The sequence below is a fragment of the Phoxinus phoxinus genome (assembly GCF_949152265.1).
Source record: "Phoxinus phoxinus genome assembly, chromosome: 3".
In the NCBI taxonomy this organism is placed as follows: Eukaryota; Metazoa; Chordata; class Actinopteri; order Cypriniformes; family Leuciscidae; genus Phoxinus; species Phoxinus phoxinus.
The window spans coordinates 41,391,567-41,459,838 of record NC_136878.1 but is presented as its reverse complement, the minus strand read 5'-3'; the positions used below and the strand labels follow the sequence as shown (position 1 = coordinate 41,459,838).

Below are 68,272 nucleotides of genomic sequence, written 5' to 3'. Positions count from 1 at the left end.
GGAGAAGTGATGCAAGCAGTGTCAGGAAACACTGAGGCACTGATGATCTCACAGTCTGTTTTCTTGTTTAAAGGGGTTGATTATGATTTCACTTTTCTAACTTTAGTTAGTGTGTAATGTTGCTGTTTGAGCATAAACAACAAATGCAAAGTTACGACGTTCAAAACAAAGAGATATATTTTCTTTTAAAGAAATTGCTTTTTAAGGACAACAAATGGCTGGTAGGGAGGGACTACAACATTCCTCCTGGATTATTAACATCATGAACCCTAAAATGTACATAAACCACGCCCCCTGAACACGATTTTCACAATGCAATAACAATTCTGATTATGACGACAGAATATGCTAATAAATGACTAGAAGATAACTACACATAAGCTAACCATTCAGAAATGTTGTCTACATGTTGTCACTTCTTCTTGAGTTTCTCCATCTTTCTGACTTCGGTTTGAACATAAAAGGCTAAAAGTTTTTTTTTTATTTGTTTTATTTTTTTATTGCAAACTTATACATAACTACACGCTCAGGGAAGTTAAGCAAGGTTGTATCATTTACAATGAACAAACAATGATACACCACAGAAAACATGAATATCCTGGATTTGCATAAATCAAATTATGTAAATATACATTCACAAAAAAAGAAAAGAAAAGCATAACAATAATAATGTTAAATCATATCTTTGAATAAATCATCATAATGCATCAAAAATGTTGCACTTTTTTTGTTATTTATAAGTTTAAGGGATGAAATAAAAGAGATAAGTTCAGCAAGAAAAAGAGGAAAGCTTAAAGGAGACTTACTGTAAACTATTTTTGCTTGTGGATGAAGAATTTTGCATACAAGATAAAGAAATTAACAACATATTCAAGGGACCGTAACTTTGGGTTCTCTTACGTAGAGTTCTCTCCTACTGCGTCGATTAGCGACGCTACGGGAAAGATATTTCTTTTTCGAGATTGAAGCCTAAAAATTAATCCTTAATTTTGTAAATATGTAAAACGCTTTTCTGTAGCATACAACCTTAGGCGGAGCAAATAACGCGCGCCCATTGGCTGCTCCGCCAGAAAAGCACAGCCTATGCGAGGCCAGTGACGCTGACCAATGAGGGCGCTTCGCGCCCTTCTGCGTCATCTCCCGCCGAAACGGGCGTGGCCTAGGTCTATAAATACCAAGCATAGCTGTTACCACTCTGATTTTGTATTCTTCACAAAGCTACACGCATCGTAGGACCGGATTCGAGCCACCACAGCCGTCTGATACAGCACCTCAGCAGGACGAGCCCTTACCTGAAGCCGCTGGTCTTCACCGCCTTCAGCCGCCGTTCCCTGCTGCGCTTCTCCGGCGTGGAATATCCTTTTCACTTTGTGTGTGTTTTGTGTGTGTGTTCGCCTACCGCGACACACATTTTTTCTCACAAAGAGCAACGAGTGTCTTTTTAAAGATGTCTCGTCTTTCCTGCGGCTCCTGTCGAGCTGCGCTCATCGACGGGGACCACCACGAGTTGTGTGTTTCCTGCTTGGGCGCGGAACATGCAGCTATCGCTCTCGGTGATGGCGGCTGCCATCACTGTGACATGATGCCCATCGCGACTCTGCGGACTCGCCTGGCATCATTCGCAGAAGCTGCTCACCCTCCCCCTGTAGCGCCGCGCCGTAAGAAGCGCCGCGCTCAGCGGGTCCCGGAACCTCCCTCGATGAGGAGCTCGCCGCCGCCGCTAGCTCCTCTCAACACTTCGCTTGAGTCGCTCACCGACGGACAACAGCCGCAGCCCGCCGCCTTGTCCGTCATGGAGGACGACCAGCAAGCCGTATCTGAGGGGGATGACGACTGCTGTTCGCTTCTCGCTTCGGGGAGCGAGGGATGGGCGAGGGATGGGCGAGCTCCGTGGACCTCCCCTCCCCCGCTGTTCCGGAACGCCGAGGAGGGAAGATCAGCATCGAGGCAGAACTGATGCGTCTGCTCACACAGGCCGTGTCGAGCCTCGGCCTCGATTGGTCGACGCCCGAACAACCTGCTTTCAACCGGCTGGATGGCTGCTTCCTTTCTGGAGACCGCGCTGCACCACCCTCCAGACACGCCCCGTTTCTTCCTGAGCTTCACGAAGAGGTAGCGAAATCGTGGAAGGCGCCATTTTCAGCCAGAGTGCGTACTTCTGCCTCGCCAGCATTCTCCGTAGTGGACGGTGCTCGAGACAGAGGCTACCATACTCTCCCTCTGAGGCTGTAGCGACTCACCTTTGCCCACCCTCTGCTGGACGGCGGGCTAAGGGAGTCCTACCATCCAAAGCTTGCCGCACGTCATCAGCTTTGAACGGCCGCGTGTACTCCGCCGCCGGACAAGCTGCATCGCCGCTGCACACCATGGCGGTGCTTCAGATCCACCAGGCCAACCTCCTCCGCAAGCTAGACGAGGAAGGCCCGGGCGCGATCAGTGTTCCGGACTTACGTAGCGCCACAGACCTAGCTCTTCGTGCTACAAAGTCCGCCGCACACGCTATCGGCAGGATTATGGCCTCAGCTACTGTTTCCGAGAGACATTTGTGGCTGACTCTCTCCGAAATGGCGGAGTCGGAGCGCTCTGCGTTCCTCGACGCTCCCATTTCACCGACTGGCCTCTTCGGATCTTCCGTGAAGGACTTCGCGGACCGATTCGCCGAGGTACAGAAGACTTCGCAGGCCATGAGACATTTCCTGCCAAAGCGCTCCAGTTCCGCAACAGGCCGCCCTAAACAGCCGCCTGCCCGAACTCAGCAGCGCCCCGCGCCCGCCGCGCCGGCCCAGCAGCAACAGGCTCGAGAGAGACCACGGTCTCGCTCCGCCGGACGCCGCCCGCCACCGCGTGGTCCTCGTATATAGTGCCGCTCAGGAGATTCCAGAAAATGCTAGGCCTCATGGCCTCAGCCTCGGCAGCGCTACAGTTGGGCCTGCTGCGCATGCGCCCACTGCAGTTCTGGCTGAAAGCGCGCGTACCGCGCCGAGCATGGGTTCACGGTCGTTATCGCCTCAAGGTCAATCAGGAATGCATGTCAGCCCTGACACCATGGAGAGCGTCAGACTGGTACCGGTCAGGTGTAAGCCTGGGGACTTCCTCGAGCCTGAAGGTGGTGTCCACGGACGCGTCCACCTCAGGTTGGGGAGCACTGCTCGAAGGCAGACCGTTCTTTGGCCAGTGGGCGGAACGAGTCGAACTACCGCACATAAACTGCCTAGAAATGATGGCAGTGGACTTAGCGCTGAGGCGTTTTCGTCCTCGGATAAAGGGACACCACGTCCTGGTCCGTTCGGACAACACGTCGGTAGTAGCCAACATAAACCGCCAGGGTGGCGTGAGATCCCGGAACCTCTTCAGGTTGACGGAACGCATACTGGTATGGGCCCAGCACAACCTGCGCTCGCTGAGAGCAATGCATGTGCCTGGCCATCTGAACGTAGGACCAGACAGACTCTCACGGGACAACGTCCCGACGGGAGAGTGGTCTCTACACACACAGACAGTGCGTCTGTTGTGGAAAACGTTTGGCAGAGCGGAAATAGACCTGTTTGCAAACCAGGAAAACGCTCACTGCCCGGAATTCTTTTCAAAGAGCACGAACGCGCTGGCCAGTGTCTGGCCCCGCCGTCCGCTCTATGCTTTTCCCCCTGTCTCACTCCTACCTCAAGTGCTGGAGCGAATCAGGAAAAGCGGATGCTCAGTACTTCTTGTCGCACCATACTGGACGAATCAACCTTGGTTCCCAGTTTTGATGCGGCTCAAGAGTGCTGCTCCGTGGCCGATCCCAGTGAGGAGGGACCTTCTCACGCAGGCCATGGGCTCGATTTTGCATCCTCACCCGGAGCTATGGTCCCTACATGTGTGGGCCATAAACGGGTACCCGCTAACCTCCCAAGAGGAGTGTTAGACACGATCGAACAGGCTAGGGCCCCGTCTACTAGACGGCTCTACACTTCCAAATGGTCGGTGTTCTCTGGTTGGTGTTCAGACCTAGGTCTGTCACCCCTCCAGTGCGGGGAAACGGAGATTCTCTCCTTCCTGCAGGAGCTGTTGGATAAGGGTAGGACCCCATCCACGCTCAAAGTCTATGTGGCAGCCATATCAGCGTTCGTTAATCCAACGCTTGGCCATTCACTGGGCAGAAACGACCTGGTGGTCCGTTTCCTTAGAGGAGCCAGGAGGTTAAATCCTCCGAGGCCTCCTTCAGTCCCCGTTTGGGACCTTTCTACGGTGTTAAACGCTATGAAAGGGGCCCCTTTCGAGCCTATTCACTCAGTTGACATGAAGCACCTGTCTTTCAAGACCGTGTTTCTTTTGGCTCTTGCTTCAGTGAAGCGTGTGGGGGATTTGCAAGCGCTCTCAGTTAGAGCCTCTTGTATGGAGTTCGGGCCCAACGACTCTATAGTCGTGTTGAAACCGAGGCATGGGTACGTACCTAAGTCCCTCAACACACCATTCAGGGCTCAGGTCATCTCCCTGTCGGCTCTGCCGGCCTCTGAGGACGGAAATAGCTTCCTTTGCCCGGTCAGGGCATTAAGAGCTTACGTGTCCCGCTCCGCTGTTTTTCGACAGTCGGAGCAGCTCTTTGTTTCGTTCAGTGGGCGCTCTAAAGGGCGGGCTGCGACGAAACAGAGTTTGTCTCGATGGGTGGTGGACGCCATTGCGCTAGCCTACGCATCGAGAGGTGTGGAATGCCCTTTGGGCATCAGAGCATATTCTACGAGAGGCATGGCCTCTTCGTGGGCTTGGTATAGCGGAATCTCGTTACAAGATATTTGTATGGCGGCAGGCTGGGCCTCCCCGTCTACATTTATAAGGTTCTATAACCTAGAGGTTCCTGCGTTGCAGGCTAAACTGCTCTCGGTCTAGAAGACTAGGTATGGTGTTCCTGCCCCGCACTGCGGCCCAGGTCACTCCAATGTTTTAAGCATCACTCACTGACAATGTGTCCCATGAGCATGCTATGACCCCTCATATATATCTAATATTTACATATATATGTTATTATGCCCTGAGGGGCACTATTATAAAGGGATGATGCTAATTTTAGCCGCTCTCCCTATATATATATATATATATATATATATATACTCTTGGTGTAGGCGCTTGTATGCCAGGGCGCGTGCGCCCTCGGGTGTCTGTGTCGGTCCAAGAGCACGCACGGCGTCTTACAGAGGTTCCCGTAGCGTCGCTAATCGACGCAGTAGGAGAGAACTCTACGTAAGAGAACGTACTCGGTTACTAACGTAACCTCGGTTCTCTCTAGGAGAGGGAACGAGTACTGCGTCTCATGCTGTGCGTGCCCACGCTGTGTCGCTTCTGTGACGAAAGTCAGAGTGGTAACAGCTATGCTTGGTATTTATAGACCTAGGCCACGCCCGTTTCGGCGGGAGATGACGCAGAAGGGCGCGAAGCGCCCTCATTGGTCAGCGTCACTGGCCTCGCATAGGCTGTGCTTTTCTGGCGGAGCAGCCAATGGGCGCGCGTTATTTGCTCCGCCTAAGGTTGTATGCTACAGAAAAGCGTTTTACATATTTACAAAATTAAGGATTAATTTTTAGGCTTCAAACTCGAAAAAGAAATATCTTTCCCGTAGCGTCGCTAATCGACGCAGTACTCGTTCCCTCTCCTAGAGAGAACCGAGGTTACGTTAGTAACCGAGTACGTTTTCATAATAAAAGATAACCTCTTTGAGAGTGAAGGTGTGGGTCACATTTGTAGGACTAAAAAGAAAAGAGCTTAATTCAACCCAAAATCTATTGGTAACATTACAATTACAAAATAAATGGTCGGCTGTTTCTTCAACAAAACCACAAAAATATCAAGTTTCATCAATATCAGAATATAGGCTAAAAGTTTTTGAAATGTTCAGTGCATCTGTGTGAGGTAAAAGGACACAAGCTTTTGTAGCTTCGCCCATAGACAGTGGCTTCGCCCCCTGTGCTGGGGGCAGCAACTCATTTGCATTTAAAGGGACAGACACAAACGGTGCGGCTTTGCTCACCCTCAAAAAGTGACAATTTGAACACGCTATATTAAAATATCTGTGGGGTATTTTGAGCTAAAACGTCACATACACACTCTGGGGACATCAGAGATTTATTTTACATCTTGTGAAAAGGGCATTATACCACCCCTTTAATAAAAGCTACTCAACTGCCAACATTATATCAAAGACAAATGCATGAAGATTGAGGAGTTGTCAATAAAATCCATCTTATTTTCACATGTTTCTTATTAAAACGAGTTCTTAAAAATATCACACAGAGTTCTGTGAAAAAGCAGACATCAGTCAAAAAAAGGAAAAGATGTGGGTGTGTGTTTACTCACAGAAGTAAGTCTTGTGTGTGTGAAGAAGTCAGACCACTAGTCTTTCACAAGTTTCTTCACTTCTTCCACATTTGATGCAACTTCAATAATGACTCCGAGCCAAATATTTATTAAAATATTGTTAATGGTAACACGCCATTGAAAAATTTCATTATGTTTAGCAAGGTACACAAGGAATCTTATTCATGACCGGGGGTATTTAAAGATTATATTTGATATAGCCTAAATTTGCCATGTATGGCACATCAAAAGCTGACCATGTCTGCTTAAAATGGGTATATATATATTATTAGTAGTATTTACAAACTAAAATAGTTTGAATTATAATATTGTCTTTGCTTTGATTATTTTATATTAAACCATAGTGATAACTAAAGTGACAAATTATGTAGATTTAGTTTTTTATGCCAATGACCCCCAAATATGATGATCCCCTTATGAGGAACCCCTTCCAAAAATATAAATGCAATATCATTTCATGAATAAAGATACATTTATGCTGTTATAAAAAAAGGTTATATTATAAAAGTGAAAACCTGTTGTTAAAGTGAGTTTTTGTTGTTATGCAAAACCAATAATTTAAAACAATATCTTAAAACTACTGACTTTGTATTTATATACAATACACATATTTATATACAAAAATGTATATACTACCCTTTATTATATATTTTTTAAAAATGACACAAAGGATGCTACATACATGGGGAGGTTTGTGGTTACATATTTCATCATAAATCTTCCAAAATCCCCAGTGAAATCCTCTAGCTTGAGAAATGCGTGGTAAACTGTGGTAAAATAATGTGGAAATGATTATAAGGCTTTTATAAAATGTCTTCTGAAGCAGTGTAGTATTTCATCAACGCATGTGTCATGTCTGTTTCCAACTATTCAATGATATCTGACTACAAAGCAATCTGATTAATAAAAAAGAGGAACAAGCTAAGGCAATGGCCACTTGAAAGAGATTATGTTTTTACAATCGCTTCCTTCTCTTTTTCTGTAAATTAGGACCACTAAAAGACACACACACAGATGTAAACGTGAGGAACTGCTCATCGAGTGTGCAGCCATTAACTGCAAGCCAACAACGACATAAACTATTCATGTACATATTTATATTTCTCTATTGTTATAACCAGTGTTGGGGTGAAGCATTACAAGTAACACGAGTTATGTAATCAGATTACTTTTTTAAAAGTAACTGTTATAGTAACGCATTACTTTTAGATTTACAACAAAATATTTGAGTTACTTTTTCAAATAAGAAATTCAAGTTACTTTGTTTTCTGATTTATTAACTGACACGTCTTATGTCCCCATAATTGGGAGAAAGGTGCAGAGGCGTGTGCACAGGATCATCGAAGGATCATGTCGCTTTTGGTGTGAAAATGGCTTTTCATTTGCCCAAATTTTTTTTTTGGGGTATATTAAAAAACAAACAAGCATGTTTAAGGAAACTGCCCTGGTAAGGAAAAGTAGCAGAGCATAAACTATTACTTTCCATAAAAAGTAACTAAGTACCACAATAAGTTACTTTTTTTAATGGAGTAATGCTATATTGTAATGCATTGATTTTAAAAGTAACTTACTAAACTAACTTACTAAATTACTTAAAAGCAATTTATTACATAACATTTTGTATTAAAGTGTGCAGTGTACATCATATCATATTCAAAATGAGTTAATCATCATACATTAACATGAACTTAATGTAAAATGTTAAACACAAAACTATTTCTGGAATTTCTGTATTTCCTCATCAGGGTTTGTGGACGTGTTTGGTGCAGGTCGCCCCTCCCACGGTCATGGTCCATATAAACCCCAGCGGTGATCAGATCATAACAGTTCAGATCATAACTCTCGCCCGCGGTCAGACCTCTGTTCTGCAGGATGGCTCAATCTTACGTGCGACATGTGGAGATGTTAGGCTTTGAGAAAAGATTCTTTCCTAGCCAGCACTATGTAAGTAAACTACTCCAAAATCAGCATTTCACATGATATTTCACATTTTACACATTATTGTGGTGCATTGACATTCTACGCTATACACAATAAACAAGTGCTATGATGAATACAAGTGTTTTTTCTATAAGACAATTTTTTTAAAATCTTTTTTCTAAAGGTGTACATGCTCCTGGTTAAATGGAGTGATCAGTCTGAAAAGCTGGTGTACAGACGCTATCCAGAAATCCACACATTTCATGTAAGTCTCTTTTTCAGTTTTCTACAATTGAAAGTATGTTGGTAGAGTGTTACATTTCCCTTAACCTAACTGATTTAATTTTCATTGCTGCAAGCATTTCCTGTATTTTTAGTCACGCTTGATCACATTTGTATAAAAGTATGGTAATACTTTACAATAAAGTTCCATTAGGGCATTAACTACATTAACTAACAATGAGTATATATATTTTTATACAGAACATAAAATAAAAGTACAACTGTGTGATAAAAGTACAACTATTCATTATTAGGTCCAAACCATTAAATAAACAACTTTTGGTTTTAATAATGTATTAAATGTTGCAATTAACACTAAGTTTAATAAAAGTATTTTTCATTAGTTCATGTTAACTACTAATATTAACAAATGGAACCTTATTGTAAACTTTTACAAAATGTTTTTCTGCAACATGTAATCAGTCTGCAACAAGTATAGATAGATACAATTGAATGCAAAAGCTTGTTTTAGTAAAAATTTTTTTAAATAATTTCCTTCACAGAAATTTATAAAGGAAATGTTCCCTATTGAGGCAGGAGACATTGACGCAAAGGACAGAATCATTCCCACATTACCAGGTACATGTCTGTCTTTACTGTCACTTTTTACAGTAAATGTCTTTCAGAAAGAAAAAGTGTTGCATCATAAATGATTTACCAGGTTAACAGCAGCTAAAGACTTACCAGCAATAAATGTGCCATCATGGTGTGACAGTTTCATTTGTCAGAAAATACAGAAATAAGTTTTCGGTGTCAGTGTTCCCAGGAAGAGGAAACACCTGCTTCACGTCAAGCATATATCAGTCTGTATAGAGTTCATTAACACGTAATGTTTAAACCTTTTTTATTTGCATGTAATACAATGATTTGCCTTCTTGTTTTGGTCTTTTTTTTTTTTTTTTAGTTTCAGTTCTGCAAACTTTTTTTTTCATAGGGGATATTGTAACTGATGCTGTACTTTCTTTGGACTTTCCAATGTGGCAGGAAAGATACAGATATTGTAACATAAAAAGTGTTTTAAAAGAGTTTGTGTAACATGGCCATACCACAGAGTTTCCACAAGTGAAACTTGAAGATTGAACCTAGCCTAGAAATCTGGACGCAGACGCACCCTAGCGGCAGCAAAATGTAACATTGATGTATGTCTGGCTTGCCAGGCTATCAGAATCATACACTGAATCAGAAACATTATTATCCTGTTATCCCTCTAAAGCTGCTTTGAAACAATCTGTATTGTAAATATAATGTATGAATATGACTTGACGATCTGTAATTCAATCTCTCTCAGCTCCTAAATGGCTGGACAACCAGAAAACGACCGAGACGAGGCAGGCTACACTTGCTGAATACTTTCGTTCACTTCTCAACCTGCCAGAGAAGATCTCTAGATGTCAGCTTGTTCGTGACTTTTTCACAATGCGGCTTGAAGATGAAACTCCACCAGCACCACACCCGTAAGACTGTCTGCTTAAACTTAGAGATGTGGTATAGCGGTTATGCTTAAGCAATAGTTATATGGGCAATGCTCAAATATTGCTGATGTTGTTTGCTCATGTTCCCTCACAAAACATTTGACAAGTTGGCGTTTACTTATGAATTTGTACGATGTGAATCTTACAAAGATGTATGATTGTTAGAAAAACATAAGCAGATCGTAGGAAAATGTACTAACGAGATCGTACGAATTAATATGAAATATCCACCAATTTGCCAAAACGTAAAATAGTTACGAATTATGTGCTGTCCCTCCTGTGTTGTATCCTGTCTGCTTTGGTACCATGAATTAAAAAAAGGCCCAAAAAAATCGTACCTGCAAAAGTTGATCAATTTGTGACTTTTACTTTAAGAATTCAGTATTTTCAGAAATATATTTCTTTCTATAGATACAAAAGAAACGAGACCTTCATTATGTCCACAAACAGAGCACGGACCAACACCACATCAGGTAAGATCAGCTTTCCTGTTTCTGATCATATCATTTATTTGCAAAATACCTTATGCCATTTCCCGACAGGTTTTATATCTGCTGTTCTTTGTTCAGAAATCACAGGGCCTATTATGCTTGAGAGCTACAGAGTGATTGCTGACTACAGCAAGAGCTCAAAGTACGAGCTCACCCTAAAGATGGGAGACATGGTGGACGTTGTGGAGAAAAGCCAAAACGGTGCGGAAAAAAATCCATCCATCTCTCACACACAAACCTACTCCTAATACCCTTATTCTCTTTCCACATTTTAGAATAACAGCAAAAGGTGATTTGATGTGTGATCTGATCTGATCTGATGTTTACAGGCTGGTGGTTTTGTCAGTGTGAGTCCAGGAGAGGCTGGGTTCCTGCTTCATACTTAGAGCCACTGGATGGAGCGGATGAATCCGAGGAACCAGAGCCTAATTATGCAGGTCAGTGTGTGTTGCCATAATGCCACTGATATGAGTCCCAAAACACTATTTTGGGAGTGATTAATTGTGCTGTTTGAATTATGCTGATGATATTTTCCCACAACAGGAGAGCTCTATAAAACCATAAAAGGCTATAAAGCTGCCGAAGAGGATGAGCTGACTCTCCAGGCAGGAGAGATGATTGAGGTCATCCATAAACTTCTAGACGGGTGGTGGGTGGTCAGGTATGAGTCAACTAACTTTAACTTCATGGTGTGTCGAAACAGTCGAAATGCTTGCAGTCATTTGATGATGAATCGGATTCTCAAATGTCTAAAAAAAAAAAATGTCTCATGCAGGAAAGGAGACGAGACAGGCTTCTTCCCATCCATGTTCATGTGCAGGACGGGAGAGAAGAAAGAGGTGGATGCTGAGAAGGATGTGGTCAGAAGAGCAACACCACCACCACGAAGGTACAGCACTAATTAAACACCACATAACAATAACTGAACACTTTGGCTGATCATACTTCACAAAATATTTAAATATGTAATAATTTTTTCATTTGGGCCAACAGATCTACCATACGCAATGCCCAGAGCATCCATCCTACTGGACGTCAGCGTCTCAGTCAGGACTCCTATCGGAGACAGAGCCGACGGTTCTTACAGCAGCGAGGAAGACTAAACTCCCATTCCAGGAGTGGGACACGATCTCCACTGCAGGAGAGGAAGACCGACAGAGGTGTGTATTCTCCATAAACAAATATGTGTAGTGCCTTATAGTGGGACATTGCAGACAGACTTAATTAAACACACACACACACACACACACACACACACACACACACACACACACACACACACACACACACACAAATTTTATATATATACACAATTTAATATATATATACACACACATTATTATATGAGCACAAACTTTTATGTTAGGTGTGAGTTTAATATATATATACACACATTATTATATGAGCACAAACTTTTATGTTAGGTGTGAGTTTAATATATATATACACACATTATTATATGAGCACAAACTTTTATGTTAGGTGTGAGTTTAATATATATATACACACATTATTATATGAGCACAAACTTTTATGTTTTTCAACTTTTAGGTGTGATTAATCACGATTAATCGATTTGACAGCACTAATATATATTGCATTTAAAAAAGAAATATAAAAATAAAATTATGAATTAAAAAACGATTTAATTATTATAATATAATATAGAATAAAGTATATTAGCACAATATATGATATATAAATAAATAGATCTTGTAATAGTTATATTAAACGGGACCATTGCAAATAATTTTTGTAATGTTAATGTTGTATAATAATGTTGTATAATGATCACAGCATTTACATTAATTATATATTTTTATATTTCATTTACATTTGTTTATTTGGCAATACTTTACTTTACATTTCCATCTGTTAACATCAGTTACCAATATATATATTTTTTACATCATTAGTTAGTGAATAAAAATGGTCATGTTAACTTACTGTTGATCTTAAAAATGTATTAGTAAATGTTGAGATTAACATGAATTAGAATTAATAGATGCTGTAGAAGTTTTATTCGTTGTTAGTTTGTGATAACACTTCATGCTTCTTTTATGTGGCTGTAACATTAATACATTGCCCACCGAATATGTAGCTCTGGTTGACAAAAATCTCAAACCTGACAGGATGTTTTTTTTTAAATGCTGTATTATGTTTGTGTTCATGTAGAGAACATTGCAAAATCAGGCTCTACTCAAGCAGAAGAACTGGATAAAAGTGTCCCAGTCATTCCTCCTCGGCCCAGTCCTCAGCTCATTCTGGAGCGCTGCACTGAGAACACGTGCAAGAGAGTCAGCATACATGAGGCCGACTGACATGATCTACACTTAACTCGGAATAATGTTAACAGGCATTCAGATACTTGTATATACAAATAGTCTGTTCATTCCTGCCTTGCCCAGATCCTGCTATAAGCTATGTTTGTGTGTGTGTGTTTTTATGACTTACTGTGTATAACCCTATTTTTAATGTTTTTATAAACAGTGATAAATAAATAAATATTAATTTGCAAACGAAATGTGTGGTGATATGAAGTCAAAAAGAAATTCCCTTGAGATGGTAATATGGTGATATATCATAGAACTGTCATGACAGGATTGGATGATTCAGTGCTCGTTAGCAACTGATTACATGTCATCTGGATTATGTAATTAGATTATATTACATTTAAAAATACTCCTAATCAGACTACAGTTACTTTTCTATTGATTGCATGATTATGTTATTCTCACAATGGCAGTAAATTGTACAGAAATCATTGATTATACTTCTTTGTTATATTCTTTCTATAAAAGCCTGTTTCTATAGGCCTACTTTCAGAAGATCAGACCAGCCAATAGTCATGTGACTGAAATCACTGAAAACTGAGACCCACCACAGCATTTGATCACACTATTACACAAATCACTTTTAAGAAATGTTTTCTCAACATTGCCACATAGCAACTCCTAATTTCCTTATTTACATGCAATGCAGGGATTCCCCAACTTTTTTGTCAACTGAACCTTTTAGACCTAATATATTTACTTGAAGTAAGCGCTTAGATTTTAAGTTAATAATTTAGATCAATAATAAAATGAAGTCAATAATAATAAATAGGCCTAATAATTAAATTAAGTTCACAGTTCTCTGATGTTGGTTAATGGTCACATGACAATGACATGCAGGTAAACAAATATAGGCTATATTTTAAATATTTTTCAGTGAATGTTTTATTTTAAGTGTTTTTATTTTAAAAGTATTTATTTTCATTTAAAATGTGTATGACTTAGGCTAATTACTTAATAGCTTTTCATTAAACTCACGAAACCCTGACGTAGGCCTACTTGATGTGTATGCATGCCTATTTAATGCACTGCATGTTGTTGAAAACAAAGAATGGAATATATTTTCCTTCTCTTTATATATATATATATATATATATATATATATATATATATATATATATATATATATATATATATATATATATATATATATATATATATATTTATCCATATGGTACACGATCATCCTATTTAAATCCTTGATAAACGAGTTAGGTCAAAAGTTATCTAAAAGTATTAAAAAAAGTAGTCAGAATACATTACCTAAAACGAATGATCCAGATTACATTACCAACTACAATTTTTATTATGTAATTTGGAATCAGTAAAACAATGCCATAACAATGTACTTACTTGAAAACACGGGAAACGTCCGTCACCTACAGGTTATTTCAACCATTACATTACTAGCTTGTATGTACGTCATGCGTCACACGTCACACGTCACGGTGCGCAGTGCACGCGGAGTCTGTCATGGCCGCGTCCATAGAAAACATGTCAGAGCAGCATAACACAAGGAGTGGACTTAATTCACATTATATTACCGTTTATTTCGCGGTTTACGGATGTACAGATATGCGCATGAGTGAATCATATTATGTGACAAGAAGTATTTGAAACAAATTGACAAATATATTATAGAGGATTTTCCGATCTTTGAGCGGTAAGTAACTATAATGAGTTCCCCTCCAAACAAAATAGAGTGCAAAAATACTCTGGTGTGATATGCTAATACAGTGTTTATATATATATATATATCGTAGTAGTAAAACTCATGTACCATGGTATTTACAAGGCACACCATGGTACCTCCAAGAATACCATGGTGCCATGTCCAGAATATCATTGCAGTATTACTTTTTGTAATGTGATTACCATATTTAATTATAGTATATTACATACAGCCTGTTCCAAGGTACATCATAGAATGTGGAATTGCCATGATACATGATGTCAAAAAAAAAAAAAAAAAAAAAAAAATCACATGTGTTACTGTTGGAAAATTTTATTAATTTGCCTAATATTCAGTATTGGTATTAAGTATATCAGAATTTATTTTGTATTTTATGCAGGTGACTGTCATGATGGCTTTAGTCAACATGCGCTCCTGTGGCCGTCATGGTTTTCATCTGGGTCTCCGTGCGTATGCCACAAGACCCATTGGCACCCCGAGGAAGCACAAGCAGCAAGATGACACCCCTGTGTTCCAGTATGTGGGTCAGCACAGGAAGCCCCAAGACAAGGTGTTCGTGTGGGGCTTCAGCTACACGGGAGCTTTAGGGATCCCAAGCTTTGTAGTGCCGGACAGTGGCAGGAAACCGCCCAGGAAGCACCAACTCACACCGTACCGTCTGGATACTGAACAGAAGGTTATGTCCTACCCTACAAACATTGCCAAAAATATTTGGAATGGGTTTTCTATTTTTTTTTTACACTAATGTTCATAAGTTTTATTTATTTATTACATTTTCATGCATTGTAAATTCAAAGCCATATACATAGACAACAACCATAAACATACATCTTCCCCATCCAGACTTAACCCTGACATACAACATATGTATTCCAAACACTATTTTAAATAAATAAAAATAATAGTAATAATATTATTATTAACAACAATACTTAACCCTCAAAGATACAACTTAATTCCATCAAGTATGGTCAATCACATATTGAAATTTTATTTTTTTGCATCATAACATTGAGCCACTGATAGTTCCATAAATGCAATGTCCAAGAACTCCATATATTGTCATATTCATAAATTGTCTATTTAATAACCCAGACAAAGCCCATGAAATAGCTTCCCAAAAGTTATAAACCCCATTCACAAGACCAAACCACGATTAGCTGTTTGGTGAAGAAGACCTCTAAAGCTAAAAACGTTTCCGAGGGGTACAATATAATCGATGAACAAAGTTAAGATTAATATTTTGATGATTTGGATTTCTGGAAGCTATTCCTGACAGTATTCCAATCAATATCAGACTACATAAACATTTAATTAAAGTTTTTTTCTTTTTATGTATTGAAAGAAGCCTCTAATTTTTACAAAAAAAATATTTATTTAATTAAAAAAAATATTATTGTGAAATATTACTTATTTTACTTAAAGTTCACCTGTCCTGTAGTCAACAATTGTATCTGTTAAAACTCACCTTTGATCACCAAAAGTACACATTTAAATGTTTGTTTCCTAGGAAATAAAAACTTGCCTTAAAATATCTTGAATGTAACTCTACACCCTTGCCTCATTTACTATGTGGTTCGATTAATATGCAAATTAGCCCCGCCTCCACTCACTCACACCAGCTCAGAGATCCACTTGTTGACGATCACAGGTTGACGTGATTGGTTACAAGGTAGTTTGTGACGTCAGAAACACCAGCGATTTCAAACCGTGTTTTTGAGACTGTCTTTGGTTCACTGCAGTTTTAAGTAGAAAATACTCAGCAATGGTGTTGACTTATGAGTTTGCACATAGTTTCTCTAAAAGCATTTTACAAACACCATAAACAACATTAAAAGCTGTATTTTCACCACAGGGGGACTATTTATTTTACTATTTTAACATATTTTAAAATGTAATTTATTTCTGTGATGCAAAGTTGAATTTTCAGCATCATTACTCCAGTCTTCAGTCTCACATGATCCTTCAGAAATAATTTTAATATGCTGATTTAGTGCTCAAGAAGTATTTATTATTATCATCATCATCAATGTTGGAAACAGTTGTGCTGCTTCGTATTTTTTTGTGGAAACAGTGATAATTTTTTTCAGGATTCTTTGATGAATAGAAAGTTTAAATGAACAGCATTTATTTGAAATATAAATCTTTTGTAACGTTACACATCTCTTTACTGTCACTTTTGATCCATTTAATGTGTCCTTGCTGAATAGAAGTATTAATTTCTTTCAAAAAACAACTCTTTTGAATGGTAGTGTATGTTTTTTTTGGTAGATTTCCTCAGCAGCCTGTGGATATGGCTTCACCTTACTGGCCTGTAATACCAGAGATCTGACCAAACTGTGGGGCATGGGCCTTAACAAAGATTCCCAGCTGGGCTTTCAACGTACTCAACATGACCGAAGTAAGAAACCCCACAATGCCACTGCATTCCTGTTAGTAACTCGTATGCTCCTGGTGAAAACTACCCATACAAGCATGTTCCAGTTATACCAGAAGGATCAGAATGCACTGTATATCACAGGGTACTTCAAAAAATACTGTAGTGCCGCTGTACTTTTTTTAGGGAAGTAGGTTTGTTACGTTAAAAAGTGTTTTTTGAGTTCTGGTCTGGCGTTTGAGGGTAGTGAAAGTGTTCATCAGCACTTGGGAAGATTCATGATTTCATGTTCTGGCTGATGCTGATAATCCATTCTGTTCTTCTTTGATTTAATACGTTTCCAACCTTCCAACCCAAGAAACAACCTTTTCCTGAACTTTCCACTTTCTTTCCTAAATCAACTGCTTTGTCTCGTGTTCGTAGATAAAAGTTTTGAGTGTGTCCTGGAACCGTCTCCAGTGTCTCTCCCGCTGCTGAACCCTCAGGAGACTCGAGTGCTGCAGGTCTCATGTGGACGTGCTCATTCTCTGGTGCTCACAGACTCTGAGGGAGGTGAGCAAACGCTACCCATGTTTCCATCCAATGTTGCAAATGTAACTTTTTCGCAAACTTGAATATCGCATAAAACAGTGCAGAATAAAGAACCGTTCAGTTCAAGAGAACAAAGTCGTCCCTTCCTGGGAAGTTAGTGTATAATATCTGTAATAGAAATGAAAGTTTCTGCAAGTGTGGCTCTATTGTACATCATAAATGTCTTGCCTCAGATCAGGCAGACGAAACACAATACATGCTGTCATGTTGTCTTGCGTTCGGATGTCTGGTGTTTAGGAACACAATCATGTCAGACAGTTCTGGAAGCTCATTATACCAAATCATTTTGATGACTTTTGCTCAGGCATTTCAGAATGACCAAACCAACATTTGAGATGCTGTGTAATGAACAAAAAACTATTTTGTTGTACACTCCTGGGCAAAAAAAAAAAAGGGCTAAACATAAAGCTTTTAATAGATTTACCTACAAATTATTGGTCAGGAAATTTGCTAAATGTAAGCAAATGCACTTCTTCAAAAGCCTTTGCTGTCTCAGAAAAACACCATCGACAGCTTTCCTGTTCCTCAACAATAGAGCGTTGGCGCTTGCAATGCCGAGGTCACGGGTTCGATTCCCAGGGAAAGCAAGAATTGATAAGGATGTGAACCTTGAAATGCAATGTAAGTTGCTTTGGATATAAGGGTCTGCCAAATGCATAAATGTAAATGTGGGAATATGGGAAGTTGTGTGTCACAATGAAGCAAGTTACATGGTGATGCTCCATAATAGAGGTGTCTTCAAACATCAGCTGAGAAATATAATAATAAATGCATCTCTAGCACAGTCTTTATTGGTGAGCTGCTTCACTGTGAACTGTCATTTAATGCTTTGGAATATTGCAGAATGGCTTGCTTCCCACAAATGAAAAGTTGTCATCTAAAGAGGAATGATCAGGTGTTATTTTTCAGCAAGACAACCATGAAGTGGCTTGAGAACAAGTCTGTCAGGCTCATGTTTTGGCCTGGTCAGAGTCCAGATTTGAACCCTAAAGTGAATATTTGGTCTCACATTAAACTCAAATGAACTGGGAGACATTTTTCAACTAGCCTACTCGTGGACAGTTTGAAGCCATTAACATTGAGTGGAACAACACTGACTCTTCTTACTGGAGAAAGTTTAGTGTAAGTGGGAGATGGCTTGGCTTTTTCATGCTAAGTTACTTTATCTGCAGTACCGGTATTAGTGCAATTCTTGCTAATTTCCTGACCAGTGATTTGTGATTCAAATGTCAATAAAAAAAACCCCATTAAAAAAACCTCACTAAATATTGTGCCATTTTTGGCTTGGCCCATTTGTTTTAATTTTTTTTTGCCAAGGAGTGCATGTTGAGGTATTTATTTGGTAAATGTGTTTCCATCATAGTTTATGCACGTCTTATTCTATATAATTCTCTCCTCCCATACATTTGGCGTCTGAAAGGGAAACTCCTACAAATGCATATGCAATAATCTCAATCGCAAAAATAACCCTGTCCATGCCTTTTCAGCGCTAATGTTTCACTGCGTGTCTGTAGTTAGTCCTGACAGTAGTTTTTTTAACATCAAAAGAGTGCTTGTGCTGATCCAAGTTGTTAGTAAATCTGGCCCTTAGTGTGAAGATTTATTATCATTTATAGAGCACTTTTATTTTAGTGTCCCTGGGTCTTCACTCAAGTAGTAAAGATGTAGTTACAGGTATTCAGATTCTATATACAGTAAATTAATCAAAGGAAATATTCCTCCAAGCATTTTTTTCTATTTCAAATGAAATGAAATGATTGTGCTGATGTGTGATGAGTACTTCATGTCTCTCGTTCTCTGTCTCTCTCATTAGTTTTCAGCATGGGTAATAATGCTTATGGGCAGTGTGGGAGGAAGATTGTGGAGGATGAAGTGTACAGGTTTGTCCTTCAGCAACATATGTCCAATATTCTGCTGCACCAGAGGAAACCACTTCACATTATGAACAAATGCTTTCCCTGGATCCCAGTAGCCTTGAATTATCCACTGTGCATAACTTTGATATGCTATATTTTGTGATTTGCTTAGAGTGAAATGATTATTCAGTATACTGGGGGAATTGGGTTTATAATTCATTTATAATAATGTGCAGCAACATGAGAGGCAATATTATCAAACACAAACCATTTTAATCCAAGCAGAGAACGTATTGGTCTAGTATACATATACATACTCTTGTTTCCTTTGCTAATATCCACATATTCCTGAGCATATGGGTTAAGCTGCTTTTTTTTCTTCCTGAAAACTTGTTTAAGAATAGGATTTCTATCTAATGGCTGTCCTTTTCCTATATTCCCTGCAGTGGCAGTCATCTTGTTCACAATATTGAGGGTTTTGACAGTCAAGTCACTCAGGTATGTGATGACACTTTACTTTATTAGCATGATATGTTGGTTATTCATATGTGATGGTAAATACAACAATATTAACATTGAAATCATGTGATGCATTATATATTGTTTATAAGACACAACATTTTTAGTAGTAATAATAGTTCCTGTTCATTTTTGACTGAAAGATTTTTTTTTTTACTTTAATGGTTCGAAACTTGACACTTGCTGTGTGATCACACTCACAAAAAAAATCATAGACATGATTCAAAAAGGTTAGATGGTCCTGAAAAATATTCCTTCTATTGTTTGCAGTCAAAAATGAGCGCATTGGAAATGAATGTGAGACTAATTTAATTTCATTAGTTAGTCGAAATGTTTGGTACTGCGCACAAACTAATTCTTAATGAAAGCTCATTCTTCACAGCTTGTTTCAATTTATGGCTTTGATTTTCTCTCAGCTTTAGAGTAAAATATGTTTTGGAAAATTAATATTTCATATAAAAATTGTAAATGGTATTTTTGTGCATTTTTCATAACAATAAGTGTAAACTTTTATAACTTTTTTCAAGTTCACTTTTTATTTATTTTTTCACTTTCAACACAGTCTTCTTTAAAAATAGACCAAACTCTGTGCACTAAATCATTCTAAACTTTAAAAGATTTAAATTGGAAATTGAATTTTCAGGTCCAAGCTCAAAAAATGAATAAATGGATTATAACTACTGCATAAATATAATTTTGTACTTTAAAACCCCCTAAAAAAAACGTATCAAACTGAAATATAGTACAAGCATTTAATTGAAATAAAAAACTAATTCCAGCCATTTTTGACCGACACACGAACAGTATCAAATGGTTAATCTACTTAATGTACCCAAATTTCTCTCACGTATCTTCTTTTCTTGGACATTCATCATTTTAACCTTCATTTAAGCAAAACATGATCTACTATTATTTTCCTTTGAATCTGGGTTGAGATATGACCTGGACCTGTCTTTGTGAGATTCACTCCAACTGTCCTGCTCCTCTCGTCCTGTAGGTGGCTTGTGGGCAGGATCACAGTTTGTTTCTAACAGAAACAGGAACCGTGTATGCCTGTGGGTGGGGGGCAGATGGACAAACAGGTTTGTTTCACCATCCGTCTGTCATTATCTCTGACCGTCTCTTTTATTTCAGTCCCTCTTTTTGTTGCACTCCATTATTAAACCTGCCTAAAGGCGTTTTCTAAAAAAATTATCCAGACAACACTAGGTGACTCATAGCTGAGAAACATGTGAGCCTTCCCTCACAATGAATGTCTCTTGAATGTATTTTAAGGTCTGGGCCATCACAACAAGGCCTCCTGTCCGGTGCTCGTCGGAGGAGATTTAGCTGGGGTCAAAGTTCAACAGGTGGCCACATATGGAGACTGTAGTTTGGCCGTGTCCACAGATGGGCAGGTTTTTGGTTGGGGAAACTCTGAGTACCTGCAGTTGGCCTCTGTCACTGAGGCCACACAGGTAAAGAGGTCAACACACACAACAACTGGCAAACAAATACCAGGAATGATTGTTATTGAAAAGTGTTATTGAATTATCCTGATGTGTACATAAAAGTATGTGTAAAAACAACAATAGCAGGCCGGGCAGCTCATTTGTAAAGCCTGATTTCCAGATTAGCTCGCCGCGGCTGCTGCCCCTGAGGGGTCTGGGTCGAGTCAGACAGGCGGCATGTGGAGGAACACAGGTGGCTGTACTGAACGGTAAGATTACAGTCTTATTGAGGCAAAACATCCTAGAGTTTCCTGGAACAATTCATTACACTTAGTATACAATATAAATAGTACATAAATATGGCAATTATTTAGTTCCATACTTATAATTCCAAATAATTTACATTACATTTATATCTAGTTCAGTCAAGAGACTCTAGATCTCCAAGCTGTCTCACTATAACCACAAGCCTCTTCTGATTCTGCAGCCAATGAGATTGCTTCCTTAACATTCATACAGTCTGGTTCAGTGTTCGCTGTAAGCTAGTCCTGCAGTGTGCTATCAGTTCCTCTGAAACTCCTCCACCTCCACCTGCTTAGATCTGCTACAGGATTTATATGTATATTCCAGTGTTCATTTTGTTAATTTCTAAATCTTTTCACAGATGAAAACGAGATGAGAACTAAATAAGAACCAGTTTTGAATGACAAAAACTAAGACGAAAATCTATTGACATCTTCATCAACAAATAAAAACTAGACGAAAATGTTCGGTAGGGGCGATTTGGGAAGAGATCCAGTCAGAACTGATGTCCTGCGTCTGTGGTAGATGTGCACATTTGAACTGAAACGTGCTGTTCTACCCTGAGGGACATGACATGAGTTGGCATGTGCTTGATGCATGTCTCATAAAACTAAATTTACTTTTCAAAATTTAAACGTCTGAATAAGAGTGCAAAAGAACGCTCTATTCGGTACGGTTTTCTGTGCGCTCACACACACCCGAAGCTTGCAGCCATGCTAAATTCAGCTTCTCTTTCTTTTCTTTTCTGAACGGACAAATACACACAACATAATGTCTAAATGTCCATTTTGTAGAGTATTCACATAAACACAGTCAGTTATGTCTTTACAGAATGTAAACAGTTGTGAGAAGAATATTGGATGTGCATTTGGCACAATTTAGTTTTAGTCGACGGAACACAGTAAGATTTTAGTTGACTAACTCTACAGTAGATCTACAGTAAAATCTTACTGTATTTCGTCGACTAAAAACTATGACTAAATCAAAATGAACACTGGTATATTCATGCAGCAGCATCATATCTCACATGTGATTTAATCCACTAAGACCAAATACATTAAGAACCATGTACAGATCTAGGCAGGTGGAGCTGGTGGAGCTGGAGGTTTTCAGTGTATATATACCAGCAGGGACCTTGTAATACAATATTATATATTGATATGAGGGTCATGACACTGTAGTCCATGTCAGGTTTTGCCTTGTCATAGACATATGGTTTCCCCAATTGGGATTGTGTATATTTATCAATTATTCTTAATTATTCTAATATTTTATAACCAATATTCTAAAAACAATTCTCAATATTCTAAATATTTTCAAATGGATTTGACTGTCTAAAAAGTCTGAATTTTCCCCCAAAAGTATTTATGTAAGACATATCACTAAAAATATTGTTTTTTTGTGACCAATTATACAGTAGCATGAGGTAAAATATCGCAATACTTTGAAATATCTATTTTTGTGAATCTACTTCTATGCTTTACCAAAAACCCTATATATAAACTACCTGAATTATTTTATTTGCATATTTTAAAGACATGGTGGTTAAATGGTTAATCACTTTCATAATTCAGAATGCTCAATGGGTTTTAATGTCTGAATGCTGAATTGTACCAGCCATACCACTATTGTGGAAAAGTACAAATTGATGTTGCTTTGTAATTTTGGTTTATGTAATGAATTAAATATTTTAATCTCTGTAGAGGAAGGAGAGGTGTTTGTTTGGGGTTTTGGAATTCTGGGTAAAGGCCCAAAACTTTCAGAGTCTGCTGTCCCAGAAAGAGTGCCAGCCACATTTTTTGGGAGGTCAGAGTTCAACCCCAGTGTGAAGGTCTCGTCCATCCGCTGTGGACTCAATCACTTTGCAGCAGTCACAGGTAAAAACTTCAAGCAGAACATTATCTTTGCACATAAATTCACTCAAGATATCAAGTATTGTGTAGTTATGAGATTTTAGACATTTTTAAATATGCTAACACACATTCTCCTGAAAACACCTGCTTATAGTGCTTGGATAACTGTGTTGGTTATTAAATCCAGCCTGTTTCCTGGCCAGCATCCATGTAAATAGAGGGCTGAGTTATTTGCTACATGAATATTGTTTTCAGATCGAGGTGAGCTGTTTGTTTGGGGTAAGAATGTGAGAGGATGTCTCGGCATTGGGAAACATGATGACCAGTATTTTCCATGGAGGGTAAGAAGCCAACAATGCTGTATTTTTTCTTTTAACATGGAAAAGTGTGGATTTGGTTTTGCAAACTTGATTTTTTTCGACCAAATGAGTTGTGACACGCTGATTAATTATCCAAATGAATCACAGCTAACCACACATAAATATTTTCTGAGAAAAGCCCCCAAATGATCACAACATACTGCGTTATTGTGGCAGGTGGAAACATTAAATAGACAAAAATACGGTATATCCTACTTTTAATGAATTGTTATAAATGAATGTTAAACTGACAACATTATACCCAGTAGATGTTAGATGTAATCCATTTTCTTTATCCTAATGTTTGTCATTTGGTTTAGGTGACTGTGCCAGGCCACGTGAAGGATGTTGCCTGTGGTGTTGACCACATGGTGGCGCTAGTCAAATCCATCATATGAGACTGTCTTTGTAGATCCTGGCGATCTTCTCTTGCACATCTCAGTGACTTCAGCAAACACCATCAGCACGCAAAGTTTCATTATTTCTGCATAAACTTTGGACTTGTTTAGGGCCCTCACTGAGGAGTCTTCATGTCACACTGCATCAAGCCAAGGGTGTGTTTAAGGTAACATAGAAACACGACACCTCCTCTGCTGTTTACAGTGTGGACTTCAAATATAGACGTGAGTCTGACTCCTAAATAACGCAAGAGCTATTAAGTCTTATGTTGGCTACTTGACATTTTGGAGGTTTCCTCCTCACCTGAGGTCGACACTGTTCAAACTAAAGCCACATTATCAGTGCTGTTTCTGGATCTGTTTTTCTTGTAAAAAAAACATGGACTATGAAAACTACACAAACGTTATATTTAAATTAAAGTATTTAAAAAAAAAAGTTGTCATGAAGCAGAAGTGGAGTTATTGTGACGCATCAGAGTGAAAGTCAAAATGTGGCGTGGAACTTGTTTCCATGGGAAATGGATTGGATCTTTGTGGTTTGCTATTGGTGGATCTCCTGATGAGTGACAGATTGTCCCGCCCTCACAGCAGTAAACGCATCATCAGAGAAGTGATGTCGCTGCATGACAGAGTGTGTTGTGATGCAAACTGAGAAGTCATTTATAATAAATATTGTAATATTCCAGTTCATGGTGACTAAGATGTTACAATCATAGTTCTTTCAAGTTCTGAGTAATGAATTGCCATTACCATATTGCATTTGTGATTACTGAGATTTTTTTTTAAACAAATCCTTTCTATAAAATTAAATTCAAACCTATTGCTAACTAAACCGACTCAAAAGAATGTTTTTCTGTCTGATATAACTAGCTGATTAAATATTTTAATTTATATTATATAATGTACTGTAGATATGTTTCCAGGCCTTTAACTTTGGAAAATTCCTGTGTTTCTTGACTGCGAGAACCCTGAACTTTTAAAAGACCCCCTGTGGTGAAAATAAAACGTTGCTTAATGTTGTCTATACACATGCCTATGTGGTGTTTTTAATATGCTTTAAGACAAACCATGTGTAAATAAGTCAACACCATTGCTCTTCCTCTGAATCAGTTTCCTCTGAATCCTATCTTAATATGGCTGAAGTAAACTTGCCGTTGAGCAAGTGGATCAGATATTTTGATCTGCGTATACACAAGGCAAGGGTGTAGGGTTACATTCAAGCTGCTTTAAAGCATGACAAAGTTATTTTCACTGGAAAAACAAACATTTAAATGTAAGTTTAGTGATCAAAGGTGAGTTTTAAGGGATTATTGAATTATTGACTGCAGAACTGATCATTTTTAATGGAAAAATGTGTTGTTGGATGCCTTAAATATAAATGGCAGACATGCAAGAGCAGACTGGGTCTTAAGCCACTTCAGGAAGAACAAAAAAAGTTATAAAGTTATATTAAAATTCATCTATCCTTCATAATCATGTACTTTTTATTTGTACCAAACTGTAGATCTGATAGATCACATAAGGTTGTAGAACCATTTATAAAGCAGTATACATTCTGAGGGAAAAGAAGGGAATAGTTGAAAGCCACCCTCTTTAATGTGCAAGTATAAAGGAACAGTTTCTGACCTACACTGTCAAGAGACAGAAAAAAAAATTCATGAAGGTAAAACAAGTAATCAATTCATGACCTTTTCTGGTGTCTAAGCTGGTTTAATCAAATTCTCCAAATCAATCATTTGTATGGGAAGTTAGAAATAGCTTCAGCACATATCATCCCACAGAAATCATTTGTAAATCACAGATATGACTAAATCTCTTTATAAACTAGACAACAAATCTGCAATTGGCACATGGTCTAGCTTCGCATGGTGTAAACCCCCACTGTACGCTTAAGAAAACATGATTCAAACAGTGGGAAAAAAAGGAGTGTAACAATTGAATAAAATCAAACCTAAATACAAACGAAAGAAAAATGGTTTCACGTCTTTAATTGTCAGAGAACAAACAGGTCACCCCTTCTTAACACTGATAAATGTATGGTTTAGCAAATTTCTGCTTCATAGCTGATAGAAGAAAAACTTGTGGAAAAAGACACCCATCCATGTGTAAAGAGCAACAAGTGACCCCTTCGAAAAGAGACTCCTTCAAGGGGAAGATACTCTTCCCCGGTATTTCACATCAGAAGAGTAAGATCTGTAAGATAGACCTTAAATAAAGTGCAGACAAGGGGAGCTTGAAGGCCTAAACTAACGCCAGTGTCTGCGACACCTGACCTTAAAGGGTAAGTTCGGTATTTTACACTTAAAGCCCTGTTTACAGATCGTATCTGATGAAATAGAACGGTTAAGATTAAAATTTGGACACATGCTCCTGTCGCGAGAATTTTAGGTTTAGTTCGCTTCCCCCCCACACCGGTTGTCTATGTGCACTGGAAGATTCCTTCCTAAAACACATTAAACTTTCGTTTACAAAGACGTGAAACTCACCGAGTGGTCAGGGGTGTTCACTGGTATGTGCACTCAAAAATTGCTGAAAAAGATGCTTTCCAACAGGTTTTATCGTAGTTTTTGTCCAACTCCATTAAGTTGTATTGGATTCGCTGTGTGAGCTGTGAGGTAACGTTACGGTATTACTCCGCCGCGGGAAACGGAAATGGGGTTGTTTGTATGCTTTTTGTAGTCTTATGCAGTCGCGGACGCGGTATCGTAGGCTAAGCTATCTAAACATTTTTACAAGATCGAAGCTATCTGTGTCAACTTAGAAATGGATTCCGAGACATTTATATGGGAGGATGACGGTTTTGAGATCGATTTTGATGGACAGGGTAATAGGTTTGAGCCTGAATATTCAGAGGAGGAATTTCTGCAAAGAAAGGCAGAGTTTGAACGGCAGTTGACAACGGAGTCCAGTGTTACGCCTGTTGCCGAAGCTGCTGCTGTCTCAAGGCTTACAGGCACTTGGTGGTGTTCCTTTTGCCACGAATCTTCCCGCAATTCGGAACTGCACAAATTCGCCACATTATTAGCTGTCTGTTTGTAATGCTTTTAATGAAGACAGCGATCTTCTGCTTCTTCTGTGTATATGCCTGTGGTTTGCTTGCAATTGGCAAAGGTGCATTATCGCCACCAACTGGGCTGGGCTCTATTATTCAAGCTCTCAACGGAAGAATCACGGGTGTGACGCGTTTGGCAAAATAGGTCCACAAAAGCTAAATAAACCTAAAATTCTCAGGACAGGAGCATGTGTCCAAATTTTTTTCTTAACCGTTCTATTTCATCAGATACGATCTGTAAACAGGGCTTTAAGTGTAAAATACCGAACTTGTCCTTTAACTAACATTCAACAAACGACAGGTTTCCCCCAACCGTTTCCTCCGTGGATGAAGAGACAGCTTTGCAAAATACTCAAAAGAGAGAGTAGTGGTAAAGACTAAAGAGGCATTTTGTGCGATCGCAAGCGCGCAACGACTCCAGGGCGGAAATTAAAACGACGTCCTCAACAGACCAATCTCTTAAAAACGGTATACAGTAAACTGCACAATTCGTGTGTGTGTGTGTGTGTGTGTGTGTGTGTGTGTGTGTATTTAACCTGAACAAGTGCATGTTTCACCTCACCGGAATCCTTGTTTCAAATTGCTGCCAACTCGGTCGGGTGGACAGAAAACCCATTGATTGTACTTTGAAGGCAAAAACAACAACAACAACAACAACAACTAATTCATTACCCAGCCACTTGGCATTGAAATGTGAATATAAGGATTGAGGTGAGGGGAAAGAAACAAAAGCTCTAAATAAAACCGGGAAACTTTCAGAACGAGCGTGAAAAGCCTCTTTCAAAGACTTAACTTGTGACTGGACCATTTTGCAGAACGTAAAAAAATTAAATACCCCAAACTGCATCCAGAAAAACATCACGTTTCAGACGAGGAGCCTGTTTATGCCCCGTGTCTTGGCACTGCAAGGGAAAACAGGAAGGGGGAGGGGGGGGGGAACTAAAACTAAATCTTGAGATTCATTGGAGTACATTCTGTGTCCTCTAGGAGGAGGACCTGACACTAATACATAATAGTTATTTTGCTATTTGAAGTCCAGGCCCTGTTGCCATGGTAAAATGACGAGGAGGAGTGCATCAGAGGAAAAGGGGTGGGGGAGAAAGAGGAGAAGAAAAACACTGGATTCACACACTATCGCAGGGTCCCTGTAGAGGTGCTGGGCAGGGATTAAGGGTTTTCTTTTTTGCAGGAAACGGACAGGAAGTGATGTTGTCGTTCAATACTGACTGCAAGACTAGAGTTCCCCCCCTCACTTATCCATTCCCCTTGAGATCCTTCTCCCATAACCACCCCCAGAAGCAGTCCTCGGGTAAGATCTTGGCACTTTTAAGAATTATAAGAAATCTAAATGTTTTCACGGACATCTGTCCAATCACCTCACTGTCCTGTGCTCTCATTGGTCCTCAAGGCTCCGATCACGCTCTGGATGTTCTCCTCAGGAACCTGGGTGGAGTAAGATGACTGGTGTTAAACATTGCCCTTGCTTTCTGATTATTAGGAGATGGGGAAAGCGTTTATGTGTGAATGCTGAAACTCACCAGAGCGTGATCAAACTTGAAGGTACTGATATAATAGGCTGGAATGTCAGCGGTCGCCAGCGGTTCAGATATCTGAGCCACAATGCCACATTCATCTGATGGAAGACAAACGACTTTCATTAGAAATTCAACTACCACATCCTCAAGTTTAAAATTGTGCATTTGATCTTATTTACTGAGGTGTACTCTGCTTAGAAGTCTGGCCATTTGTTCTGAAAAATTTCACAGGTGAAATAGTCGTTTAAATTGGAGACTATGAGAGATTTTGCATTGGGTTCAGCTGGCCATGCTAATTTACTGCATTAACCGACCGACGGCTGCTTGGTTTGAAAGCGCTACACAATTGCCAAAAGACGACGGACCTTTTTATTCGACAAAATTTGGCCGAACTTTTGCTAATGTGACTGTAAAAATCTAGCATTCTGCACACGTTTTGCTATCAAATAAAATATGGGTGCTACCATTACAACATGATGGGGCTAAGCATTTGCTAACGTGTTCTAGGGCCCGGTTTAGACCTGGTATTAAGATGCGTTTGAGCGTTCGGATCACAAGTGGACGACACTAAATACAGGCGTAAACTGGGTCTAAAATGTTTTGAGCTTGTCCACTTTAGACCACTTCCAGAGGTAGTCGAAAACGTATTTGACTAGATTGCTTTAGTAGTGTAAACGCTCATGTGGTCGATTGTGTTCAAACAGCCACAAAAGACCGTCTACTCTCTGCCTACCTACCTAATGTGTAAACATTTTGGGAAGCGCACTAGCCAGACTGGATTTAAACTGTCGTTTAGACCAAAGTTTGGTTTGAAGATGAAAAATGTACCAAGAACAATATTCTTTCACCATTTCTGATCAAGCCAAACGCTGTGTGAGCAGAAAGGAAAGCTGAGGCTCTCTGTATGTTTTTCCGTCGCCTCTGGTCGTGTTTATATCTAAATTGCGCAAACTTATTTTGTCTATTAGATCAAAAGATCTGAAAAAAATAAACATACATTTACCAGCCCATAGACCCTCCCCTCGAAGAGTGGTTAAAAGTGGACAAAAGAGTCGGATTAAAATCATCTAAATACCAGGTGTAAACAGGGTCTAGGTGTTTTTAGCACATTCTAGGTGGTTGATTGATGGTCCCAATCAATAGAACCAACCCTCAAATTCTGGTACCTAGATATTGCTCAGGTCAAAGGGGTTTTCATTGTCACAGTTACCCAGTTTTAGCCTGAACTCACCAAACCCTAAGGGTTGTCCTCCGATGCGGACCATTTTCCAAAGCTCTCCTGATGCACTGGTGAAGAGGACGTTGTTTGGAAACCTGACAAGAAAAGAGCAGCATCTAAAGCATATATAATGATAACAGAACAAAGATACTGTACATTTAATTAGAAATTGAAATCAGAAATATATTCATGAAGCAAGTTACATTTTAACTGCACACACAAAGACAGGATTCAACAGGCTACAGTATGGAGGTATTTTTAAATAGAATATTTAAAGAATAAATTGATGAAAACACTGCAGAAAAGTTGAGTCAAAAAACAAAGAAATCCACTTTTCAACTCATGCAGGTCCATAAGTGTCAGAGTATATAAAAAAAGAGTATTTAACAATGAACTAAAACATTCGTCAACATAAAATGATGTTTGCAAGCCGTTTTGCTTTAAAAATAACAAACACTGATCGATGCACACACAATATGGTAAACAGAAGCTGAAACATGGTTCAACGCACAAGCAGCAATGAGGTTTGTTATCACATGTTACGTAAACTATGGCTGAGCTTCTGAATGAACCAATGAGGTTTCATATAAGGTTTTATTACTTTACAATGTCTTTATGAACTTTTTGCAGTGTCAAAGTTTTGGTTGTGTGGACTTTCAATGGAGGGACAGAAATCTTTCAGGTTTCATTAAAATATCTTCATTTTTGTTTTGAAGATGAACGTAAGTCTAATCATGGGTTCGGAATTACATGTAAATGATGAGTAAATGATGACAGAATTTTCTTTTTTGGGAGAACTATGCCTTTAATGTGACATTTCCCTTTGAACAAGGAAACGAGTTTGGGAATTAATTGGATCAAGAAAAGTGGGTGTTTAATACAAAGTGTGTTACAGGTGGCTGGAGGAAATGTGTTAGAAAAAAAATAATGGAGTAGGTGATGTCAGCCAAATGGGAATTCAAGTTAATTCAGAGGTGGTGCAAATTACAAGGTTTTTCAATTTTGATGAAAGATTTAAAAAACAAATCTTTTCTTCTGTAATAGACCTTAGTTATGTTAGACGTCATATTGAATTCAACATGGATGAAAACGAGGCTGTGAAGGACAGACTTAAAGTCTTTACAAAGCCACGCACTGTATAAAGATTCAGATCACATAACTTTTAAAACCGTTTCATGGAGTTTTTGTCTACTGAAAGTTTTTTTTTTCTGAAAGACTTTCGTCAGCTGTTCCCGTTTCGTCCGTTGTTGTTACACAACAATACAGTCCATTGAACACACAGTGTTCTATCCCACACAGCCTTGTTTTCATTCCGGTCAATAATAAAATATACCCTGACGAAGGTCTATATCATTCACTGATGAATCATCCACAAGACAAGGGGTGTGTATTGAGAATGTAAATGTGTTTTCATGTCGACTTTAATAAGAGTGTTAGAGACAGAGCTGTGTGGTCTAACCTCCGGGTCGTCTGCTCGTCCATAACTAGAGAGATGTAGCCCTCGATCAGGGAGAAGGAGAAGAAACGGATGTGTCCAGAATCCTCGCTCTGCCCCCCGGTCTCTTTTGCTCTGTAATAAAGCACAGCAGGGATTCTTGTCATCATTACACAAGCTTCATTAGAGCTCAGCTGACACTTTTGCAAGGAATAGAAAAAATGGGAGGAGTATGATAAAGGCCACTCTGATCTTATCTTTCCCTCTAAGGGTTGGCCTGATGCCACTGTCTGAGCAGTAAACAAGTTCAGCCACTATAAGGAAGGGCAAAATAGTACAAATACACACTGCTCATCTTTTCTCCCGTCGTCACATAATGCACTCCCTACAGCGACCCGTGTGTGTTATCATCATTCTCTAATAGATCTGGCAGATGGGTCTCGGTTATGGCCATATGTGAGCCAGGAGGAGAGGGCCGACATGAGCTCTTACCCGCCCGAGTAGAACATGACGTCCATGAGCAGCGTGGCCACCGAGGGCAGCGTGTCGGGGTCAAGGCTGGTAACGCAGAACATGTTACTGGGGCTGGAGAGTGGGTGAATGATTGGCCGAGGGACTGAGGAAAGGAAGAAGAATAAGAGAGTCGTTTATTTTACGATTATGTACTGTAAACATTCAGGCATTAACAATGCAGATCCAGGATGTTTCATGAAGGGATGTATCTGTAAACCTGACAAGTTGTTTAACACACTGGTGGTCTTTGGGCATTTTCATTTTTAAAATATTTTATATTATTCCATTAAGACTAAAAATAATTAACATATGTTCATTCTAAAAATACGATGCTCAAAATAATGCCCTTTAAATAACTGCATAAACTATTTTCAAGATATGCTGCATGACTTTATAACAGCAGCCTGAAACATTGCTTATATAGCTATTTTGGCATCCAGTTAATATTACTTCCAGTCTAGGTGAACTAGTCACCAGGAAAGTCATTTCAGATGCAACTTCTAACATTTGAATGGAAAATTACAAAAACAACAAGGTTCTTTCTTTTACAATAACGTGCACCAAAGAATTGTGCACAATAAGATCAGGAACATATGTTCAGTTGGTCAAACATGACCGCCACAGGCAGAAGCCTAACCCGTACCACAAACACTTTCAGCAGGTGTTTCTCTATTGCACAGACCGACTGCTGAATGTCCAAGTCTGTGCATCATGGTAGTTAAATATGGTCTTATCTAAAGGAACCGTTGACTCAAAAAGAAAGAAGAGTATTTTCTAGAAAGAAGATATTGAATGTTGATACTGAATTCCAACAAATGGACAAAAACAACAACAACAGACATAAAAAATAAAATAAAAAAAGCTTTTGTTTCATAGAAGAAAAAATGTATCTTTGAAATGACAGAATGATGGAATGATGATAAAATGACAGAGTGAGTAAATGATGACAGGATTTTGGGTATCTTTAAATGCCTCTATTATGCTATTTTAAAGGATCCTAATTTAGTTTCTTTCAGTCTCCTACAATAGATTCACATGCATCCAAGATCAAAAACACTAACTTTCTCATAATGTACATTGCAGCATCACCTCTTTTCTCACAGCGTCTCAAACGGTTCGATTATGGATTCAGTCTCTACCCCTACTTTCCGAGAGCCTACTCTGCTCCGATTGGTTGGATGGCCCATTCTGTTGTAATTGGTCTACCGCTTATTACAGCGTGTCGGAAACAAAACGACCATCTTAATTTCAACTCTGCAGGCTTCCCCATCACTCGTACACACAGTAACATGAACAGTAACAATGGAGTCAGTTTTATCTTATCAATTTGAGCCAGAGTCCTCATCTTTTGGAAATGCAAGCAAAATGGATCTGCTTTCGCAACGCAGAAAACAGCGTCTTCTCGACATGTCGACAAACAAATCAAAGTCTTCCCGTCTCAGCTACAACAACAGTGTTTGAGGCTCGAATGGAAACATGGAATTACTGACAACTCGTTTCTGGCAGTTCAGAAATCACTTTCATTGGGGAGACAATAACTATTTATCGCACACTTTGAAACTTTGCAGACCTTTTACATTCACAAACAGCTACATAACACACTATATGAACGGTTATATCAGAAAAGGCATAATAGGGGCACTTTAAATCAAGGAAGCATCGCTTTGGACTGTAAGACGTCTTGTGTCGACATATACACAGACTAATGACTGATGGTTACCTAGTTTAGGCTTGACAAAACCATTGGTGACCCCAGTACTGTTGGCAGCAACAGTTTCTCCATTGACAACCCTCAGCAGAGTGAATTCTGAAGACAGCGTGTGCATGACCATGGGCAGATCTCTCTCTCGAACCTATGGACAGAATCACACATCAGTATTTAGTTTTTATTTAACAAACATACTATAAGTGAGGTTCCAGGTTAAATGAGCTCAAGTGTTCAAGGAGGGAATAGATAATCGTAAACCATGACAAAAATGTTTGCAGACAGTGCCAAACCCGGTTAGATAATAATATACACCCTAGATGTACTGTGATGATATCTAAAATAGAGATGACAAATACCAAGCAAGTTATCTTGAAGCGCTTTATCTTCTACAGTAGGGAACTGAACGGAGTACAAGCACAAACCTAATTGTCAGAGACGTTCAGATGTTTCAATTAATGAAAACAGTATGAAAGTTCAATACACAAACATGCACAAGTAGAAATCCTTAGATTGGACTTGGCTTCTTCCATTTCCTTCAGTACCCAAAACACATCACAAATGAACATTCATTTGCATTTCAAACACCACTACCAAACCCAGAATACATTACAGTAAAAACAATACATAAGGATGTCTTGAGCAACCAATTAAGCTGAGCTTCAGAGTGTTCCAGTGAGGTCCTGATGGGTGCACTAAATGAGCAGCGCACAGCTTTTCAAGGGTAATTATCTATGGATATACGGTTTCCTTGGACTATTTTACGAGCTTATAAAAGCTCTAACTGTTATTACCTCATTAGAAAACTAAATATAGTCAAACAAGAGCAAACATTTGACACGACAACAACAGTAGGACAGGGCAAAAATATACACACATTTACATTTTGCTTGCAATATCACAAATATTGCAATCATTTTAATGTGGCTTTAACGTTTTCACATGCCTATTAGGTTTATGTTGTAATGGCATCTCGGATTTAAACTTCAGACGCAAAAATAGTGTTAGAGTTGGTAAGTTTGATTTATTTCTGTGAAACAATTCAAACTGTCCGTTTGTAGTGAATAGATTCAAAACTGATTCGACAATTAGTTTGCATCATCACTGTTAAATCTGTTACATTTTACATATTTTTATAAATATGTCCATATTTTTACTAAAACGATTAAAAACCATTATTTCTGGTGTTCATTTCATTAAGAACATGCGAGAGACAGAAAGCTCTCAGATTTCATTAAAAAGATGTTCTGAAGATGAACAGGTTTGACTGTGAATAAAAAGATAGAATTATAATTTTTGGGTGAACTAACCCTTTTAAAAATCATCAAGAAGCTGAAATATAATATCTGGTATATTTTAGGCCATTACGGTCAGTCCTTCCCCGGGATGGAAATCTTAAATCCATCAACTCCTCAACATTCTCTTTCATTATTTTTTAGTTATCCAAACAAAGGAGACATCAGTGTGCTCAAGTGTATTTGCACGTATTTCTGGATTGCTCTTAAAGTTTTGAGTACCGGTAAGCAGGCCAAGAGCGAAGGACAGAGTTGAGGATGAGAGGGAAATGTCCTCTCCAGTGGCCCAGCACAGGAGGCATGTCATCTCCTCTCTTTCTATAAAGCTCAGTGATTATTCCTCTGGCTGGGAGCATCTGGTGTGGAACGTGAACTTTCCGGTAAATTCCAGCAAGCGGCTGCTGATCCACAGGCTTTATCCTCTTTACATAACTACCCCCAGATTACCACTGCTCCCACATTTCTTGTTATTTTCATAAACAGGCTCTGGTGACTGTGCCGCCACTGATAGACTGGGCATGTGTTCACAAACAAACACACACACACACACAGTGGAAATGTGCTGAGATGACAGCAGCTGGCTGTGGTCATGGTAGATGGGTTGGTTTAACGAAAAGAGAAGTGATGACTAGCTTAGTATTTACTGTATGTGCAGTTCATGTAAAAAGTTTGCTCATCCAAAAGCAATGATCAGACATAATGCCATGTCCTTATATGAAATTACAAGCAACAGTTTCAACTTGTGCAATGGAATGAGTAAGCTGTGAATCTGTGTTTTAACCACTGATAAGATGACATATTCAGACTACAGATCACAGGGCTTCTTTTTATATAATCTGTCGCAATAAGCAATAGACTGGCTCATGTTTGTCATGTATACAGGTGAAACTTGAAAAATGTGAATATCGTGCAAAAGTTCATTTATTTCAGTAATTCAACTTAAAAGGTGAAACTAATATATGATATAGACTCATTGCATGCAAAGTGAGATATTTCAAGCCTTTATTTGTTATAATTTTGATGATTATGGCTTACAGCTATGAAAACCTTTTCACAATCTAATTTTGAATTTGGGGTTTTCATAGCTGTAAGCCATAATCATCAAAATTATAACAAATAAAGGCTTGAAATATCTCACTTTGCATGCAATGAGTCTATATCATATATTATTTTCATCTTTTAAGTTGAATTACTCAAATAAATTAACTTTTGCACGATATTTAAATTTTTCGAGTTTCACCTGTATACTGCAGTTCTTTTTCTTATGATAAATCATTAATGTTTTTATCATTATACCAGGTTTTAGTTCTTGATGTGCACATTTGTATCATTTCCTGAAGTTTAATTAATGAGGTTAGTCTAAGTGTAAACCCAGAATAAATCGGAGATGACTCCATGATGTACTAGAATCACTCTCTCACATCACATTAGCTGTTTCTATCCACCTATTATGCGCATTTTGGTATATCGAATACAAAAAATGCTTATGGAAAACGCCAAAATGCGCATACAAAACATATGCGCTCAATTGAGGTGGATATGATTTTATCTGATAAGAAGACGTGCATAAACTATCATGGAAACAAAATTACCGAATAAATCCGAAGATGATGTGATTGGAAAACTGGACTAACCAACGGATCAGTTTCATTGCACAGCATCTCAAATGTTTTAGTTATTTTCAAATGCCTAAGAGCAAAAGTTTGTCATCAGAGTGATTTGGTATAATGACCTTCCATAAATGTCTGACATGATTGTGTTCCTAAACACCAGACATCCGAACACAAGATAACTTGACAGCATTTAGTGCATTTTGTCTTCATGCTCTGAGGGGCAAGTAGGACAAAAGAGCCACAGTGGCTTCCCCCTTTAAGTAACTTTCATTTTCATTACAGATATTTTGTGCCAATTTTCCAGTAAGTTACGATATTGTTTTATGCAATATTCCAATTTTTAAGCTAAATTCACAACATTGGATGGTAACATAGCTCCTGAAATGCTTAATCTTTCTCATTCACTTCAGTTAAAAAGTTTGGGGTCTGCAATTTTTTTTTTACATTAAGTCTCTTTTTTGAAATGAAGAGACTTTCTCTTCATTAAGTCTCTTATTTATTTGTACGTCAAACATTTTGATGAGGAAAATTACTGAAAAATGTATTTGGTGGAAATGCACACACTACATAATTTCAGCATTTAATAATTAAGAGTTCATATCGTGCTCTCTATGCCACTCACCAGTATAAAATCAGTCTGGTACGTTGAGAGCATAAATACAGAGATATTATGGTCTGCCAATGGAGCGATGACTGATTTTGCGATTTTCGTTACTCCGATTGGCTGAGAGCTGGTGGCGCTCCCGCCCCCGGACACCACATTAAGAGCCAACCACGTCGCATCGGCCACACTGAGATACTCAGACTCCGGCAGCTCTGAAACAGACAAAAACAGAAAGACTAGTGTTAAAAATAAAATAAAATAAAAATTGGCATATGAGCAATTAATGTGACATTCTGAATATACAAACGCTCTTTGCTTGATCTATCTAATATAAGGTACTATATAAGGAATGAAGTCTTTCAAGACCCTATGAAATCATGACAGCTTTTTTTTCCCTGTGTTGATGTATTTGCTATTGAAACAGGAAGTTGGGGTGGGGCATAGCAAAAAGTTTGTCCCTTTTGTAAAACAACAAATAGGCTTCAGTTACATCACTGCCCTTGACATGATTTTGCTAGTTGAAAATCTGTTAGAGGTGGTTTTAGAGAGAGGGACTTTCTGATTGTACAGAAATCAGTGTTGTGCAACAGGAGAGATCAATATTGTTGTTGTGTTTCACTGTAAATGTAGTGTAACTTGTAATGCAGGCGCATGCATTTTCTGTGAAGCTGCTTTAAAACGGTATGTATTGTGAAAAGCGTGGAGGTGTTGATGGACTTGATCTACTCTACATCTATGTTTTGATCATCGTTCTGAATCCCATTCGGACGTAGTCTTAGATTTTCGTTCAAAATTTAGCTTCTTTTTTTTAAATGAAACTTACCCACATTCAAGTGTTAATAATAATAAAAAAAGAATCCTGTTTAAATGCAAATGATTGTTCTTTCTTTTGACATATTGCATGTTCAGATAATACAACAAAATGTTTGAGGCCATGAAAGTTGTGAAAATGATCAAAAATGCTACTTAAAAAACAGTGGCGGGGAAAGAGTTAAAAAGTAAATTTTGTCGACTCACAGGCTAACACACACTGACTAATAGCCAGAAAACGTATTGATTTCCTTAAATTGATAGCACGTGAAATACGGGGGAAGATCCGGGTGGAAAAGCTGCTAAGCACCACAAATTTCAGGGGATTTTTAAATACCTGTACCTGTTTCGCAACACAGAGCTTCTGGTATCCATGGCAACAAATGGGTTTCACCTTGGTAACCAGTGTGTAATGACATGGATTCACTCAATCAACCACAAAACCAAAGCCACTGACATCTTCTTAACCCCTAGTAACCCATAATGGAAATGTGTGTGTTGGGTTGGGGGGTACGGCTGATGGAGCAATATGTGGTCAAACATTGGCAGGGAGTCGAGCTACAAGGAATTATAGAGAATCTGTGATACTTTACATGACTTAATCTTGCCTCGCTGCACTAAACCCAGTGCACTCTTAGTAAAAGAGTAACCACAACACCTACCTTTAAAGCCATCTTCATCCACGATGATGGTGTAATCCTCCGGAGTTTCAGTTAAACTAAAGAACTTACATCTGTGGAGAAGCAAAGAGAGAAAGAGATGGAAATTATGAGCCAAGAAGGAGCAGAGTTAACAACATATTCCTGAGAGGCTTTTATGAACATTAATGTAGTCTCACACAGATCACTTTACAAGTCTATTGCCCAGGCTTTGGGATTTGAAGGATTAAACTTTGTCACACCATTGAATGGACATGATTCATGAACGATAGAAGCTTGTTAAGGAGAGGTGACTTTTGAAAGCTACGTTTTAATCAAACTAAAGAATCAAGCAACACTCATATTGAAGGACCAGAACATCATAGTGACTTTGGTAGCAAACAACTTGGAAACCACCAAGAACGGCTTAAAAACACACGCAAAAAAAACCCCACACTGCTCCAAGTTCAATGTATTCATGTTGGATTCATCAAACCTTAATAAAAATGTTAAATTGAATATGAAAAAGTAATATGGTTTAACATGAAATGTTATTAAAGGGAAAAAGTAATTTTTGCACATGTAATGAATAATTAACTTACAAAAGTAACAAATAGTCTATTGCCCAGGGTAAAAAGTTTTAAACTTTGGCAGACTGTTTTTAATGGACATAAATAGCTATGTTTCCATCCAACTATTTTTATGTGCATTTTGGGATATTGCATCAAAAACTGCTGGATGGAAACGCCAAGATGTGCATAAATGCAAAAAAAATGCACATAAAAAAAGCATATGCGCTCATTTAGGCTACTAAGATGGAAACACACTGACCAAATAAAATCCTTGATGCGCATAAAAAAAAAAAATCATGTGACTGTGATGAGATGTCATGGCATAACTGGACCAACCAGCGGACCGATCTTATCGCACAGCACTGGAAATGCTGTTTTGGTCTTTCTGTCGTCCAAGTGGTTCAGTATAATAACCTCCCAGAACTGTATTGCACGACTGCGTTCCCAACAGATAACATTTATTTTGTTTTGTCTGCGCACTCTGAGACACAAGTAATTCATTAAGTAATTTTGTAGAACAGAAGTAAAAATTAGACACTCATATCCATGTACCAACCAGTGGCTGGATGAATGAACTGATTAGACTAGTCGTAAAAGTTAATCTACATTTTCTCTCTAAGACTATTCCTAACTTTTAAGTTACATAAAAAGGTAGATCTGTCTAATTTGAATTAAGACACAATCGCTTTATATGATGAACAGATTTAATGTAGGCTTTTATTCACATTTAAACATTGATCAGTGAGCAAACAGAAGCTCAACCAAACCTGCGTGATGCGTGAGAACAAACCTCATTGGTTCTTGCAGAAGCTCAAACGTGCTGCGTAACACGAGAATTAACCTCATTGGTTCTCACACTTCAAGCAAATATGCTTGAGCTTCTGTTTACTACACTGTAAAAAGAAGTTGCTGCCTTAAATTGAAGCACAAAAAACTTGGATGTTTAAATCATTTCAACTTAAATAACATTAAACTGACTTTGAAAAAAAATAGTAAAATCTTGTATAACTTAAGTTGAAAATTGCTTAACTTATTTTGATGCGTTAAATCAATGTAAAAACATATGTTGTCATAACTTATTGATCATATAAATGTTTTACAGTGTACAACTGATGTGTGAGTTGATCAATGTTTATATGTGAATAAAAGCCTAAATTCAATCTTTTCATATAAAGCGATCGTGTCTCTTCAGAAAATTTGGACTACACTGTTCAATTCATATAGATTATGAACTTTTTGAAGTATCATTTTTGAACTAATTGAAGAGCTTTTGTGACTCATGTAAAGTGTATAGGCATAATGCAAGTGGGTTTTGGTGACTGTAGGTGTTGGCTACACCCTCTTGTGTTCTGGCGTTCTGTTTTAATATAAAATTTGGTCTTTTTCAGTTATAATAAATACAGGTTGGTATTGTTTTGGTGAATGTCTGTTTCTCAGATCATAAAAAAAAGGGTGTACTCCCCTTATGAAAATGCAATGCCTCCACCATTCAGGCGACAGCCCTGCTCACACAGTATAATTTATTTCACCAAAGAGACAATAGGACAAAATAGGAAAAATATGTCTGCTGAGCTGCATGTGCATGTGCAAGCATAACCAGTAATACATTGCTGCACAAATGCCATGTAACCGCAGCTGGCTCGTAAAGCTGCTTGTACACCCCAAACGGCTCCAGATACCAGGTATGAGTAGTCCTTATTTATGAGCCTGTCCACCCACACACTGTATCATTTTGCCTCTAGGGGGAAGGAAGGCAACTTGTTGACTGGAAAGCAGCATCTTATCTGATACTGCTAAAGTGGTGCTGGGTGACTTTTTTTTCCCAAGGTTTTTGCAAGCTGTTGTATATTTCTGGTGCTGTGTCACTTAACTGAATCCTTTAAAAAAACCTTTTAGCCAAGAGGTGAAATGACACAGCATATAGAAGAAGTACAGAAATGTACTCGAGTGTGGATGTCTTCTTCGTATATGGTATTAATGAAGTAGCCTATTGCTTGAATGGTAAATGATTTTATTATTTCAAGCACTAATAAATGCTCTGCTGGGTCATAACCAGTGTTGGTCAAAGTTACTTTAAAAGTAATGCTTTACAATATAGCGTTACTCCCTAAAAAAAATATAAAAAAATGAGTAACTAATTGCATTGCTTAGTTACTTTATATGGAAAGTAATGTGTTGCATTACTTTTTCTCACCTGGGCTGGGCTTGCATGTTTGTTTGTTAATAACAAAAAAGGTTTTGGCAAATGAAAATGCCCTTTCACACCAAAAGTGAAATGAATAAGCCTCAGTCTGAATTCATAGCTGTAGAGGGCAAAGCTCAAACAAACCTTTCAGCTGCGCTGCCGTTTTGCAGAAGAATAGGATGCAGTTTAACAATTACTTCAGAAGAGAAACACAAGTGTGATGTTTAGGCCTATCTGAAGTCATTTTCACATATTAGTGTGGTTGAAATAGATCATTGAAGGTCAGCACAAAGAAACTGGTTCATAAAGTGAGATTAAATACATAAAGTATATTTGTATTATTTACCATATTTAATTATTGCAGGTTTGCATACTATTCTGAGTTTGCATTTTACAGTTTTTATTCATTTTTAAGGAATACTGAATTGTTTTTGAGCAAGTGAGATGAGTAAATGCATGCTCACATTTAGTATAGAACTACAATAACCATCATGTTCACACAGCGCACACAACGCCTGGGGACAGGAGGGGTGTCGGTCATTACATTGGAAAACTTTACTTATTTGAAAAAGTCTTTAACTCTTTAAAAAAAAATGTTGTTGCAATTTTATTATGTGTTACTCCACTCATTACTTGAAAGTAATCTAATACTTGTAATGCGTTACCCCCAACACTCTGGTCATAAGCGAATTTGTTCAGATGCCCCTTCAATTACAAATTTCATTTTAGTTAAGTTATTTTTCCATATGAAAATCCAACTTTCGGCACCACTAGGAATTCAATGAGCTATGAATTTGAGTCACATAGTAAAAAGAGAGATACAGTGATGATTACACTAATTTGAGAGTCCTGAGAGGAGCAATAAAAGCAAAGCAATGATCATGGCAGGTCTTATGTATGCCCTTAAATCAGAGGAACAAAACACATTTTCAACAGGCTATGACTCACTCGCTCAGAAATGTGCTCCTAACAAACCGTTCCTGAGGTCTCCAAAGACACACCGGATCTGTTTTTTTTGCAAGACCAAATACTTATTGATTCCAACGTTTTCTCTTAAAATTTGCCTCTGCCCTTTTTATTTCCATCCATCCATCCATCTTCTTCCGCTTATCCGGGGCCGGGTCGCGGGGGCAGCAGTCTAAGCAGAGATGCCCAGACTTCCCTTTCCCTAGCCACTTCCTCTAGCTCTTCCGGGGGGACACCGAGGCGTTCCCAGGCCAGCCGAGAGACATAGTCTCTCCAGCGTGTCCTAGGTCTTCCCCGGGGTCTCCTCCCGGTGGGACGTGCCCGGAACACCTTCCCGGGAAGGCGTCCAGGAGGCATCCGGAACAGATGCCCAAGCCACCTCAGCTGACCCCTCTCGATGTGGAGGAGCAGCGGCTCTACTCTGAGCTCCTCCCGAGTGACCGAGCTCCTCACCCTATCTCTAAGGGATCGCCCAGCCACCCTGCGGAGAAAGCTCATTTCGGCCGCCTGTATCCGGGATCTTGTCCTTTCGGTCATGACCCAAAGCTCATGCCCTTTTAATTTCCTAACTCTATTTTTAGGGGAGAAACTCTGAAATGTCAAGGTGGCTGTTCCTGTTTATCAGGTAATGTTGCTGGAAATGCTGACTGAAAAACACAGCAGAAGACCAAATATTTCAACATTACATACTTTGTTACAGACAACACATTTGGTTCACGCCAAAATTAAAAGTCATCCTCATTCCAAACCTAGGGGTTCACACAGAATACACATTTCCATTCGACTGATACTTTTCCATTGTTTTTCAATGTAAACGCGCTAGACTGATGTCTTTAACCATCGCTCTTGTGTCTCACATCTTTTGTATTGTCTCGTGAATGAAAAAGCATTTTAAAAACGTGCCGCTTAAGTTAAAAGCAGTTAAACTTAAAAAAAAAAAAAACGCTTTTTTTGTCCTACTGCTGACCTGCGTCTCGTGTTTTTAAAACAGTAAAAACGTGTTCTGTGTGAACTGGCCCCAAGACATTATTTTTTCTGAGGAACACAAACGATATTTTAAAAAGTTTTATTTGTTTTTGTTCACTCAATATGAACTTTTTTTTTCATTTTCTTTTTTGGTGGCGTGAACTAACTATATATTTCTGAAAAATGTAGGCATGGACTTGATTGTATCCATTGGTGGTTGATTGAATTGTGATATTTTATTAACTAGGAGAGTCAACTAGACTGAGTTCAACAGAACCAACCTTTGAAACATTGAAAAACTGCTGAAAACCAGTCTTTTTATTTATTTAAAGCTACACTGTGTAGGAATTACTCCTATCTAGCGGTGACATTGCATATGACTACCAACTGAATATTAGGCTACTTTCTAGCCCCTCCCATTCTGAGGGAGTTTTAACTCCTATGGTGGCCGTATTATTTCAAATCTGCCGGCAGTCGCGAGTAATCTCCCCCTCGCATTCGTCACGGTGCCACTGAGTGTAAAAACGCGAAAGGCGAAGCTTAAATTTCCAGGTATGTCCCTCTTTGGCTAATGTATTTTCAAGATGGAGGCGCAACATGGCTTCCGCCATTCGAGCAGCTCACCCGTATGTATTATAAATAACAGATTCTACGCTTACGAGAATACTTGATTAGTTGGTAGAAGTAATTATACATTAATGAGCACATAATTTTGAAAGAACAAAGTGTTTTTTTGCTAAGAATCAACTTAAAAATGTAGGCTACACGCATTCTAAAAAATGCTGGGTTGTTTTAACCCAACTTTGGGTCAAATATGGACAAACTCAGCCATGGGTTACATTTTATAATTACATTTTTAACCCAACATTTGGGTTTGACCATATTTGACCCAAAATTGGGTTAAAATAACCCAGCATTTTTTAGAGTGCAGTGTATAGCTTTAATGGTGACACTGCATTTGGTTGACTGTTGTTTCATTGCTTATTCCTGAGTAATAAAAACTGCTTCCTCTGTCTATATCTTGCTGGGCAAACAGTGATCCAGCACAACCCGAGGGCTGGCAACAACGTTTCAAACTGTAAGCAACTATTTCCAGAGCTCCCCTCATGTTGTGCGCATTCTGCATGACTCTGAGAAACTTCACAAACAGCTACTAAATATGATGATTCAAGCTGTGCCTCTGCGACAGAAAAACAAGTGTAAAGCATTAAGATGTGTCATGTGTGCCAAGTCAGAATCAATTTAAAGATTCAAAATATCCATATAAAAAAATGCTACTTCTACATGAAATTGCATTTGGATAAAAAAAAAAAAGCTCTTAAAACGGATTTCATGGTCTGATGGACAAAACATACAGCACTGAATACAAAAGAAAACCCTGGAGAAATGTTGTTCAAAGCCAGATGCAAACCACAAGGAGTAATGTGCCACTGCAAACAGAACCTGAATGTTAAAAAAAGCCCAGCTGCAAAGCTTTTTACTGTGATAAACCTTCAATTCACAAATTAACAACCCTGCATTTGTAGGCAGACCTTGAATGTTTTTGCTGAGACATTACTTTCAGTATTTTTCCTTTGGATCACAGGTGATAAAATCATTATTGTTCTAGGCTCTGAGTCATGACAAAACATCTTTGAGCTCCAAAGAAAAGTTTTCTACTCGAAAATGTCAAACTACTAGCCGTCAACTTTATATTGTCAACATCAATATATAGCAAGCTTAGGCTACTTGTGTGATTTTACTTAATTGCAGTCTCTTGAATACAGTGACACTTTTGCAAAACAAGTATGCTGAACATGACAGCCATTAAAGGGATAGTTCACCCAAAAATGTAGGCTTGTATTCACATATAAATTTCGATCAACTCACACATCAGTTGCGGTAAACGAAAGCTCAAGCACGTCTGCCAGTGAGAACCAATGAGGTTCATTCTCTGTGTTACGCAGCACGTTTGAGACTCCGCAAGAACCAATGAGGTTTGTTCTCATTCGTCAAGTTGAGCTTCTGTTTATGTTCACTGATCAATGTTTAAATGTGAATAAAAGTTCAGCAATTAAATGTTCATCAGATAAAGCCATCGAGTCTCTCTGGAAAAATCAGACTAAACCACTCGATTCATATGGATTAGTTTTACGATATTTTTAAAGCGTCAAAGTGGTAGTTGCGTAGCTGTCAATGGAGGGACAGAAAGGTCTCAATTTCATCAAAAAGTTCTTCATTTGTGTTCCGAAGATGAACGAAAGTCTTGAGGGTTTGAAACGACATGAGGGCGAGTAATTGATGCACTGTAAAAAAAATTCTGCACATTTAATTTGATCAATTTGCAGAATTTCACGTGGGTTGAAAAATTTAGATGTGACCAGTCACTAGAAAATTTTGAGTTGGAGAGGTTCGAATTTTTTACAGTGTGACAATTTTCATTTTTGGGTGAACTATCCCTTTAAGAACCATAGAACCAATAAAGCATCTACGCTGATCAAGAAAAGCCCTGGAAAAAATAGATTTCCGAACGTTAGAGCAAATAAACTTGCAAAATAAAAGAGGCCTGAGGGGAATTAGGCCCCCTGATCTAAGCCACTGACTCTTTTCAAAACCAAGACAGTAACTCAGACATGAAAACTGACTTACTAACCACTTTAACTCTAGCCAAAGGCCTGAGTTAGTGTCCACGGCTCTAAATGACCGAGCAGGATGTTTCTCGCCGAGGTCCAGACTCTGGAGCCGGACTGGAGATGTGCTCACACACTCTGCATACGCAAACACAGCAAGGGGCCATTATGACTCTGAATAGAAGATGGTCTTTCACAAAGCACCTCATCATCTGAGAGCAGCAATGATTGTGTATTAATTACTAAACACAAAATGTGGTAAAAAACAACAACAACACAGTAGCAAAGCAATGCACCAAATTCATGCAAATCATGATCAGGCCACAACTTTTCTCTCCTCTTCAGTTGTTTACAGGTTTCCACCAGCGGCACCTGAGAGTAGTTCAGGCTTATGTATTGATCAAAACAGGTCAGTAGTGTTTGATTAAAGTAACGTTACTGAAAGGACAAGCTTCCCATCAAGTCATCAGGATGCCCCCTTCAGCGGTATCAAAGCCGTGATGCTGCTTGATCGTGAGCATCACAGACGGGGAGATTTAAAGCCACATCCCCCCTCCGTATATTTATACCGCTGCCCAAGAAGAAAAACAACCCCGATCACGTACACACACCCCTCTTCCGTCGAATGAACTTAAGCAACTGCACAGACAATCATAACTGCTTAACAAAACACCCATGATCGCATACTTGATGCTGTCACGCGCTTCTTAAATGCAGCAAATATACATTTGGATTTAAACCGTAAAGTGCTGGAAGTGCATCTGGCTAAGAGGTGCGTAGCGGTAAGCTAATGTAATTCCGCGTCAGAATCTCCAAGAAAGATATTTAACGGACAGTGAACACCGGTTCAACACAACGCAAACTTGATTCGTGAAGCTACTTACCTTGTTTTAGATGGCAGAAAAGCTAGTTTGATTAATCCGTGAGTGCAAATCTGGATTCCCTCTTTCGCTATACTTGCTACTTTTAAACTGTGCTCTAAAATGTGCAGCTCCATCTTTTGCGTCTTCTCATTTGTGGTACATCTAAAACAATAAATATAACTGCCTATTGCGTTTTGATAAAAATAAAAAAGAATAAATAAATAAATAAGTAGAGCTTATGTGAACAGGGCTTTAAAACCTTCAAACGGAGCGGAAAGGAGGGGAGAGAAAAGGAAAAGTTATCTGCCGAGGAAAAGAGAGAAAGAGAGTAAAGCGGGGTGAAATAAAAGAAAGCACAACGAGGTAAACGGGAAGGGAGAAAAAAATAGGACTGTCGGCCCCCGTGTTTCCACTCCGACAAGGATTGGAATGGGCCAGCAGCTGGTAACAGTGAAACAAACAACCTGTCAGTCAACAAAGTGGGCGGGACGAATTATACAGGAAGTGCACGTTGGGATATGTAGTTCGGTGCTACGAGGTTCATCGACGCACATTTTCGTTTTGAAATGTAGGCATAACATGCCATGTCATTTAAAAAAAAATAGAAAACCCCCCAATAATTTAAGGTTTTCAAACTCAAAATATGTGGCCATAGTAATGTATTTATTTAACTGAAATGACAAGTTGTAGGCCTACAAGCTATGTTAGGGGCAGGGCCACAGCTCACATTTATGTGGACAACATTTTTATTTATGGGCACTTTCTCCATCAAGCCCAATGAGGTGATACCATAAAGGAACTTTTACCCCCTTCATCACAGCAGGGCTTGGGGCAATGTTTGTTTGATATTTTGTTAATCTTACCCATCATGAAGAAAATGTACCTTTAGTTAAAAAAAAGTTTTAAAATGAAAAGCACTGCCTAAAATTGGTCCAGTTTCCTAAATTAAAGGAACAAATCAATTTAACCACTGTCACATTCTCCCAAAGCTTAGTATGTGACCTTTTCTAGTTCTTAAAATCCTGCAAATCATTGTGTAAAAGATGGTATATAGGCTTTTCAATCAATATCAAACTGTTCTGCCTTTATCTAAAAAAGACAATTGGTGGAACTTTGGCTCCATTTCAAGATTAAAGATTAGATGTGGAATGAAACTGACAGACATTTATGTAGCCAATTGAAGTAACTTTTCCCCCAGGTGGAGTTGTAATACATGAACAGGAAAAAATACATGACAATGACAAAGCACTAGGTAATTTGAAACCACCATATCATATGCATGTAATAAACATACATAAATAGATCATGACACTCATTAATTTAGCAATTCCTGGCCATGCGTCATCTAATAAATGAAGGCAGAAGTTTAATAATTCACAAGTGCTGACTATTGGTAACCAGGGCCGGTGCTGCAGAGCGTCATAAAACAACAAGCATTCTTTGTGTGCAGCTGTGATAAGATCCCTGGGACACTCTGATCTCTCACAGGGACAAGCATTGTTCAGTTCAAAGGACAGAACTCCTCTTCAGATGCGGTTTCTTTCAGCATTACCACTCAAAACACAGAGCGGTAAGCTTCAGACTTCACAAAGGCGATGGATGGTTTTGTATTTAATATCAGGTATGTTTTTGCACTTCAATTGAAAACCAGAGTTTTAACTGAGTCTTTCAAGGACCAACATGCTTCATGTTCCAGTTAAAGTTATAAGACACTAAAAATACCAAATTAATATTTTAAAATGGAGAATCTTTAGCTTTACAATCAAGAAATTGTTAGGCCAGCAGTGCAAATGTTTACTTGATGAAATTCTCTTCTGCAAACTTAAATAGATTGACCAATTGTAAAATTCATTTTTTTTTTTTTTTTTACATCAGATTACATTTAGATCTCAACACCATTAGTTTTACACCTTTATCAGTTGAAAGCAAAAGTTTGTATTTTGCTTCTTTAATAATCCACAAAAAGGGTCCATGAAACCTTAAGTGCAAGTGGAAATTAACTCAGACTTATCACTCCTGACCTTATGAAGAAGTGCTCAGCTGAAAACTATGCTTTAAGACATTCCCCAAAGATCAGCAGCAGAACATTCAAGCTCACAAATAAAGGCTTAGTTACACTCAACGGCAGCTTGTCAAAGCAGAAGTGGAGCACTAAAAGCTACGTTCTGTAGAGAATCTTTTAATCTGAACCTCATGACCCACATGAAGCCCTGAGAACCAACCTCTTAACTACATGAGGCTTTCAGTCTTGAAAATTCAAAGGGTCATGACATGGATTCTAGGGTTTACTTGTTTTTTGCACACATTTAATAAATAAAAACAAGTATATGCAGAAACCTTCAACCCTCATTTTGGCCCATCAGAAATTATTTGTTTTTAAGGGCCGGCTCCTTTTAAGGCTTGTCAATAAATGTCCACTGATATGAATGGCCAGCATCATTGATTAGGAAAATATCAATGTTTAGCCCATTATTGCATAAGTGTTAAGACATCCTCCATGTAAAACTTACAAAGCATTATGAAATTGTTTACTTGCAATGTAGCAGTTAGATCCTGTACAATTAGCTACGGTACTTTATCTTGCAACAAACATCTGTGAACTTCCACTGCCTCATTTAAACATTTTGCAGTCATATGCTTAAATACTAAATAAGTTAAACAAGTTAAATGCTTTGTTTACGAGGATGACATTTTAATGGTACAAAAGGCTTATGGTCAAAAGTAATCTTTAACTGCTAAATTACATGCCCAGAGAAGATTTGCAATTTTACACAGTCAAATTATTGACCCTTTGTAATCAAACACTTAAGAAAAAAAATGCATACAACAGATAGATTTTAAAACTTCATTTATTGAAAACTGCATTACCACAAAACTCCAAAGCAGAGGAAGGTTTAGTTTCCCACGCAGTATGATCTCATCAGCACCAACTGTTAAAGACAAGGAGCAATTACATTCACAATCAAAGAGCAAATACAATATGCCACTGCTTGAAGTAAATCAGGTGTTGCCCTAAAGACCACAGGTATTTTATTTAGCAAAAAACCCTGCAAAACATCTCATAGGGCACTGATGTGGGATCACGGCGTTGAGGATCGCCAGTGAGGAGAAGTGGCTGACCCCCTTTGAAAGTGATCCAAAGATATGAAATGGCGCTCACCTCACAAGTCTGGGAAACCCTTCACTCCAAATCCAAACCTGATATAGAAAAAACAAATTAAACAAACGGTACAACCTTGCATTTGGAGTTTAACTGCATTTAAGGAAATGTTCCTAATAAATCAAATAAATAATGTGACTCATTAGGATGGGTTTTAATTTTTGGTCACGTCCACAGCATGTCAGGAACCACGTATCCTAAAAGCCTTGGTAATATGACCAAATGCATCACATTCATGCAACTGGAAAATGTTCAAGACCAAAAGAGAGAAGCCTTACTTTTCATTTTACAGCACGGTGTGTATGAACGACGCCCTGCCAGCATTTATTCTTCAATCTCACCATATGGGACCTGTGGGCACAACACAAACAAGACAGGATTATCAAGACACGCTGAGCTATTGAAACAATGTCACAAGGCTTTTATAAAGGGCAGGTCGCAGTATGCCGACATCCTCCCCGGAGAGCGTCTTGGATGAGTGTTGGGGTGAGGCATGTTGGGTATATGGGACAATTGACAGCACATCACTGACACTTTCCATACTGTATTAGACAGGCTGATCATGAAAGTATACATCAAAAATGACAGCTTCAAGCTTGGGCTGCATGATTCATAGAAATAACTTGTGATACGCAGAAATGCGTATGGCATCTTTCCATACATCAGCACGAATCCTTTATACTGGCATTAATTTGTTACATAGGCATGTAGCAGGAAGTGAAACTTGAAATTCTGATAACTCGTGTAGGCAGTTCAGAATCGATTCCCTTTATAACTTATATATATATACACACACACAACTATTTTAAAAATAAAAGGTTTACAGGGGCAATTTAAGGTCTCCCTGCATTTCAACCCCAAACTACAAACTCAAATGTTTAAAGTTTAACATGACATTAAGACTGCCCCAAATTGTAATGTAATTTTACAGTTGTAGTGTAAAACAAGTATTAATCTCTTAGTTGGTTTATTTTAGAGACAATTACAAAATGAATTTCTTGTTTTGATTGATGGTAGTTAACAGTTTGGTAACAACGATCATAAAAAACATTAATAGAAAATTATGGTAAATATAAAAAGTTGAATTTTTGTTCAAAATGTGCAGCCCTACACAAACCGTGAGTTTTTTTTTTAAACAATCATGGTTAATGTTCTTTCCCCCCTCACACAGTCCTACTTCAATCATAACCAAAATGAAGATTTGGATTGAATGTCACAGGTCCTGCTGAGCTAGTCTTCAAAGGACTTGTTGCTTGGACTTGGATTAATTGTATAGGCAGTAGACCTACTGCTAGAAAACATGATTGAAAGCTAAATTAGGAACAGAATACCTTACGGAAAAAACAATACGTTGTACACTACCAATTTTCAAATTAGCAATGCAAACAGTAGGAGTTATTGCAAAGTTGGGCAATATAGAAAGTCAGTCATTAGGTATTGAATGCACAGTCTACATACTACTCTGAACACTGCCAAGTGTCAGAGTTAACACCATATAGGAAAAATAACCTTCATAATGAAGTCTTGTCTCGACCACTGCCAGGACCAAACAACAAACATATAAGGTCCAATGGCAGCAGGTGTCGAGGTTCTCTAGCACTGGCATTTGAACATTCCAGTCAGACATACAACTGTATGCAGATACCAACAGTGCAGGCTAGTGTTGTTCGCATTGAGCCAATTTAACATCCCATACCTCTCTAACACACCGCCAATCACCAAAGGGCTGGAGCGCCTCCTAGTGGACATCCTTCAGATCACACCTACAGAGGAGAAGTTCACAGATGAGATGTTGCTCTTCACTGTGTTTGACAAACGAAGGAACATCCTTTAGGCTAATTGAATGTACTGCAGCGTTTTCCCACCAAGCCAATGATATTAGCAACATGGGGTAAAGCGATACTACAGACTTTATCTCTGAGGTATTTCCAACGACTAAGCTCTACTGAGAGGGGCCAGTCGGGATAGACCTCATTTAAACAACTTTTTCCAAAATCCATTACAGATAAAATTAACAAATACTAAGCCTGCCGCAATTAATCTGCTCGCGTTTAGTTTAATTGCAATTAGATAACCTGTAAAAGTACAGGTTAATCAGGTTTTGCCATCCAAATATATAAGTTTTACAATATAAATAACTGAATAAATATGAATTTTTACAGAATTTAATCATATGGGGCTATTTTATTATAAGTTTAGATTACATACAATTCCAAGTGAAAATTAGGATTTGCACTGTAAGTGACATAAGAAAAAAAGTAAAATTATTAACAATTATTCATGGCAAATTTATAATTGTGACAGGCTTAGTAGATACTTTCACAACCCATGAAAAAGTCCTAACATGCAGTGACATTTACCATTTGAATAAGATTCCTCAGGAAGGAACAAAAGCATTGAGACATCATTGTGTTCTGGAGCCTGAAAATAAAGGCAAGATAAGAAAAGCATAGCACATGTACATTTAAGCACACCCAATGAGAGTTTGACTTCAGAAAGGCACACACTCTTTCATGGTTTATAAGAGCAGTTGAACATTAAAGGCAATCATCATTACAAAACTCATTGGTAAAATCATATTATCCATATTAATTCTTACCTACTGACTCATCGGTTCACAGGAAGGCCGTTAAATGTCACCCAAAACCTGCAAGTACACAGCAGTTTTGAAATTACACGCAAACTATAAAAACAGACAAAAGACCTATGCTAATAAACATGTCTCTTCTCAAAAGTAACACTGTTATTTGGGGAGCACAACAGCGGGTTGCAAGAGAAGGGAATTGTAATTTTTGCACTGCACTAGTTCCTAAGCCCACTAGGACTAGACTGTGACTTGTACTGTGCACTTTATTTCTAAGAAAAACGATCCTAACACTTACCATACAGTATATGTCGGGTGCAATAGGCTTCAACCCACATAGTGAGAGTTAAGAACCACCTGGAGGGGCAAAGGGGAAGAAAATGAGTCTTCATATACACTCCCAAATTACAGTAGTAACGTATAGACAATGTCGGGATATCCCAGGCCTCATTGTCATCATTGCAACGGTTCAACAGTGATGAAAGCAAACCTGGTGTTTTTCTAGCCACGCAGATCGAGGAATTTGCCATATTTGAGAAACTCCACTTGTGATGTTCTGCTTGGCAACTTACGAGATCTGCTCAATTTTAACAAACGTGTTCCCCACAAGGACCAAATCACCCACAATATATCAGTATATTCGATGGAATATAATTATAACATTTGACTAGGAAAGTAATCGGAGTAAATAAACTTTATAGCTCGCTTTATCGAGGGTGATTTGGTCTCTGTGCACACATGAATCTACAGGACTATTCAACCACGTGGTGCAGTATTATACGATTCGCTTAAACATAAAAAATGCAACTCCCTGCCTTAAACTTATTCAAAGATAACATACATTAAACTTAACAGAAACCAATCCAGATCACCGAAACTGTGAAGTAACAACAAATTACCTAGTTTAAGTCAGACGTCTTCGCACACACGCTTTCAAGCGAGTTGAATCCGGTTGAATCAGAGGAGGAAGGAAGGAACGGAAGAAGAACGTCATTTTTATAGTGCAGTAGCTAACTTTACGACATTTTAGAGTAGTATGAAGCTGCAGACTCGGAGCCTGCCGCATCTACAGTCCCCGCACCCAGAGTCCCGCATTCTCAGTCCCCTCGTTTTTCGAGACAGCGCCACCTATCAAATTGGATCGGATAAACACATAAACACGTGAAGAACCGAAACGTGAGTATCGTCAATTTTATTCAATGTTTTCTTTTTTTAATCAAACTACTTTATAGCTCATCGATACACCAATATATGAACAGTCTATTTAATATTTGTAATGATAGTTTGTAACAAAATTTGAGCCGTTAACATGTTTTTTCGCCTTTTCCCCTAACGTTAGCCTTTAACCATGGACTTATTGTAGACAAGCCATTGTAAAAAATTAGTTGACATTAAAGTTGACCAATTAAATACATTATATGTGTTAATATCAAAGAATGTCATCATTAATTATTTAATCAGATTTACCTTTTTTTAATTATCGGAACTTTTCTCCTAAAACTATTGAATTAATTAATGCCGGAGTAGTTATTTTACTTTATATAATTTATGTAGACTACTTAAATTAGTTCTTATAAAACGTAAAGTATTCAAATGGATCAATATTAATTTTACTGTGATATGAAGTTGTTGCCAGCCATTCACAACTCATAGGTTACAGTTGCCTAATAATCAAATTTGCTATGCCTTCACTATGTATTAACCAGTCTATGGTATTAACATGTGAGTTAGAATGTGTCATTTGGTCTTTTTTTGAGGGTTCCTTGTTTTAATTTGTATTTACTGAAATTTGACTGTATGGGCTCTGTGGGGTGGTCTTACATTTTTAATTTGAGTTTGACTCTCTCTTTTTTTTTGAAGATGGATATAACAATTCAAACGGGGAATTCACTTCCAGAAATACAGAAATGTATTAAATGCTGCAGTGATTTTCACTGCCCATTCTGTGCCCCGATATATTTGAATGGTAATAGATAATAGGTTTTTTGAATGCAATTGAAGACACAAATAAAGTCACTAACACAATTCTTTTTTTTTGCTTTGTCCTGTTTACAGCAAGATGACAGTGATTAAGGTGATCGTTAAATAAAGTACAGAATTGTTTATTATTGGTGTTTTGTCTATTATTTGAGTTTTGCTTCACATGCAAAATATAAAAAAACAGGTTTTGTAATGTTAGCATGGTATAATGTTAATTAGACCATTATATGTTGAACTGAAAGAAAAAATGGAATTTGAAACATTGTACAAAAACAAACTAAAACATTGTAGCAATATAATATCACATCATATTTTTCAGATGATAGTTAAATCTGTATTTGTATCTGTTACATCAGTAATTTCCTTTCAATTACACCCACGCTCAAAAAATAAATACTGGGTAATTAGTTAGTTTGAGAACACAATGATTTTTTTTTTTTTTTTGGTACATGCATCAAGCAGGGAACGCAAATATTTATTTGGATAACTTTAAATTAAAAGAGACCGTAATCTTGCATTCCAATGTTTTCAATGGCATTTGGATAAGGGTGTTATACGATCTTCCGAACAGCAGGAGGCGCTGTCTCGAAAAACGAGGGGACTGAGAATGCGGGACTCTGGGTGCGGGGACTGTAGATGCAGCAGGCTCCGAGTCTGCAGCTTGATAATGTTGACATTTTACGGCTCTGCGTTTCTGTGGCAACGTTAATAAAAAAACAACAACCGACAAACGTATACATAATAAATAACTGGACTATGGAGTATTAGTGAAAAATACTGTTTAAATAAAAAAAGTAAAAGAGGTTAAATGTACATGGTATCTAGTTAAAAGTGAGTTAGATAGATTTAATTTAGATAACGTTATTTATTATTCCTGGTATTTTTGTTTAACAAAAAAAAGGCCATCTTATTTTATTCAAGATTAATCATTTTGATATCTGTATGTATTATTACGATGAAAATAATAATACCGTAATTATTTTTTTTACTATTTATTTAGGGAAACATCCACAGGTCATGTAAAAAAAAAGCAAGTAAAACCCAGGGGGGCAGTGTTCCGAAAAACATTGAAGCCGACCTGGGCGCCGCCATTGGCTAGCGGACCCCCACCTGCTGTTAGCATTCCATTGACTCCCATTCATTTTGGCGTCACTTTGACAGCGAATAACTTTACATCTGAGGCGTTTAAAGACACCGTTTGTCCATTGTTTATTTCTAAAGAAACACGAAAATGTATAAAAGGCTCCATTACCTTGTACCTTACGTTATGGCCCCGTAGAAGCAGTTTTTGTAAAAATAGGCTAACGATTGCGTCATACCCGCGCGACTCTGTCGCACAAGTCGAAAAATTACCGTATGGACAGGCAGAGAAGCTCGCAAGCAATCGGGAGGACGCGGAGGCATAAAGTCAAGGGAGAAGCCCATAGAGAGTGATAAAGTTGCTCCCGTTGCTAGCTCATGTACAGCTAATACCCACGCTCTCCGTCTCTGCGAGATTCGGAAGGGAATGATTCAGATTTCTCTCGGCACAGCTACTAGAAGACCTACAGGTTGCTCACGTCACATCTACGTCGTCAAGCTCAGTTTGAGCCTGCGCAGTTCGCCTTGCGATCAGGAAGTGAGTGCTTCTAATTGACTTCATTTCTCTCCGTTGAAACCTATGGGGTCGCTGTGTCCAGTTTATATACTGTCTATGGTAAAACCATCGATTGATCAGGGCTGCCATATTTGAAACAACAGATCATTTTTCCATTCCATTTATTATAATGGAACAGATACATAGACAACAGATAGAGCTCTGTGCCTCCTAGATATCATCCACACCTAAACTTTGAAATAGTAGCATAGCAACAACGGCATTATTAATAATAATAATAGTTTTGGAAAGGCAGCAAAACATCTATCAAATGACAGACACACGTCACGTGACTTCACGAACGCACTAATTTTAGCGCCATTATATTCACGGGCGTTATATCCATAGTTATATCGAAGTAACGTTACTCTTGACCATTAAACCGTGTGATTGGTATATTTTCTTTTATTATGGGGGTTCGTTTTTCAAGAAAAAAGATTCCTGTTGAAGTTTATAGATATTGGTCTGCTATAGCAACTTCTCTTCGACTCGGCTGGCTTGGGACTGAAAACGTCAGGACGGTTAGTGTTAATAGCTAACGTTGGTTAAAACGAACTAAAGTAATTTGTTCGTTAGTGAACAAAAGAGCTAGCTTGTATGCTCAATTTAAGAATTAATGTAAAAATGATTAAATCATTTATAATAAATGAATAATTCAGTTGCTAGCAAGTCGGGTTAGAATCACTAGATGCATGGTTGGTGACATTAGCCGTTTGTAAAATAAAAGCTTGATTGCCTCATCAAATAACTGATCACAATTCTTTTAACTAGGAGATGAAAACATGCCAGCTTGCTCTTTCCCCTAATCTGTTGAACTCCTCAGCTGTAGAAGAGGACTATCTCGGCCTGGAGGAACATCTTCGAGAGGTAACGTTACTGTGGACATATCAACAGTTGTAATCATGTATTTAACTTACTAGTCTGATGTACAACAAGGTCTAACGTTACTCTTTTTTTTATATTAGCTCTTTTCTTGTTAAGTTTCTCTCTATATCACTTCAGTGTTACTGTAGTTCCGTTTTAAACCAGATCAGATGTTCCCAAATGAAGCTGTGATAACCTGCATCTTCTCCATTCTGCAGTTAGGTCTGGGACTATTCAGTATTATCACTACAAATAAGACCAAATATACACATTTTTTAAATACTTATTTGTATCCGCAGTATAGAGGGAGATTGCAGAGTGTGTTCAAGGTGAGAAATGAACAGGTAGGGCCTAGTTAGTTAGATCTAATCTGCATACTAAGAATGTCAGTTTCAAAATTTGTAATAATATTTGAATAAAAGGTGAAGATGTCAATTTTCCAAGGCTGGACATCACTTTTGGCCACATATTATACACGTCCTGGCCAAAATAAGGTCACTGTTTGGATTTAAATAGACAAATAGTCGTATTGAATCATTATTGCTGTGATTATTATGCTTCTAGCATGTTAAATGTTATACAGTTCTTCTTCTAATCCTAATGGATGGAGTGTGTAGCTTTTCATTTCTTAAACAACCATGTAGGAAGACTCATCATGGCCATATTCCAGGATGACAACAATATTCAATATTCATCAGTCTCAAATTGTGAAATAATGGTTTGGAGGGAGCATGAACAATAATTTTCACACATGAATTGGCACCTCTGAGTCCAGACCTTAAATCCATTGAAAGTGTTTGGGATGTGCAAGAGGAGACTTTACAGAGTGCTGGACTTTTGCATTGTCAATACAAGAACTCGACCAAAAACTGATGCACCTCTTGATGGAAATAAATGTTGTGATGTTATTTCCATCAAGAGGTGCATCAATATTTGGTCAATAATGATCTTGTATTGACAATGCAAGAGTCCAGCACTTTAATTCCAGACAGCTTCTTTTTTTGAAAACATGAAAACAACCATTTGCGAGAACTGAATAGACATTGCCGAACTGTCAAAGGATTTGTGAGTAATTTTAGAGGACAGAAGAACCTGGTCAGATAAAGGCTTATTAAAGGAAGTTATCACTAGCCGCGTTTCCATTACCATTCAAATTGTGCAAATTGAAATTGCGAATTGAAAAAACGCTCAATGGAAATACGTCAATTTCACAAAAACTCCCATTTATCACAAAAAAAGTTTTTACGCTCGCATGAGGAGGTTTTTCAGGCAATTCGAAAAATAAATATTTCTTAAAACTGCAATGGAAACAGTTTTTACGCATTTACAGTCACCTGACTTATAAAGGCGTGGTGTGTTCGGACAGAATACGAGGCAGAGTTGTTTATTAAATTCATAAAAGACAAAATAATTACAGGAATACTGGATTCTAAACCTAAAAGAAATGCCATAATCAAGACTTTGGATCAGAAATGAGTGAGAAACTCCTCATATGTGCCGCTCACAGTGTAAGGGTCTTTCCTTGTCATTAATGCTTGGATAACACGCTTACGTCTCCTTCCATTAATAATAATAATGTCTAGTGCGGTGGCTGTGATATATAAACCTACCAACATTCGGTGCCATGATTTTTTTAAATGACTTATCGCGAGAGGAAAAAATTATGTTTTAGTTGCATAACATCGGTTAATGGAAACGCCGTCATTTCGCAATAGTTTTGTATCGATATTTAGAAAAAATCGCAAAAGTTTTGAGCAAATCTGTTATGGAAACGCGGCTACTGTCAAACAAATTAATTGCACAAAGAGGACAGCTATAAAAAGCCACCGTTGAGCAGCAAACAGGTATTTGAAGCTGCTTTTGTCTCTGGAGTCTCAAGAACCTCTTCATGCAGGCTGCATTTCAGCCACCTCTAACCAAAGCTCACAAAGAGAAACGTTTACAGTGGGTGTAGAAATAGACTCATTTTTAAATAGCTGTACACCTACCCTAAATGTGTATTGTTGCACTTACCTCATAGGGTGCTGATGTCTCATGTGGGGATGAGCGACGCCGGACACCTCTACACGTGGCAGCAGGAGAGGGCTATGAAGGCACTGTACGCTTCTTGCTGCAGCAGGGAGCAGACGTGAATGCCATTGACCGTGATGGAATAACTCCACTTCGAGATGCCATACACGCCAAGTACTCGTCACATTTGTGTGCTTCTTACTGGATATACATTGCAACCCAGGGTCAAAAATGCTCTTTTCCATTAAAGAGCAATATTTGCCCACTGGAATTGATTTACAGGGGTGTTTTTTCTCTGTACAGGCAATTTTTATAATTACCTTGTAATGCATCTGTGTTGTCTTTTATGTCAGACACTTACGTTTAGCCAATTACTTCAATCACTCAGAATACTATAACAATAAAATTTTATCAACAGAAGCCATCTTTACACTGCAAAGGTGGAACAGAAGCTGGATATGACATGGCATGTGTATTTACACAGACTGTTTAATGCTGCACACTACAATTGCCTAAATAAAATAGTCTATAAATTATCAAATTTAACAGTAAGGAACTCATTACATTGTTGGGGTTAAGTTTTATGATTGAAGATGAAGATTGAGCAATTGAACAATATTAAGATTGTATCAATATCAAATGAAGATTGAACAATATCATTATTGTTGATGATTTCTCTTGATATTGTAATAATCAGGGCTGCACATAACCTTTTTGGTCTAGTTCTCATGGGAGCTCCTGGAGATACTGTTTGGTCCTCACACTTTACGCGACACACACACTTATCCTTCAAGCTGTCGTCATCACTTTCCTCCTGACTGCTCCCCTCACTTTTTTCTTTTCTCTCCAACATGGTAGATAATGATGATAATGTTTTTTATTTTATTAACATTAATGGCACTGAAAACAGCAGGAACATTAGGTTGCTGTCACTTTAACACCGCATGCACAGACCGAACATACTGACACATTTCTTTCTCAACTGTTCACTTATGACATAACCGAGAGAATACTTGCCGAGACGGGTATTTTGACAATTTTGTGTGTGAATCAATTTGGTGCTGTCTGAAACACGCCCCTCTCTCTCTCTCTCTCTCTCTCTCTCTGTGAAGAGCCTCTTATTCTGCATTTAAAATCATGTGTAAATTGGCAAGACAAAACACATCCAAATGATAAACTTTCACTCTATGATGGTTAAACTTAGCAGTTAATCTGCGAATCACATGTGTGCCAAACCGTGGAGCCTGGTCCGTACAGATCATGGATCAACTGCGATCCCTTGCACCCCTAATAATTAATAAACACTCTTATCATCATGATTAAATCTTACCAGAGATGGAGAAAAATCCTACTCCAGTGAGTAAATGTGTCCCTGCCCCCAAAAACGTTGGTACTCAAAAGCGCTTCCCTCTACGTTTTCTGCTGCGCATCGTTTATTTGTACCATGCATGCGCACCTGTGCACCAGTTATGTGTACCCCTGCGAATCATTATTAATATGGACATAATATAATACGGTACATTAAAATGTTTTTGTGTTTGGGGAAATGGCATGTCATATTCTGGCCACACAGACAATTTTTTTTATTGCGAATTAGTTTATTGGTTTTTATGCGTTCGAAAATTTCATTTTTTGAATAAAATGTATAAAATTTTCATTTTTCATTCTTTTATTCAAACTGGGTCTGGGAATAAATTATATACAGAAAGTGAGCAAAAAACACTGAGTGTCTTTAGTTTAGTGTGCGTTTAAGCACCCTCTCAAACTCTCGTTACAATAAATGAAGCTGTCTACACTACAAAATGAATCTCTTATGCCTTCTGTACACCTAAAGACTTTGAAAAGATTTAGAAAAGACTTTATAAGATTATCAGCTCACATCTAAAGACTTGGTTTCACAGACTCACAGTCTCAGACTAAAGATTTTACAAACACTGAATCTTGTAGTGACACCATTTACAAGACTACAACAAATTTATTCCTCCATTCAAATAGGCATTTTTATGCATATTTTTTGTTTGATGAGTAAAAATATGTTAATTTATATTGTTTAATAACAATAAAGCACTTTCTTTTCCAGGAAAAAAAAAATCAAATTAGACATTGTTATGTGAACATCTCTTAATAAAGAGTTGACTATTTAATGGGATGACCTAACTTTTTCACATGACTGTATATGGGGGTTATGAATCTATAGCCTATCATTATATGATGAGAACAATAGTTTGAACTAAATGTCTTGAAAGGGTATAATTTTAAATGCAGGCATGTCGATGGCTTCGGCAAATGCGCACCAAATGCGTCTGTATTGATACAGCACGCAGTGTGTTTATTGTGTAATATATACGCGAAAATGAGTTTTTACGTGCATAGTATACACATGGATAGCACATGGGTAGGTTTAGGCTGGGGTGTGTGTGTATTATACGCTTGGGTAGGATTAGTGGTGTGGGGTGCGTGTGTATATCACGCAATAAAGTGCGTATCATATGCACGCGCAAAACTGCGTATCATATCCACGTAAAATCTCATTTTCGCATATAAATTGCACGATAAACACACTGCGCAGCGTGCTAGAGACGCATTTGCGTGCTCGACAAGGCGCTCCTCTTTATCCACGGTCCATTTTCGCCTACTTGGCGCTCGTTGTGTTTCCACGTCCGTCGACATGTTTCTTTGTTGTGACTGATGGCTTCCTGTTTCCGGTTTTCTGAGAACAAATTTATTGGTTGTTGATTGTTTTACGTCACTATGACTACGCTAGCACTTGCGATAATATCAAACATGTTTGATATGAAAGACTGGCATAAATCGGGTCGCCGACTGCAGATTATCCCCTCACATTTAACGATCGAGACGACGGGAGCGCGCCGAGACTTCAGTAAGATTCCTAAAGACTGCCGGTCTTTAGTCTGGGACTGTGAAAATCCTTTGGTGTACGCCCAGCATTACTTGCATAGTATCTGCACTCTGTTGTTTCAGATGAGAGAATACAGGAGAGGGCAGAATTCAGTGAAACAAAACGATCAAAACGGCCTTTTCAGCTGACTAATCGAAACTACTCTGATTGGTCATTGCATTCATAAGCTATTCAGAAACATGTTTTTTTAAATGTATAATAGCTTTAATGCTCAATGCGGCAAAAAAACAAACAAAACTGATGCAACGTGTGCAGATCTAAATGTTATGCTGCAGTTGACACTTTTTATTCATCATCAAATTTCACTTTAATCCTGACAGACGGTCAGGATTGTTTAATTGTGACATTTTTAACAGGATTGTTTAATTGTGACATTTTTGCCCCAAGTCCCCATTTATTTCCATACCCACATTTACTGATTCAACTTTTAAATCAATAGGAGTCTGGTGGTGGTGAAGGTGTTAGTTTCTGCAGGGGCATGTTTGGAAAAATCCTCAGAGGAACTTGGGGCTGAGATGTGCTAGTAAGTGGGATTTATGTTTTATACAAAGGTACATTTTACAAAAGAGGGCACTTGATAAAAGGTATCAGTCTGACCTGCCGAATATGTTATAGCTTAACTATATAGCAATAATTGTAGTCTTATATGGATTTTGTGCTTTTCAGTCTTGCATCCCTTGGAGACACAGAAGAGATGGAGGCGTGGAAGAACGCCGGAGTCAGTTTGAATGTTTCTGATGTTCACGGTCGAACTCCCTTACATGTGGTGAGGGTTTCTCAGAAATGTTAAGTATATTTTGTTTCTATGAAGAGCATTTAAGCTTGGCTCATCTTCCTTCATTTGCTTTAACAGGCGGTGTGCACAGATCAACCTGAAATGATGAAGTTCTGTATCAGCAATGGATCCGATCTTGAGGTATGGACACAAAGGATTTAGAAGCAATTGTTTTCTGCCAAGAGTTTGGACACATCATTTTATTATTCTTGCTATGTAAGTAGGGATATATAGTACCTATACTAAATAGGGATGCATGACATATCAGCCACCATATCGGTATCGGTCGATATATGTTCATTTTTAATGTTATCAGCCCAAAAGGAAATTTAACAGATATATTAAAGTCGGTAAATAATGGATTATATCCTTCCGCTGAGACATTTCAGATGCGCACTGTTCGCCATGATGGTTTTGAATTGCTTGAAATATGATTTAAATCACTTCAAAAAGGAAAATACGGTTAAGTGCAGCGCATGTCTGTCATATAGGCTACATTAAATTATAATGAGAACATAATTGTGTGCTTGAAACATTTTAATGGTGAGACTTTTGCTTTTGTAATCATGGTCTCAAAAATTATATAAAAAGTAGGATTTAGATTATGGGTTATCAGCTTTCAGATATAAAGAATTATTGGTAATCGGTATCGCCAGAGCTCGTCTACGGAGAGCCTGGCCACTCCCTATTAAGTCCTATTGTACCGAATTTTGGTTGTAGTTCCACCAGAGTTCCACTGGGGGCGATCGCCCGAGTGCAAAATGAATGGGAGTCTATGGAGCTAGACGGCTAAATTTGTCTCTTTCACCCGATTGCCGTTGAGAAATCTCAGATTTGATTGTATGTTTTACAAGTTCAACATGGGTTCTAGGTCGAAAGTTGAATGAACGAGTACTTATGTCCTTTAGATTTCTTACAGGTTGAGTTGTTGTTGCCCATAACACGCTAGCATTCTGCTAATGAACGCTGATTGGTCAGTGAAGGACTGATTATGACCAGAGATACCGCTTGATGGCATCAGAAGCGGGACCAGAATGTCTTCTAGCAAAAACTCTTCTAGCACATATATTTCCCTGTGTCAGCTGTGTTGTGTGTTTACCTGTGTCCGCTGTGTTGTCGATGCCTCGAGAGAAAAGAAAGTGCAGAGCGCGAAAGCACTAAAGTGACTGAAGGATTGCCGTAAAGCAGTCGCACGATGTGTATGACGTCATTGACATTTTAAAAGACTTTTTAAAGCAAATAAGTGACTCTAAAAAATCTAACACCCAGCAATGTGTAATTTCTTTGCATCTCCTTTCGAATACAACATTAAAATTATTAGACAAAAAATTATATCCTGAGAAAAGTGGATTTTGAGGGGTAAAGCTCCATAGACCTCCATTCATTTGACTACTTTTCATTCTTCTGTCTAATTCATTTCAACAAAATGAAATGAAATTGAAATTTTATTTTGTTGAGAAAGTCATTCTGTAAGTAGGTACAATTTATTTCGTCTCCAAACATTAAAAGCCGTTCAATCAAAAGATTTTTTATTTCATGAGAAAGCCAGATGTGTCCAAACTTTTCACTCTTGGTAGTGTAAGGATATAAAAGCATCACTCTGGGTGTGTTCACACCCTCTATCTATTTGTATTTTAATGATTAAAAATGACACTACTTCAATCTTCTCTGAAATAACAGCAAAGAGACAGGTTGAACAACAGGCCTGTAGATGATGCTCAGAGACTAGGCTTACAACACTTGGTGAAGCGGTTGAGTTATCAGGCCGGTCGGAACAGTGAGGAACAGCAGCTGTCTGTACTTGTCAAAGGGTTCAAAGGTTAAAGTTTATTGTCATTGGCTCTTCCAGATCATTAATTCCAATTTTTAAAAGCATTGTTTCATAAGGATGGAAGAAAAGGTAATGTGATTTTTTTGTTGCCGTTTTTAGAACTGAAATCGGTTAATGAAACAATAAAACATTCCTAAAATTATTAGTTGTTTTTAATCATTTGTATTCAATATTCTGTTTTTTAAAACAGAGTTCCAAGGGCACTGTTTATTTCCAGTTTGATATTAATCTCCAAGACAAAAAGAGTTGAACTCATTTTCAGGTGTTTATTTGATATGGGTTTCCAGTTCTGAACATGTAAATAGCAAATATCATTTGCCATAGTAAAAAACACTCTAGATATAATACTTTGAAGTTTGACAAAAAATGAAAGTAAAATACAGATTCTGGTGTCTGACGGCACTTGATAATGACATTATACTGAAACTCTTGATGCTTTCAGGTGGTTCGTGATATTTTCGATATAAGTTGTTGACTAACCCACAACGGGTTAAAGATCTTATAAATATGGTTTAAATAAATATATTCAAAGAATACATGAGGATTTAAGTTGTACAGTGAGTAAGGGAGAAAACAGCCAAACAGTTTATTTTTTTAGTTTGAATGTTTAGCACTACCAGATGCCAGAATCTGAAGTTATACGGGCATCCTCCACCTCTGCCATCACGGCACGATCACACAGTGCAAGGATACCCATAGTGTGTCTTTAAGAGACAATGTTTTAACAGTGTAACACAGACAAGAATAACTTATGCCATATGTATCATATTGTTTCCATATTAAAAGCTAATATCAATCTAGGAATCTTTGTAAAGTGAGCGGTGCAAAAACACACGGTTACAAAAGAAAAGGCACGATAATTCGGCCGTTCGGTGCAAGATTAAGGTGAACCAGGAGGAGAAATATATTGACCACTATAATATGCAAACAACTGCCTGAGAGTTAAAAATGATCAAAACAAGACAAGATTTATTTTTTGTAACATGCAGTCACATGTCCAGTCAATGGAGCAACCTGACGGGCAATGCGATAGCGTTCAAAAGTACAAAAACGGTCTGAAAAGGAAGGCTGACATTCTTGTAGCATCCGAGAGCAGGAACTGTTTTTACAGAGAAGAACAGCAGTATCAAACATTAAGCAATGTTATTTTAATGACAGCCCAAGAACATTGCATGCATTTTTATGCCATAGAGTTTGTGTACAAAAGCAAAAAGATTACAAAAATGTCACAGGAGTGGCTTGACAATGAACGTCGTCAGAGAGCGATAAGGTTGCTCAGTTGGTGAACACACACACACACCGTAGGGCTGTATACAGGAGTTTCAATGAGTTCCAACATCTGTCTATGGAAGCTGGTTTCTGCCACTGAATACAAAATAAAAAAAGGTAATTGTGACTTAATTTCACAATTCTGACTTCCCCCCCAGAATTTTGTGATAAAAAGTCACAATTACCTTTTAAAATGTTTTATTCTGCGGTGGAAACAAACTTCTATAGAAGTCTGATCTCCAATGTAGGGTTCCCCTAAACCGTGAAATCCCCCCAAAAACATTCTACTGGTAATTAAAAAACAAAAACATTTTGTCAAACATACAGTAATATAATATCTACAAAACTCACCAACGGCATGCTAAATATGCAATAATACAGAAAGGTTAAAATAATACACTGCTTATAATTTAATGTCACAAAATAACACAACTTGATGAAATACACAAAATTAAAAGAAACGTGTTAAATGACTTTAACACGGCATTTAAAAAAATATATTAAGTCATCTTTAAAATGCTCAAAGGAAGAATAAGATAAACATGCTATTAATAAATCTCAAATTGTAAAAGTTTGTCAAGTCCATTTTTTGATTTACAGACTTTAGAATAAAATATGTAATGTATGGATTGGGCTTGGGCACAGTGTTTCATCTGAAAATCAATAATTAATGGTCAGGCAAGAGTTGTATAAACCTGTATAATCCATGGTCTTTAATTCTAGTATAGTGCCTCTGTGTAAACAGGGTTGGGGCTCGGTTTCCTCTAGGTATTCATTTTAATTAAAAAAACAAGAAAATATTCTAGCATTTTGTAATAGACAGGGGAAGTAAAAACTTTTTTAAATTGTATGAATTTTTTAACGTCCACTGACAAATATAACATCAGTTTACAGTTTATGCCCTGGCCTCAGAAAGGTTTTAGACTGTATTCTAGATGTAAACAATATGCAGTTTTGAAAATTGTATTTTCAGAGCCCATTTGCTGCCATGATGCATACACGTAATGGTACATTTACTGAGAGTTAACATCTGTAAACAGCATTCTTGAATACACATAAAACCTCAGAGATAGCCAAGAAAATGGAGAAAGAGAGCAGTAGAGTGTGGTTAAGTATTTGAAGACAGGAACTGATCTCTTGTTGGCTGTGGGAACAATATCTCTCCATTTTCAATGAGGTTGTACAAACACAGGTTGATTAAAGACCCTTATATAAGCCCAAAAGCCACATCAAGCCACACAATCAGACTGCAAGCTCAACACCAGGACGAGTACAAGAGATAGAGCAGGTGTGTTAGTTGTGATCAGATACTGGCACCCATCTCTAAATCAGTGGACTGCTGAAGTGTTGATCTATCCATCACAGGCTGCTGGGCTTCACATCCACATCATGTAGGAACGGGGCGGGACGGGGCTTCGCTGCAACCACTCGAAAGGGAGCCTTTCAGTCATTGTACCCTGAACCAGGGAGTTCATTGGTTAACGTGTGCCAGCGCTCAATTTTCTTGTCCTTGTTTTTCAGGCAGTCAAACCAGTGTTTTAGCCTCTCGCCGTTGGCATTTATACCTAAAGAGACTCCACCTGGAGAAAAGGTGGAAAAGTTCATTAAACAGCCAAAAACAACCAAAGGTCAGAAGTTCCCCGTGGGCAAAACCGTCACTTAGCACTACGGCAACTCACTTCGAAGGGCAGAGCACTTGCATGTCTAATGTAGCCGTTTGGCACACACTTTGTGAAGGAAGCAATTTAACCAAACATAATTTCCTCATTAGCTTATCATGTTATCATGACAACATATAAGCCCATTAGCTGTTCTAACAACAGGAGTTTAATATTTTAGTTGATTTAAACAATATGCAGTTGTGTCTTGTCTTGTTTTGAGGGCTAATGGTTGGAGACTGGTAACCTGAAGGTTATGGGTTTGATTCTCAGTTCCGTCAGGAAATGACTGGAGTGCTCTTGAGCAAGACACCTAACCCTCAATTGGTCTCCGGGCGCCACAGTGAATGACTGCCACTGCTCCTGGTGTATGTGTGTTCACTACTAATGTGTGTGCACTGACTTCGATGGGTAGAGGACAATGCAGAGGACAAATTCTGTGTATTGGGTTAGCATACTTGGCCTTCATAGGCCACTTTCACCTTTTTCACTTATATAATTGTTGCAAATAAATACACAGTTTTTAAAATGTGCTTTATTTGTGTGTGTTTGCATATGTTCACTCTGCTCTCAACTTTGCCGTCTCTTGTTTGGACACTACAGGCAGTTGCATTTACGTAAATATAGCTTGTGATTTGTATGAATGGGTTGAGAATCACAAACCAAAGTAACGTTTTTCCTTGTATGTCAACATTTATCAGCGGTAATGTTTAGCAAAATCTGTATAATTATAGTAACTATACCGGTACTTTTCAGCTATTAAGAATATTTTATGGAGAA

General features: G+C 38.2%; 5 protein-coding genes and 1 long non-coding RNA gene across 9 annotated transcripts in view; 3 read left to right on the top strand and 3 right to left on the bottom strand.

The window, feature by feature from the left end:
* Nucleotides 1-8,144: 8,144 nt before the first annotated feature.
* ncf1 (neutrophil cytosolic factor 1) lies at nucleotides 8,145-13,354 on the top strand. The gene is made up of 11 exons (XM_079608670.1): nucleotides 8,145-8,292; nucleotides 8,453-8,533; nucleotides 9,054-9,129; nucleotides 9,839-10,004; nucleotides 10,434-10,495; nucleotides 10,592-10,714; nucleotides 10,843-10,950; nucleotides 11,057-11,174; nucleotides 11,289-11,402; nucleotides 11,507-11,673; nucleotides 12,689-13,354. Exons 1-11 carry the CDS (start codon nucleotides 8,221-8,223, stop codon nucleotides 12,832-12,834), a joined length of 1,233 nt encoding a protein of 410 aa, XP_079464796.1. The 5' UTR covers nucleotides 8,145-8,220; the 3' UTR covers nucleotides 12,835-13,354.
* A 907-nt stretch (nucleotides 13,355-14,261) lies between these two features.
* Nucleotides 14,262-25,329, top strand: rcc1l (RCC1 like). Its single transcript, XM_079608669.1, has 12 exons — nucleotides 14,262-14,509; nucleotides 14,919-15,215; nucleotides 16,811-16,940; nucleotides 17,340-17,468; nucleotides 19,321-19,387; nucleotides 19,810-19,861; nucleotides 20,880-20,964; nucleotides 21,158-21,339; nucleotides 21,494-21,581; nucleotides 23,319-23,492; nucleotides 23,724-23,809; nucleotides 24,148-25,329. The coding sequence occupies exons 2-12, from the start codon at nucleotides 14,928-14,930 to the stop codon at nucleotides 24,223-24,225; spliced, it is 1,359 nt and encodes a 452-aa protein (XP_079464795.1). The 5' UTR covers nucleotides 14,262-14,509; nucleotides 14,919-14,927; the 3' UTR covers nucleotides 24,226-25,329.
* Nucleotides 25,330-25,802: 473 nt separating this feature from the next.
* On the bottom strand, nucleotides 25,803-47,251 carry castor2 (cytosolic arginine sensor for mTORC1 subunit 2). 2 transcript variants are annotated; one of them, XR_013797047.1, is made up of 10 exons: nucleotides 46,827-47,236; nucleotides 38,669-38,739; nucleotides 37,215-37,408; nucleotides 33,700-33,832; nucleotides 31,959-32,082; nucleotides 31,491-31,601; nucleotides 30,044-30,126; nucleotides 28,816-28,910; nucleotides 27,490-28,720; nucleotides 25,803-26,595 (listed from the first exon to the last, which is right to left on the bottom strand). XR_013797047.1 is itself a non-coding variant. In XM_079608671.1 (9 exons), exons 1-9 carry the CDS (start codon nucleotides 46,937-46,939, stop codon nucleotides 28,655-28,657), a joined length of 990 nt encoding a protein of 329 aa, XP_079464797.1. In that variant the 5' UTR covers nucleotides 46,940-47,251; the 3' UTR covers nucleotides 25,803-28,654. The 2 variants fall into 2 exon arrangements, 1 of the variants encoding a protein (XP_079464797.1); XM_079608671.1 differs by having other exon boundaries at nucleotides 25,803-28,720; nucleotides 46,827-47,251.
* A 2,385-nt stretch (nucleotides 47,252-49,636) lies between these two features.
* Nucleotides 49,637-53,655, bottom strand: LOC306995081. Its single transcript, XR_013796797.1, has 8 exons — nucleotides 53,449-53,655; nucleotides 52,848-52,906; nucleotides 52,565-52,612; nucleotides 52,326-52,386; nucleotides 51,662-51,728; nucleotides 50,244-50,316; nucleotides 49,966-50,003; nucleotides 49,637-49,735 (listed from the first exon to the last, which is right to left on the bottom strand). It is a non-coding gene; the product is annotated as an uncharacterized lncRNA (long non-coding RNA).
* Nucleotides 53,656-56,111: 2,456 nt separating this feature from the next.
* LOC306996317 (L-asparaginase) lies at nucleotides 56,112-64,706 on the top strand. Its single transcript, XM_079608672.1, has 7 exons — nucleotides 56,112-56,686; nucleotides 56,937-57,032; nucleotides 59,050-59,213; nucleotides 62,399-62,482; nucleotides 62,626-62,725; nucleotides 62,813-62,875; nucleotides 64,415-64,706. The coding sequence occupies exons 1-7, from the start codon at nucleotides 56,576-56,578 to the stop codon at nucleotides 64,556-64,558; spliced, it is 762 nt and encodes a 253-aa protein (XP_079464798.1). The 5' UTR covers nucleotides 56,112-56,575; the 3' UTR covers nucleotides 64,559-64,706.
* An 804-nt stretch (nucleotides 64,707-65,510) lies between these two features.
* Nucleotides 65,511-68,272, bottom strand: part of doc2b (double C2-like domains, beta) — a 256,275-nt gene continuing 253,513 nt past the window's right edge. For all 3 annotated transcript variants that reach the window (XM_079608666.1, XM_079608667.1, XM_079608668.1), the window contains one exon: nucleotides 65,511-67,414. In XM_079608666.1, coding sequence (XP_079464792.1) covers nucleotides 67,278-67,414 — 137 coding nt within the window. In that variant the 3' untranslated portion in view covers nucleotides 65,511-67,277. The remainder of the gene's footprint in view (nucleotides 67,415-68,272) is intronic.

Bases quoted from the DNA above. Each gene is read 5' to 3' on its own strand.
- LOC306996317 (XM_079608672.1), top strand. From the start codon at position 56,576: ATGGGGGTTCGTTTTTCAAGAAAAAAGATTCCTGTTGAAGTTTATAGA. The intron at 56,687-56,936 runs GTTAGTGTTAAT...TCTTTTAACTAG, and splicing joins GGACTGAAAACGTCAGGACG to GAGATGAAAACATGCCAGCT. The intron at 59,214-62,398 runs GTACTCGTCACA...TTAAATCAATAG, and splicing joins CGAGATGCCATACACGCCAA to GAGTCTGGTGGTGGTGAAGG.
- rcc1l (XM_079608669.1), top strand. From the start codon at position 14,928: ATGATGGCTTTAGTCAACATGCGCTCCTGTGGCCGTCATGGTTTTCAT. The intron at 19,388-19,809 runs GTTTGTCCTTCA...TATTCCCTGCAG, and splicing joins GTGGAGGATGAAGTGTACAG to TGGCAGTCATCTTGTTCACA. The intron at 21,340-21,493 runs GTAAAGAGGTCA...CCTGATTTCCAG, and splicing joins CTGTCACTGAGGCCACACAG to ATTAGCTCGCCGCGGCTGCT.
- castor2 (XM_079608671.1), bottom strand. From the start codon at position 46,939: ATGGAGCTGCACATTTTAGAGCACAGTTTAAAAGTAGCAAGTATAGCG. The intron at 30,127-31,490 runs GTTAGACCACAC...TTTTCTTGTCAG, and splicing joins GACGAGCAGACGACCCGGAG to GTTTCCAAACAACGTCCTCT. The intron at 28,911-30,043 runs GTGAGTTCAGGC...GTCTTCCATCAG, and splicing joins AGGACAACCCTTAGGGTTTG to ATGAATGTGGCATTGTGGCT.
- ncf1 (XM_079608670.1), top strand. From the start codon at position 8,221: ATGGCTCAATCTTACGTGCGACATGTGGAGATGTTAGGCTTTGAGAAA. The intron at 8,293-8,452 runs GTAAGTAAACTA...TTTTTTCTAAAG, and splicing joins TCTTTCCTAGCCAGCACTAT to GTGTACATGCTCCTGGTTAA. The intron at 11,674-12,688 runs GTGTGTATTCTC...GTGTTCATGTAG, and splicing joins GGAGAGGAAGACCGACAGAG to AGAACATTGCAAAATCAGGC.